Source organism: Eleginops maclovinus, chromosome 15, assembly GCF_036324505.1.
Source record: "Eleginops maclovinus isolate JMC-PN-2008 ecotype Puerto Natales chromosome 15, JC_Emac_rtc_rv5, whole genome shotgun sequence".
NCBI classification, from domain to species: Eukaryota; Metazoa; Chordata; class Actinopteri; order Perciformes; family Eleginopidae; genus Eleginops; species Eleginops maclovinus.
In genome coordinates, this window is record NC_086363.1 from 18,430,046 (window position 1) to 18,501,432 (window position 71,387).

At 39.5% G+C, this 71,387-nt stretch overlaps 5 protein-coding genes across 5 annotated transcripts; 1 reads left to right on the forward strand and 4 right to left on the reverse strand.

Annotated features, from left to right (window-relative positions):
* Positions 1–6,426: 6,426 nt before the first annotated feature.
* stxbp6l (syntaxin binding protein 6 (amisyn), like) lies at positions 6,427–13,242 on the reverse strand. Its single transcript, XM_063901483.1, has 7 exons — positions 13,021–13,242; positions 11,709–11,876; positions 10,570–10,700; positions 10,169–10,472; positions 9,685–9,783; positions 7,705–7,862; positions 6,427–7,619 (listed from the first exon to the last, which is right to left on the reverse strand). Exons 2-7 carry the CDS (start codon positions 11,860–11,862, stop codon positions 7,596–7,598), a joined length of 870 nt encoding a protein of 289 aa, XP_063757553.1. The 5' UTR covers positions 11,863–11,876; positions 13,021–13,242; the 3' UTR covers positions 6,427–7,595.
* A 1,316-nt stretch (positions 13,243–14,558) lies between these two features.
* ddhd1b (DDHD domain containing 1b) lies at positions 14,559–34,589 on the reverse strand. The gene is made up of 13 exons (XM_063902667.1): positions 33,632–34,589; positions 32,167–32,343; positions 30,844–30,972; positions 30,134–30,281; positions 29,928–30,037; positions 28,614–28,720; positions 27,272–27,528; positions 25,662–25,734; positions 24,989–25,138; positions 24,719–24,783; positions 24,414–24,592; positions 20,784–21,041; positions 14,559–18,746 (listed from the first exon to the last, which is right to left on the reverse strand). Exons 1-13 carry the CDS (start codon positions 34,341–34,343, stop codon positions 18,562–18,564), a joined length of 2,550 nt encoding a protein of 849 aa, XP_063758737.1. The 5' UTR covers positions 34,344–34,589; the 3' UTR covers positions 14,559–18,561.
* Positions 34,590–36,336: 1,747 nt separating this feature from the next.
* On the forward strand, positions 36,337–41,497 carry cgrrf1 (cell growth regulator with ring finger domain 1). Its single transcript, XM_063901525.1, has 6 exons — positions 36,337–36,557; positions 37,582–37,718; positions 38,067–38,244; positions 39,003–39,150; positions 40,047–40,154; positions 40,657–41,497. The coding sequence occupies exons 1-6, from the start codon at positions 36,454–36,456 to the stop codon at positions 40,990–40,992; spliced, it is 1,011 nt and encodes a 336-aa protein (XP_063757595.1). The 5' UTR covers positions 36,337–36,453; the 3' UTR covers positions 40,993–41,497.
* Positions 41,498–42,497: 1,000 nt separating this feature from the next.
* On the reverse strand, positions 42,498–48,825 carry psmc6 (proteasome 26S subunit, ATPase 6). Its single transcript, XM_063902474.1, has 13 exons — positions 48,685–48,825; positions 48,090–48,169; positions 47,173–47,212; positions 46,836–46,888; positions 46,251–46,318; positions 45,540–45,654; positions 45,314–45,401; positions 45,013–45,198; positions 43,987–44,048; positions 43,761–43,881; positions 43,594–43,674; positions 43,089–43,160; positions 42,498–42,999 (listed from the first exon to the last, which is right to left on the reverse strand). The coding sequence occupies exons 1-13, from the start codon at positions 48,767–48,769 to the stop codon at positions 42,881–42,883; spliced, it is 1,170 nt and encodes a 389-aa protein (XP_063758544.1). The 5' UTR covers positions 48,770–48,825; the 3' UTR covers positions 42,498–42,880.
* Positions 48,826–58,762: 9,937 nt separating this feature from the next.
* On the reverse strand, positions 58,763–60,918 carry ptger2b (prostaglandin E receptor 2b (subtype EP2)). The gene is made up of 2 exons (XM_063902678.1): positions 60,029–60,918; positions 58,763–59,125 (listed from the first exon to the last, which is right to left on the reverse strand). The coding sequence occupies exons 1-2, from the start codon at positions 60,824–60,826 to the stop codon at positions 58,763–58,765; spliced, it is 1,161 nt and encodes a 386-aa protein (XP_063758748.1). The 5' UTR covers positions 60,827–60,918.
* Positions 60,919–71,387: the final 10,469 nt, after the last annotated feature.

The following is a 71,387-nucleotide window of genomic DNA, read 5'->3' on the forward strand; positions in this document are numbered from 1 at the left end:
GTGTGTGTGTGTGTGTGAGGGGGTTATTTGGTGGTCAGGACAGAGGGTGCAGAGGGTTTGGGTTATTTACCAGTGTAAAGGTTCAAATATAATAAAAATAATTTCATCTATGTCTCATTACTTCTGTACTTACTCAAGCTAAAGGCAGCTAATGTTCTGATTTGGATCTTAGCGACCACTGCTTCTATGACACAAATAAGCTTTGGACTTTCAGCAATGAGGTATTTACTGACGTATTTCAGGTTGTAGAGCAAAACATGAAAAGTCTCAAACCAAAACGAAAAAGTTGACTTTGAGACGATGGAACCAGAAGTGGTAAAGACTGGATAAGCGCTATATAACTGCAGTCAATTTACCACTTTAAGACATCGAAACTACCCATTTTAATCTTAATTAAGTTCCCTTGTCTCTGCTTTTCAAATTATTTAAAAGAGGATTTAAAGTTTGTCAGCAGCAAAACGATTGGCTATTGGAGATTGTGTCAATGTGTATTTGTTTAACTACTTAAACAACTACTTAAGAAGTGTGGACTCCCGTAATCAGCTGATAAGAGGTATCTGAGAAGCAAAAGATAATGCAGAATGAATAATCCAAAGGCTAGTCTTCCAGATTGAACGTTGAGTTTCACTACACCTGGATTCCTTCCTCCCAGTTGAGCAGATATGCAGTAAAGCTGATCCTGATGTTGTCTGACTACTGAGCGCAGCAGCAGGCTGGACCGTCAGAACCATTACCAGGCTGATGGATCAGTGAGCAGCTCAGGTCAAAGCTTGTATCTCTCTGTCCGGCTCTTTTTAATGATGTTTGTCTGCAGTCTGCTGTCCTCATCCAGGGCCGCCACAACAAGCAAGCAGGTACAGGGGTCATACTCCTCCAGCACCAATTGAGGACTATGCTTTAAGTATCGAGAGCTATTGCATTTTATTCTTCACTTAACACAGATTGTTTTAATGGAATCAAAGTGCAGACGCTCTTCTGTTGGGTTGCTCGGTAAAAATATTGTATTCAATTGTTTATCAAAATAGTGTTAAAACATATGGCTATTTCCTTTTCCTTGACGATAACTGAAAACTATTTGAAATGATCTTCCAGAAAGACAGCCTTTGAGAAGCTTCCATGAACTTACTGTACACGTAGATTTGACTTAACAGACACCCATTGAGATACATTGTGTTATACGTCACAGTCACTTCTAGCCCATGAGACAACACATTGTGTGGTGACTATTGCAACTCAATATCATCGAGGGATTGGCGAACTGGGCAACTAAGTGGATGTGTGTAATCTCCATGAACGGCAACGTTCTTGCTTTTTCATTACCATTTATTTCCAAAGAAAAACAGCATGTACAGCTACAGTCGAAAAACTGTTGCTCTTCCCAGTTCCAATCACCCGCACCTGAGCCTGTGAAGGTCACCTAAATACCCAGTGCCCCATTCCGCCATCTAGTGCTCACAAGCCGCAACACATTGTTTTGTCTGTTGTAAAAGTATTGTGATGGCAACTTCTGACGCAAATGGAGACGAAACTCAGAAAGACACAGGCAGAGCTCGAACTTGATGGCAAACACTGATGGTTTATTTGAAGTAACCAATTCTGAACATTTCTTCTGCAGTCCGAGGTTTTAACTAGTTCAGAGTTTATAATCAACATTCCTCATCAGCCAAATATGGACCCTGAATCTAACTAAAGCTGTCGTCCATGGAAAAGAATGTGCGCCAGGGAACCTACGTTCCATGTAAGAAGGGCTTCTAGACGTCTCTGAACAATAACTATCTCATGGCATAAACTGGCAAAATCAATGCTCCCAAGCTGCCCCTCCTTAGGGGAGATAAAAACACACCCCAAGGCCGAAGACCTGTGCCTTGGGAAAGGAGACAGAGGAAGGAGAAAATTATGAACTCTGTCAAAGGTTAACTAACTAGGCATAATATTCCCTAACAGCTATGGAAAAAATGTTTCATGACTGAAACGTTGACTTTAATTAAATGTATCATGTCAACAAGTTTCACATAACTGAATTAGGTTATTTGAAAGCAGTAATATTAAGTTGAACCTATGATTTGTTATCTAAACTTAATATTATTGCTTTCAACCAACCTAATGGAGTTATGTGAAATCTGTTGAGACAGTAAATTAAATTAAAAGTCAACGTTTCAGTTTTTTCAGTGTAAATCTCATCATAGACATGTTTTTCTTCTGAAGCTTCAGTAAATATTGTTTCCGTTCCTTTGGAACCTAACAGAAGTTTGTTTCAAGAACATATTTACTCTACATAAGCTTTGGTAAGTAGTCTGCACTGCAGTCATGTCAAGTTAGAAGTATGCATATCTAACAGTTAAGTTTCCAGCTGCAGTGCCAAGTGAGGATAAGAAGCAATCACCCAGTAAATGATGGAAACAGTTTTTATTTCTCCAACACACAAATGTGAAACCATTCAAAATGCTTCCCTGCACTTTTTCATTTACACACCTTACATAATAGTTTCAGACAGGACCACAGGCATTTGAATTGCATCCTCCTGGCATATGGGATATAGGGATATAAATCACACTGCCCTCTGATCAATTATTATGTATTGTTATATACAATACATTTGCACACTTGTTCCAGCTTTCTAAACTTCACATTCAACTCTGTAAAGATGATACATTGCTGTTGGTGCTTTAATGTATGCTGTGGATGATACTAAGATATGTAAGTAAGCCTGCCACACTACTTTGATTTTCTATTTTTCTATATTTCCTCTCAACTCTGTTTCACAATAGCAAGGCTTCTTTCATTTCATTAAAATAAATTCAAGCAACATATTGAATGGATTACACAAAGGTAATAAAGTTCGATCTACTTGTTCCTTAGATGGGGAAATTAAATTATAAACTGTTTTTTTCCAACTGTACCTGCATGGTACTTGCTTTAATAAAAGCAAACATTGGATTAACAAGAGTGTTGTGTGAAAATATTAGCACTGCTATTAAAAGTTAAGATAAAGTAAAGCTGCCATGTATGAATTGAAGAGCAATAAGACTTAAGAGACTCTTTCATTGTTTGTTTATAAAGGTCACATAAGGTTCTGTCCATCAAATAAGACCGGTGACACAAACACACATCCACACACACAGTGAACAAGGTCGGCCTGCTTACTCCTCTGCTACTCCTCACATCTCTGAAAACAGCAGGAGGTCCAGAGTGATGGCTGCTGGGTTATATAACAGCTATAAATAGATGAAGAGGAAGCTCAATACAGTAAGTGTGACATATGATGCCATGCAGAATAGAGGTATCCGTGCATGTGTGTGTGACCAATGCGAAGAAAGTGGAAGAAGGTAATTGTCATACAGTATCAGCCCCTCAGCTGCAGCTGTTTTCCAAGTCTCTGTTGTTCAGTTGATACCATAAAAGTGGTTTGTGTCCAAATTTCAAATAATTCCTGATATCAAAGACACAGGTATATGACAAAAAGGTCAAAGGCAATTGAAAAAGTGGTAATGTAACAAAAACGAAGATGCAGGTATACAACTTAAATGCATCTACAAGTGTGGCTACACCAGCTAGACCAGTATCTGAACCGAAGAGTAGCACAATATCTGCCAGTAATAATTCTCCCCAGAGTGTCCCTGTTTGGAGTCCCATGTATGTATTTATTCATTTCCTTAGTGGAGGCAATGAAAGAAGATAAAACCCTCCAATATTTCTGCACATCCGGTGCAATGTGGTCACTGTTAGAACTGTCTGCTCTTTCACAAAGGATTCTAACCCAAACAGCCATGCCCTAGTTCACTCAGCAGTATGTCTGCCAAATAGCTTGCAGGTAACATGCTGAGGAGCAGATGCATGGATTGCCAGGTAATGAAGCAGAGAGCCTGACCTCCAGCCCATATGGCCTTGACTGAACCGTTCATCTCTCAACAGCCGCTTCCTCTCTGCACCCGGTCCGGACCATGAAACTTCTAATAACCCTCATCAAGCACACACAAGCACACACACACACACACACACACACACACACACACACACACACACACACACACACACACACACACACACACACACACACACACACACACACACACACACACACACACACACACTCACCAGTTTCCTAAATCAGCTTCTGTTACACTAGGGATGTTCTCTCAAAAGCTGCTTAACACATCGTTTTTCACCTCATCCGTCCCGGTGCAAAACACCTGGACCTGAAACAGATTGACAATTGATTTCCGGGATGGTTGACATAAAATCATTTATTAAAGCAGTGTGACAGCAGCATCAAAACAGATGACTGTCAAAATGAAACTGTCCTTCTGAGCATCATCTTCCTCGGAGCTGTATAACAAGATCATTAATAATTTGATTGACATTTGTTGGGTGTTTACTGTTTGTGATAAGATGTATCTGTTGACCAACATTCATGAAAGAATGCAGTGTGTTTCCTTTATCAATGTTACATGTTAAGGCTGATTTTGCTGACAGTAAGCAGTAGGTAAGATAATATAAGAGTGTTCATTCCCTTGGATAGATGGTGTTTTACACTGAAAAAACGGAGACGTTGACTTTAGTTAAATGTATTATGTGAAGAAATTTCACATAGATATATTAGGTTGGATCAAAGCAAAAATATTATGTATAAATAGGTTCAGCTAACCTAATATTATTACTTTCAACTAACCTAATATAGCTATGTGAAATGTGTTGACATAATACATTTAATTAGTCAACATTTCAGTTTTTAGCGTATTCTGTCCAAATTGAAATGTTCCTTGCGGCAAACTTGTGATATTTGGCTTCAATGTGTATGTTAAAGGTGTTGTTGTTTCTAATTTTGGAACTTCATATTTTCTGTTACAGACACCTAAGCGTATCTCCTCCTGTTTTACTGCTTTAAAGAGCTATAAAAACAATTGTCTTAAACCTGCGCTGATCCCACCTGCTGATTCTATATTTCTGAACTCCCAGGTCACCAGGTTGCCCAACACTTGAGGTCAGTATTGAACCTGCCCCCCTGCTGGTTGAAAAGAAAATGATCATCTGAAGTTAGGGACCGTCCTAAAAGTGCAGGCAATGTGCCAAAGAAATCTTATTCATTTGTCAATTCCTTTTTTTCTCCAATAAACACATTCCGCAATTTGTTTTCCATTTTTATCTCCTCTTGTTAAATGCTTGATGTCCCTTGTTTCCTTTCTTTTATTTACTATTAACATAATTTACACTGAAAGTAAAATGAACATCACTTGTATTACTACTACAGTCTTCTAGGTGTCCTTTTCAACTCTTTAGGGAAAGGGAAATGACATTGGATTTGTCTTTTGCATTTTATCAACGCAACTTTCAAACTTGGAAACTCTCCCCGGCTTAATGTCAGCCACCAGCAGGTTCTTCAATCTATCCAATTGTTATGATGGGATGAGTATAGGTGTCCAGATCTGAGACTGTAGTGGAATTTCAAGAGGAACTAAGACGACAAAAATGACATTGTCAAAGTAGAACCGAGGAAAAAGATGCTGAGGAAGACAGCTGGAGTCTGAGGCAGAGCAGAGAAAAACCATGAACTTCATAAACAAAGAAAAAAGAGAAATTCCACTTACCTTTATTGTAATAAGTTTAGATTGATAGGGAAAATAAATATTATGGGTATGAAAAGCGGAAACAAAAGGGAGACAGGTATAAGTGACTGAAAGCAAGATTTAATAAAAGTAAAGCTGTTCAATGAATTGAGACGGAACTCAGTGAGCAGAAAAACAAACACAAAAAAAGTAGCAAAGTGTATTGTTAGGCTTGGTTCTTGCTAGTAAAACAGGCATCACAAAACAAACACCTCCATCCCACAGCCTTCATCAGAGACTGGGACTTCATGTGTCATCATGTGACAGATATATAGCATGATCTCACCAGATGTTTGCTGACAAATCTCTAGATATTGCTGGGTAACACACCTCACATTCTGACTTAACATAAGACATTTTTCATTAATTTTTTGAATATCATATTATCATCACAATTTGTTGTTGAACTACTTTTTCCTGCCTTTACTGGGGGTTATTATTTTGCCTCTGTAGATTCAATATTTAATAACTTATCTCATGTGTTTTGTTTGTAGAATTTCTTTGTATCTACAATAAGCATTTTGACTGGGACAGGTCAAAATATATTTGGGGGATTTTCCAGTGGTGATGTGTTCAACCATCTAAAAACCACCAAAGGTAGGCCTACATTGGGTTGTTCACGAATACAAAAATGTACCTCCTGTATTCATTACTACATTGAAAAGCTTAAAGATTATATATTTTTCCCACAGAAATATATATAATTGAAATCATTATTTTCATTTCAACTGGTGTGGCTCTAGAATAAGGTCTCCTTTGTTCTGTGAGCGCCATCTGGTGTTCACAGCTGATGTGATGTAAAAAATACACAGCACAGCTCAGCTTTCAGGTAAAGGCTTTAATGGTTCAGACAGGAGAGTGGATACATTGTCATTGAGTTAACACATCAAATACATTTACATCCAACACATTAAACTGTAGCCAAAAGTAATTAAGGAAACATAAAATAAAGGTAGTTAGAATTAATGAATCAAAAGTACTGCAAGTCCAGATTAATTTAGTTTGAAATAACAATGCTGCACACAGTTTTTGCATCGGCATTACACAGTACTGAAAGCAGAGATGTAAACATGAAGTCAACATTTTGCTTTACCTCAACCTTTTCTACTTTTTCAACACAGACTTCCTCCCAATGTTCCAGTCCAACAAAATCCCATCTCTAAACTAAGCCTTCATACTGGCCTCAGCTGCGATGTTTTATGATGCCAAATCAGGCCTGGTGCATATCTCACCCTTTTTTTTTGTCAAATACACACTTATAAATCACTCGCAATCGCAGTGAAAAAAATCATGGTTACAAATAGAGACGGACAGATGGACAACGGACAGATACACAGACAGAAATATAAACACCTGGCAGAGTACTTTTAGTTCTCGCCACAGTATGTGTCTGTTGGGGTTCAGTTTGCCCCTGTGACACACATAAAGACTCAGAAGATGAAAATAATACCAGCTTTGGTTAGTAAAAACAGGACACACACAGACGGAAGACACAGTACAGCAGACACAATATAGAGTAACAGTGTAATGAGTGTTCAGGACACATCAGTATGTCACTGCACTCACACACATGTTAGCGACAGATTGGTGGCAACAAGTGGTGACTTTAAATCAAACATTTAGTGCAATCAAATCCAAATAAGTCCAAAAAAATACATACAACCTTTTACCCTGTGACACAGATCTTAGGTTAGGCAGATCATTTTAATCAAAATGTGAATTAATTAAGATTAAGGTAAGACATATTAAATTAGAGTCAAGGAAGCTGTGCAGTGGCTTTTCAATAAAGGTCAAATAACTGTAAATTAAATACAAAAGTCCAGCTTTTTTTCTCTCGTGAAGAACAGAATATACATTTGAAAACAGGAAAATCATTTTAGACTGAACACAGTTAGGATAAAAAGCATAAGCACAAAGTATTTAGTTATTTAAGGTTAGTGTCCTTGTTCCTCTTTAACATCCTGGATAATTTCCTTCATCTTTCAGCAGACTTCACTTTGAATACTTGAGGGCCAGCTGCAGGGGAAAACAAAAAGAAACATTTGAAAATCTGAACTTTATCATTTGTGACAAAGCTGATGTTGTAGAAAGTGCGAGTCACCTTGTGAGCAGTGTCGGCAAACTGGTGGGTTTTGTGCATCAGCTCCACAGTCTTGTCCTCGGCATGACTCAGTTTGTCTCCACGCTCCCCCAGAGCCACATTCATCCTGTGGACTACATTACCCAGAGTGCTCCCTGTGACACGCTCCCCTTGCTGACCTGTTCATTTAAAAAATAATAAAAATTGAGCAATCTGGAAAAGCATGCCCATCAAGGTAGGCTACAGAGGTTTTAGGGGAAATCGTTCTTCGAAGACTTTGGTGCTCAGTGCTCAGAAAAGGAGAAGAGCCACTAAGAACATCACAGAGGTAGCAGAGAAAGCCTTGAGATGGCTCTGGATCAAGAGAGGAGGTCCATAGGAAAGAGTTAATGTCACCTGGAAACAGCAACCATGACTGGGTCAACTGAAAAATTCTGTCTGACGTTGAAAGACTCCAAACACCCAATGAGCCAATAAACAAACAAAAGCCATCTCCATTTAATAATTAAAAAACTAAAAATGGTCACTCAAGTCATGTCGCAACCCTACAAAATTAAGTTCCCAAATAACTAAACTTCATTCTCACATTTTGAGGGAAACTTATTCCATACCAGCTGTTGAAAACCATCCTTTCAACCAGTCCAAAAACCCTGACTCCAGAACTCTTAAGACTCAATAAAGCATCATACTGTCCCATCATTATCAACCGCAGCACCATGTCACAGGTCGACTGAGGTTAAGCATGCGGAGCTGTTGGGCTGTAACTTGGAGCCCTGCTTCAGCCTGGCACGTCTCCCACCCATTACACTGGCCCTGTCAGAGGGTTCAATGGTGCGCCTGCTCCCTGTCAGTCTCAGAGCTCCGGGCTCCCTAAAGAACAGCTATTGTATCGCCCTCTCCAAAATAAACAAAGTCTCCTCTCATCTGACCGCCACACCACAGAGAGATACAGAGGTGCAGCACAGTGAGGACAATGGACAAAAAGACAGAAGGGAAAATGATCCAATGAGACACAAGCTCAGCCAGCGGTATACAGTGAAGGTAGGCAGGGATCTGTGAGAGCAACCAGACAGGGTTTGGTGACAAAGCAGTTAATGTAAGTTTGACATTACAGCTAGAATATCTACGTTAGATTTACTTCTTCATTCATTGTTCAAGAGGTTTTTACTCGATCAGAATTTTCTGCAAAGGTTATCTCCTGTCCAAATCCAAAAGACTCTGAGTTAATTTTGTAAAAGCACTGTTAAAACTGGGACCGTGCTTGTATAGTTTCTTGTTACTGATTTTTGGAAGCAAAAACATTTAGCAAAAACGCTAAAATTCCATTTATGTTAGCAGATAGAAGCACAAAGCACTTTTTTTTTGTGCACAAGTGTAAACATGAAGAAGCAAAATGTGTTTTTTTCAGTAAGATGTAACTGTTTGACTATTCAGATTTTACTGAATTGTCTCAAAGGAAATTTCTCTTCCAGCCAGGAAACATAGAATCGCAAAGGACCACGTTACAGAAAACAGAATTTATTGCGTGAATACATCTAAATACAACAATAAGAAATCTATCAGCAAAAACCGAATTAATCAGCAGTTATATTAGCAGTTTGGTTCTTTGAGGGATAACAGTTATTACTCGCCCTTGGACACATTGTACCAAATTAAAGGGAATGTTTAGATTGTATTCAGTCTTTCTGTAACAATATTGACTTGCAAATATATACATTAGTTCAGGGTGAGTGAATAAAACTAAGGAAACACTTAATCTCTGTATGTCACATGAATAATAAAAGACTAATAAATACTGATAAAATCAGCGCGATCTGATTGGTTGCGTGCAACCACAAAGTCTGGCTGACCAGGGGATCATACCCCAGTTTACAATCTCCATCCCCCAGTTTATGACACAGGTTTTCCAATATATATAAATAACTTTAAGATCAACATTCAACATATGCTGTATAATCAGGTAATGCATGATTGTGAAGTGCCAATTTAATCCGTCCTTACCCCGAGCAGGTGATCGGCTTTTGCTTGCAACCATTCTGTTCTTCATGCGAATCATGAAGACTTTGCAGCGGAAGAGCACCAGATTCATGGTGCAAGCTTCTGCAAGATCAAGGACAACATATTACAAATGTGGTCACATATGAACTACATTGCATGTATCGCAAACCTCTACACTGAAAAACTTGTTGGCAATCTACTTTTTCCATTGATAAGTTGTGTAAATAACCAAAAGATAAATCAGACACAATTGTTAGCTTAGCACTTTGTCTGTTGCACGTTGACTTAACTAAATTAATTATGTCAAAAATAATCACACAACTGCATTTGGTTAGTTGGAAGCAATAATATTAAGTTGAACCTAATATTTGTGATTTAAACTTCATTTGATTGCTTTCAACTAACCTAATACAGTTATGTGACATTTGTTGACATAATACATTTAATTAAAGTCAAAGTTCCAGTTTTTTCAGTGCATATTCACTACCTGCTGTGAGTTTGGGTTGGCAGTTGATGAACTCTGTCTGTCTGGGAGGAACGTAGCTCTTCCTTCTGGACTGCAGTGTTCTGGATGCAGGGACCGGTGAGGGGACACTGGGACCGGCTCCGACCTCGAGGGGAGCACTCTGACTCCTCTGGCGTCCGACTTTACCCAAACTTCCTCCTTTTCCCTCCCAGTAAGTCTTGCAGGCATGGTACAGGATCTGGATGAAGAGACACTTCTCTGCTGAGGAGCTGGCCACCCACTGGTCCACAGCACCGTCAAACACCAAGTCGAACTCTGGGCAGTCCTAGGAGAGCAGGAGACAGGCAGGAGAATGAATTTAGGAAAATGTCATGGTATATATCCTACTCTTGTTAATAATAGAGTGTTGGATTAGTGCTGACCTTGTTCGGGTTGATGCCGTTGACCTGGCGGAGCTTCTCCACCGTCCACTGGGTCCGCTTTGTGAAGGACGAGGAGCCACCAAACTGCTTCACCTTTGTGATGAGGAGCTGATGAGGCCTTGTGTTGGTCACTAGGAAAACCGATCATATGCAAAATAGGCTTTAATGTTAATATTAAAAGGCTTCAATAATGGTTTTAAATAAACAACAGTACATTATAGCTGCACAGAAGACACTGAAAAATACATTCCTACATATCTCAGTTCTTCTTAACTTTACCTTGACTAATTCATCATTTAAGTTGTTGGGAATAAATGCTGAGTCCAAGCAGCAGAACATACATGGACATAAGAAATTCAGCAAGACTTACTATTCTAAAAGCTTCACATAGGCAGTATGTTGGATTGGAGAAAGCTGAAGAAATGCACTGAAAAAACTGAAACATTGACTTTAATTAAATACATTTCACATAACTGTATTAGGTTTGTTGAAAGCAACATATCAAGTTGAATCTAATAATTGTATTTAATACTTGATATTTGTGCTTTCAACTAACATAATAAAGATATGTGAAATCTGTTGACATAATATATTCAATTTAAGTCAACGTTTCAGTTTTTCAGTGTGCAGTAGGGAAAAAAAAAAAAAATTGGAATCTTTCAGGACATTCACCTCTCTAAGCGATCTTACCACTAATATAAAGTTCACTGTGTGGCATGTTACATGACTTCCTGTCCCCTGTCTGTAATCCAAAAGTAAAAAATGTCTTCCTATTGTTGCTCATTTTAAATACAAGATAACTGAATTAGTGTTTTGGAATCCCTTTGGGCAGCAATAGGACCTCCAAAACAACAACAGACTCCTTGCAGTATTAGGTTTTGCAAAAGAGTAGCAGGTAGTAATAGAAATATGAAATTGTAAAATAGTATATATTGCACATAGGAAATGAAATGTAGCCCCTTGGATAACTCTGGCACAGAAATGTCCAATAATGTCCCTGATAAACAAACACACACAAATAAATAAGAATTGTTATTGCATCTCAGTGTAACAATCTGTATTGGTGATCAATGATGTACAGACTTTGAATGTTAATATCATATTCATTAAATTAAGAATGTTTTGGTGTTAGACTGAACCTGAAACACAGATGAATGTGGCGTAGTCTCCTCCAGCTCCAGTGGGCAGGAAGGACATCCTCTTCCTCTTCCTCCTCGACACCTCCACCGCAACCAACATCCGCTCATCCCGAGGGGTGAAGAGCTCTTTGTTGATGGCAGACTGAATGCTCATTGTAGTCCTGAGACCTGCAAAGGGGAGGGATGGATGTGTGTGCTTAATACAGTACGGAGTGTGTGTACAGGCCAAACACTGAAGGCTCAGGCTCAAAAATCAGATCAGCTGTTTTCTTAAAAGAATTATCTGAGAAGAAAAGAAGCTGACCTCCTGATATTATACGATATAGGAAAAGTTAATTAATCATTTAAGGGCGGTACACATGTACATACATGAGTTAGCTTTGATTATAATACAACATCATGCAGCACAGCTTATGTTTATGTATTTTTTTACTTTGGTTTTCAGTTTGATTATTCAAAAAGTGTTTTTCTATAAGTATCTTTATGTGACCCAACACAACATGAAATAGAAAACAATAAGCTCTAATGAAGAGTGGGGGGTGTGAAATAATAAATATGTTATGGGTGTGTTTTTGGTTCTTTAATGTTTTGTCTTAAATGTTGAAGGGAAACGATTGACAGTATTTTTGTCTGTGTTTTGTTATGATTGTGGTTTTCGTATTTTCAGGTTTTTTGTAGATGAAACTGTCAACTTATTGAGATTGCTTTGCTCTTATGTGTGTTTCTTGCCTGTACTATATAAATATAAAAAATAAAAACAAAAATCCAACTAAGAGTTTCTTCATGTGTGTTTGATATCATGATACAATATCAATTGACAGAAAAATAATTCTGTAATTTGATTTGATCATTTGATTTACTTCTCACACAAAATGAACAATTTAACCGTTGTCTTTCCCTATTTCCATAACAGTGATTCCCTTTCAAATAAACGGGCATGTCACATCTTCAAACACATCTAGTTTAGTTAGAGGGAGCTCAATCCACTCCCTGAAAAACCTGTGTATTTACTGCTTAAAGCAAAAATATTAAGTTGAACCTACTATTTTTTATTTAAACTTAATATTATTGCCTTCGACTAACTAACACAGTTATGTGAAATCTGTTGACATAACACATTTAATTAAAGTCAACGTTTTTTCAGTGTGTACAGAGGAGACTTAAAAATCCAAATAGTGAGTTTTAGAGTTTATAATAAATTGAGTATTGATGTCATATTATTCCTGTTTGAGTAGCTTGCTGCATCAGTCCACACATGATGAATCCTCAGAGCCTGAGGAGATTCTACAAAGTGGAGAAAGGTTTGTCCTACCTGTTGCTGTCCGGCTCTTCTGACTCCTGTAGGGTCTCTAGTACAGACTGTGCTGTTAGTTTGGGTATAAGTTAGTAGCCTTTTAAATAGTTAAATATTTCCCAGGATTCTGTCATGAATGTATCCCCAGCACACCAAATGGCGTAGCCTTGCTATGAAGGCACAAATCATCCTCAGTCCATCCCATTTTAAGAGGTTGACGTGCACGTGGTTAAAGGCTGGGAGACAGAGAACAGTCAGCAGCTGTCTCTGAAACAGGGGGGGGGTGGAGTCCAAATCGTGATCCAAATTGTTCATTGTTTCAGACTTTATCTTTAAATGATCACATAAATAAATCACAGTTACACCTGCTGGAGATATGATCTGCAATAACCTCTTTCCTCTTACAAGAAACAGGAAGAAGAAACATTTTAGTAGCAAGCTCAGCTATTATGTTGAATTTGACAATGTATGATATGATTAGCTGAGTGGAATACTTAGAAAAACATTCTCGCTGCCAAAAAGAACAGGTCAGCGTGACATGAGAGTTAGGATGAACAAAGGTTGGATCCGATCTGTAGTTGGTGGATACACAGGCCCGAAAGCAAAGCAAGGAGAGTCATTTTCCTTTTTCCTAAAAATCTCAAAAGGTTAGCTGAATGCAATAATATTAAGTTGAACCTAATATTTGTATTTAAACGTAATAGCATTGCTTTCAACTAACCTCATATAACTATGTGGAATTTGTTCAACATTTCAATTTTCAGTGTAGATTGGCAAATTTGTTTGTGTTTTTGTGCAATTTGATAAATCAGAAATAGTTAAACCAAGGTAACACAATAACACAGTAGTTTATGAGGAGTGCATAGCCCTAACTGCTTGTCCAGCTGCCCCCTGATGCACATTGCTCAGATGAAAAGGGACGAGAGTACTGTTTTCATTGTATACTGTATAACAAATTGGTGAGTTAGAACTTGAGTTACACCCAGGTAACTACTCATACAATTATCCGCACGCATTCACTACTACATACACTAAATGATAGTGTATCTTGTTGTAAAATGTACATTGAATAATTCCATTGCATTGTAAAGTAGTTACACAACCTGCCCAACTTGTAATGTTCACAATAAGAGCAAGGCAAGTATAAGACATCAGGAAGATTGCTGAGTCAGGGGTGTTTCATAAACACGACTCACTGTGAAAAGCCTGTCTAACAGACTGAAGTACAATGAAAGTGTTTCATGATCTTGCACTGAAAAACTGAAACATTGACTTTAAATAAATGTTTTTTTGAAACAGAGTCCACGTTACAGTATAAGGTTAGTTGAAAGCAATAATATTTAGTTTAAATAAGAAATATTAGCTTCAACTTAATATTATTGCCTTTAAATAACCTAATACAGTGATGTGAAATTTGTCGACATAATACATTTAATTAAAGTCAACGTTTCAGTTTATTCAGTGTGGAGCTGATGAGATCATACTAAATGAATGAACCGAGAGCACGGGGGAGTGTAGTTCTCCTTTATTTAAAGAAAAATCAAAGATCTATCAAGGTAAAGCACCATATCATCTGAGAAGGAACAGTACAGCGAGCGAGACAGGGTGACCATGACAACAGAATGACAGTTACCCTATATGCAAAGTAGGACATTTCACTTTATTTCAGTCAATAAAGGAATTTGACCGTCCTGTGAAGATGTTCCAATATTGCACAGTTCATATGCTATGTAACAATTGGATAGTCCCACCTTAAAATGGCACTTAAAAAATAAATAACATGAAATGTAAACAGTCCCTTGTCCAATCACAGTCACTGAATGGGGAATAAACTTGGCCGCCAAAAACATTGTATATCTTCTACATCACTGAATGTGATTTGGAAACTTTTTCTGCTCAAACATTTATCTAGAGGAAGTTATTTTATTTTCAACTTAAAGAAGCGGAATGACCTCCAGCCACAGTACGCTTGAACGCATCACAACCCCACCTCTGTGCTCAGGAGGACACACCGCTGTCACTTCATAACAAGGAAGGTCTAGCATGTGTTTCGGTGCTAACATATGGCAAAGGTAATGGTGGATTGAGATGCTCCAAATGGATATCCACTAAATCCTATGAAATGTACAATAGACATTTAAACATGGACAAATAAAGGTAAGAGTCTTGTTGGTAAGCTGTTTGGCTTTAGAGTGACATTAGAGCAGATGGGAAAAACACCATCAGCCACCAACCAAACACCAGCAGAGACTCCAGACTGCAAGACATAATAACTCAAGCCATAATTCAACCAAGTCCCTATGATTGACAGTCATAAGCAACATTACGCATAATTCATTTGGATTTAGGGAGAGTCTTTATGCTTTTATTTGGTACATATGACACGTTTTAGTGCTAATGCTAAAAGTAATGCCATTATTTCTAAGCAGTTTTGACAAAAAATTGTTGAGGTTTACAACGTCTTACCTGATTTTCATATTGATGCACATACACAAGTTAAATCTGCGTTTTTTGGCAAAAGAGGCTAGGTGATTTTGATGTAAATGTAGTAAAGATTTTAAAGGGATAAATAGCCACTTACTCTGTAGTGGATTGGTTGAGATGCATTGGATGGAAATAACCTCCCGTGACGCCGTCATTTACGTTTAATAAACCTTTTTTCAAGTGTTGCCTGGGTCTTCAACTGCCCAGTTAGCAATACATTCCCCCAAGAACTGAAATGCTAATGCATAACCGTTGCATATGAACATAATTCAAAGGAATGACAGTTGGAGTTAAATGCCCAATTAAGCTTCTGAGATCCTTTTTGTTCGTATGGGTGACCATTAGAACAGACTTTGGACACGTTTACTTAACTGTAGGGGCAGTTGGAGGCCAGAGGGCATAGTTGGAAATGTAAACAATACACATACAAACATAAAATATGAGAAAATCCAAAAGAAAAACAGCACTGTAAACATGAAATTAAAACAAAGCAATACACAAAATGGTACACATATACAGTGGTAGGCTTCATATGAGTGTTTTCCATTTTTCTAATTTAAAAAATGAAATAAAACTTCTCTGTAGAATCAGCAGGATCTTAATGTTGGTTTGCATGCTGGTCATGACTTATGAAAGGAAGTTAAGCGAGAGAATCTATGTACATGGCACATATCCATAACATGCTTAGTTTGTAAGTGTGTATTAACTTCCTTAAAAAACATTCAAAAAGATAAAGATAAATACATGAAGGTGAAAAAATATTCTCAGATGTAACTTTTTCTTCATCGATATCCATCCTGGGTCACAGTAATCACATCTTATTATTAACAAGCAATATTCAACTACCTGTGTGACAAATGAGTGATCCTTTGGTACGATACCTCTAAATAAAATACAGCAAAAAGTCAAATCATGTGCAGTATTTCAGTCTCTTGGTATGTGTTAAACACTGGACTGAGATGACAGTTATGCCATAATCTGAGATTCTGTTGGCAACTCAAGAATATTTGGCCTTTTTATCCGCAAAATATCAGTGTGTGTCCTTAATTCCTGACAGAAACAACAGTTCTATGTAAACATGACGATACAAGAGTGGATTAAAGTTGACAAAGATAGGTTTAGATGTTTTCTCTGTAGTAGTTCCTCCTGTGCATACATGCCATGAAGCGATCCCTTCCTGAAGCGACTCTTCATGCAGCAACTCATTGCTACAATAACATAATGTCAATTTTCTTCCATGTAGTCTTCCTCTGCTCATAAAGCCACAACCTACAGTGCCGTTTAGTATGTTTACATGCACTCAAGAAACTTGGTTACAGAAAGGAACAATTTGGGTGTTCGGAAAACATTCTATCCAAACTGATACCCACAAATAATGTGAGGTGTGATAATATAATTGTTCTGATTGTACGGCATATCTTGGTATGCCAACACCGAAGAAACTGACTTTAATTGAATATATTAAGCCAACAGATTTCACATAACTGTATTGGGTTAGTTGAAACCTAATGAACATATTAGGTTCTGATTTATATTATTGCTTTCTACTAACCTTATACAGTTATTTGAAAGTTGTTGACATAAAAAATGTAATTAAAGACAACGTTTCAGCAAGTCACCAAGGGTGTTTGAAACTCAATAACAATAAATAAAACCCTTGGTTAATTTCCTTTACCATCGGACTTTAGATTGAATTTAAATACAAGGATGCATCTCAACTTATGATTTCTCCTTTCGTCCAGCTGCTCTGCTATCACATTGACACCTTCTTATCTGAACTCATGTGAACTGTATACGTAAAAAGCTGATTATATACCTAGTTTTGCCTTAGCATGGCAGAGAAATTGGCATTCTGCAGGAGAAATCTAGCATGTAATAAGTCTAAATTGTAACCTGGTTACAGAGTGCATGTAAATTGATACATACTGAAGGTAGCAACTTTTTAGCTTAGCATTGCATATTACAAAACAGAGCTTAAGTATTTTCTATTTGATGTATGTAGCTACAGTGATGGTGTGTTGAGCAGTGTCAAAAAAGCAGGGGAGCTACAATCAATGCTGTGCCTGAATGCATCCTGTTAGACACATCTGAAGCTACTGCTGCTACGCTAACATGCTGCTCATACTGGCTCTGCTGAGGAGTCTGTTTAGAAGTCTTTCTGCTCTCTAGTGGTCAAAAATCATTATATGCTGACCTTTTTTGATTGTCTGCAAAGTATTCAGGTTGTAGGAAGCCTTGTCCATGTAGTGCATTGTGTGTGTTTCTATTTTCTCATCTGAAGCATGAGATTATATAAAACACGTTTCACAGCAGCACAGGGTGAGACCTGGATCAAGCACTGGGGCTTTCTATGGCTACAGGTTCAGCATCACATTCACAGTGAAGGAGCGACAGAGCTTTGTGATTGGAAGAGTAATTACAATTGATCACTGCAGGGTGCTCTGCTCAGGAAACAGTTGTTGAGAGAAGAGCAGGAAACAGGAGAGTGTGCTCAGTCCGTAGCAAAGGTCACATTGAGGTTCAGTCATTTTAGATGGCATTGCTAGCTCTTATGGAAGTCAAGAAATGCTGCTTAAAAAAAAAAAAAAAGTAAACTGAAATGTGTTGGCATGATGTTGGCGAATAAAAAAATAAAACGATTTTGGAAAGTTTAAAACTTATTACAACCACCATTAAAATAAAACTAGAGCTGTAAAAAAAATGGCTAAACTGTAGTGTGGAATCGCTAGCAGGGCTTTAGATTTAATCTTGTTTTTCAAACCCCTTTCCAGTCAAATCAACTAATTGATAATTGATTATTGTTTGATGAAATTACATGTAAACATAATAACTCCTCGAGTATTTCACATTTCAAAATCATACAATATATTAAATAATGTGTTATTTATAAATTTGTACATTTCACAAAAATCAAGCTGAGAATTCTGATTTAGAATTTTGAAAAATGAAGATGTAGAGACCTCATTTTTTTTATTTTATGTTCAATAAACTGGGCTTTCAGTTTATATTCAAAAAGGGGGTGAATAGCAAGTGAAGTGACCCCACCCGTCATGGCTCCATGTGTCAGTTGGCATGCTACGAGGTCTCTGGGCTGTCCTCTGCAGGTTCCACAGGCTCCTGTGGTCTGTACATGAAGGTGAGGAGGAACAGCGCCACGTCATAAGAGCACCAATAGGCTGTGTGTGAAGTCACCGCCGACCAATAGCGGCTCTCCACCAAGCCCTCCCGCAGCTCGAAGTCGATGCGTCTCTCCAGTTCCACTGAAACAGAGGAGAAGACGGATTAGTGTCCAGCTACACAAGGAAATGTTCCTTGGGGATATCTTGAACCTGGTGGACATCAGTAGTATTGCCTGGAGTAATCATTGTAACCATAATAAGTCAGTATTTCTCTCCATTGTAATGTTGAAATGTACAGTGTAACTGATATGTTCACGGTCTAACGCTTGAACAAACAACGGAGGATATTCAGTAAAGTTGCCTCTACAAAAGCAGAAACTTTGATAATATTGAAGCATAATTTGAATATTGATGGTGTAGCTGTGAAGAGAGTCAGTCATATCAACTTCCTGGCAGTGCACCTTACTGAAAACTTGAACCCAAGCCCCCAGGAAGTGCTCCGGACTTTGAGGAAAATATTCGTAGTGGCCAAACTCCGGGTACTACATCTTCTGTATCAGTCCAGTCTGATGTCACCCGGCCCAGAAATACTTTTTCCCATTGACTTACAGTGGGAAAGAGACGTCTGTAAATTGTTAGGTTTTTTTAACTAAATAAATTACCCAGTATGAACACTGTTGTAGCCCTTATTGAAATCATTAGGTCCTTAAAGTTGTAAAATGTGCTAAAAGCTGAATCCAGATTTATTTTCTCTCTCCATTTCTGCTACTGAACCGAGAGCGGGAAATTGGGGGCAGGGCTTAAGGGGAAAATCACCAGCGCATGCTGTTTGCTCTCCGCAGCCAGGCATGATGGGTAATTTGTGACGTTTTGCTCTCGAGAATCTCAGGCCACTTTGTCTTCATGCACCAATGAGCAGCTCTCATAGGAATGAACGAGGTCCCGCCTCCAATGCTGTATCCAGTTCTTATTATACATCCATGCTTGAACCCCACCACCAACTGTTTGGCCAATGATAAAAAGGCACAACCACTCCTCTGGAGACTTTAAAGGGTAAGACTCCCCGCGCCAGTGCACACCAACTTCCGCCATTGAAGGATTTCTGACCTATAGCTCCCCTACATGGGTTGGTTCCTGAAAGGCACCAGATTACACAGGATGGTAAAGACACCGCACAAGACCGATGGTGCACCCCTTCCCTTCCTGCTGGAGATTCACCATCAACACTATATTCACAGAGCCTCAAATATCATCAAGGATCCCCACACTGTTCCCACAGTCTGTTCCCTCCTGCAGTCTGGGAAGCATACGTGGCAAACCCAGCAGAATGCTAATTAACTTTTAACCACAGGCAGCCAGGGTCATCAACACACTGTGCATCCCCACTGACATCCGACCCCCTACTGAACTGATCAGTGCTATTTTTCTCCGTTGAGATACACTTATTGTCAATATTTAACTGAAAGAAGCACTTGTGCTGTGCTGCTCACTGTGTTGCTTGTTGTTTGTAGCAATTTAAGGGAATTTTCAAACTAAGTTGTATCCTTTCTTTTTTTGTCAACAGCATTTTGTTTCTTATATGTGCAAATACCCAAAAAGAAATGGCAATGATCTCAATCATGAATCTTGAACAATGAATACAGGAAACATTCATTTTATGGGTTTTTGACTTTGACTCTGACATCCAGCTGCAGGCAAAAGGTGGAAGAAGTACTCAAATGATTCCCAAGTAACAGTTGCAATATGATAGTGGAGAAATACTCAGTAACAAGTTAACGTCCTGCATTCAACATTTTACTTCAGTAAAAGTACAAACGTATTAGCACTAAAATACTTTAAGTACCAAAAGTGAAAGTACTTGTTATGCAAAATGGCCCATTTGAGCACCATATAATTAAAATAATGCAGTATTAATATTGGTGATTTAAAGTGTTCATCACTGCAATGATGCACTTGGTAAACATGGGGCTTATTTGAATAACTTTATCTCCAACTATATAGCTAAGTATAATAACCTATAATAATGAATTGATTTAAATGGTATATCAAGTATCTAAACCTGAAAAGTAACTAGTATCAAAATATTTAAAATACTCAAGTAAAGTACAAGTACCTCAAAGTTTTACTTAGGTTTCGTTACATTACCCTCTGGTAGCAGGTGAGTTAGTAGCTACTTACACGAGGTGCTGTCCATGACCACTGAGATGGACTGGGACATGATGGGCTCCACTTCCGTCCTCTCCTCCTCTATGTCTTTGTCCTTCTCCTCGATTTCTGCGACTGTTACTCCTTCCTCTCCTGCTGCCACGGTTTCAACTTCAGAGGCTCCGCCCTCAGAATATAACGGCTCCTCCTCCACTCCGCCCACCTGGCCACTAGAACGGGAAAATCGGGAAAACAGGATTCCTCCGATTCCCTTTCCAATACTGGCAGCACCTGAGGGGCATAGAATTCACTATTAAGGTTATAAATAAAGTGGAGCAGTGATGACATTATGTAGTGTGTTGACCTGGAAGTTAGCATCACAAGGACTACCTTGACAAAAATACACTGGGATCTTTCCGTTTGACTTTTGAATATTAAATAAAAAAATGTGTGGCAAGGAAACTTTTTGGATACTTTGACATTCAGGATATTCTCCACATATTAACATCCAATGTTGTGACAAATACAATAGGGAAAGGTAACATACTAACGTAAGCCTATAAAGGAACTGCGCGAGGGTCATGTATGGCTTCGCTTGACCACTGCTAAGCTAAAGGTGGCTAAATGATGACATTTAGTAGTCTTGTTAAGTCACTTGTTAGTAAGGGTCGTTTTTTATGACACATAGAAGCTCTGGACATTTACAAGTGACATATTTTATGACAGAGAACAAAGCGTGAAAGACTCCTAAGTTTGTGTTATACCAAACATAAACACTTTTAAAAACGTTAACTTTGAGGCGAGGGAACTGGAAGTGGAAACTGCTGACTCATTTCCGAGGTTTTCAGCACCAAGATAGTAAAACTTGTTAAGAGTTAAATAAGCATGCCTACACGTATAGAAACATGTTTCTTTTTAGCGTCTATGTTTGGATGCTGAACTGCATTTTGTCATGTCAGTACCTGTACCCTCTTTGCATTGGTTTACTGTAAAAAAAGGACATTTACTCAAGTATTCTATTTAAGTACTATTTGAACATATATGCACTTTACTAATGAATTCCATTTTATGTATTTTTACTGGCATTTGTAGTTCTTTTATTTAAAGAACTCATACTTACTTGTTACGCAGTATTTACAGTGGGGCAAAAAAGTATTTAGTCAGCCACCAATTGTGCAAGTTCTCCCATTTAAAAAGATGAGAGAGGCCTGTAATTTTCATCATAGGTACACTTCAACTATGAGAGACAGAATGGGGGAAACAATCCAGGAAATCACATTGTCTGATTTTTAATGAATTAATTGGTAAATTCCTCGGTAAAATAAGTATTTGGTCACCTACAAACAAGCAAGATTTCTGGCTCTCACAGACCTGTAAATTCTTCTTTAAGAGGCTCCTCTGTCCTCCACTCGTTACCTGTATTAATGGCACCTTTTTGAACTCATTATCAGTATAAAAGACACCTGTCCACAACCTCAAACAGTCATACTCCAAACTCCACTATGGCCAAGACCAAAGAGCTGTCAAAGGAGACCAGAGACAAAATTGTAGACCTGCACCAGGCTGGGAAAACTGAATGTGCAATAGGTAAGCAGCTTGGTGTGAAGAAATCAACTGTGGGAGCAATTATTAGAAAATGGAAGACATACAAGACCACTGCTAATCTCCCTCGATCTGGGGCTCCACGCAAGACCTCACCCCGTGGGGTCAAAATGATCACAAGAACGGTGAGCAAAAATCCCAGAACCACACGGGGGACCTAGTGAATGACCTGCAGAGAGCTGGGACCAAAGTAACAGAGGCTACCATCAGTAACACACTACGCCGCCAGGGACTTCAATCCTGCAGTTCCAGACGTGTCCCCCTGCTTAAGCCAGTACATGTCCAGGCCCGTCTGAAGTTTGCTAGAGGGCATTTGGATGATCCAGAAGAGGATTGGGAGAATGTCATATGGTCAGATGGAACCAAAATAGAACTTTTTGGTAAAAACTCAACTCGTCGTGTTTGGAGGAGAAAGAATGCAGAGTTGCATCCAAAGAACACCATACCTACTGTGAAGCATGGGGGTGGAAACATCATGCTTTGGGGCTGTTTTTCTGCAAAGGGACCAGGACGACTGATCCGTGTAAAGGAAAGAATGAATGGGGCCATGTATCGTGAGATTTTGAGTGAAAACCTCCTTCCATCAGCAGGGGCACTGAAGATGAAGCGTGGCTGGGTCTTTCAGCATGACAATGATCCCAAACACACCGCCAGGGCAGCGAAGGAGTGGCTTCGTAAGAAGCATTTCAAGGTCCTGGAGTGGCCTAGCCAGTCTCCAGATCTCAACCCCATAGAAAATCTTTGGAGGGAGTTGAAAGTCTGTGTTGCCCAGCGACAGCCCCAAAACATCACTGCTTTAGAGGAGATCTGCATGGAGGAATGGGCCAAAATACCAGCAACAGTGTGTGAAAACCTTGTGAAGACTTACAGAAAACGTTTGACCTCTGTCATTGCCAACAAAGGGTATATAACAAAGTATTGAGATGAACTTTTGTTATTGACCAAATACTTATTTTCCACAATCATTTGAAAATAAATTCTTTAAAAATCCTACAATGTGATTTTCTGATTTTCTTCTCATTCTGTCTCTCATAGTTGAGGTATACCTATGATAAAAATTACAGGCCTCTCTCATCTTTTTAAATGGGAGAACTTGCACAATTGGTGGCTGACTAAATACTTTTTTGCCCCACTGTATATCTTTTTTTTATTGGCTCAAGTTTGACAAACTACAACATTCAAATGATATAACATTTTCGGTAAAAAAATAATGTTGTTCTATTAAATTAAAGGATATAAGGTTAGAAAATTGATGACACAGAATAGTTCTCGTGAATTAAGTGTTTTTTCTGACTTGTCCTTACATATGTGTCTGTTATGTGGAAAAGGAGCTCAATAAATTGGACATACCCACTGTTAATAAAAATAAATATATTTACTGAATGATTTAAAATGTCAGTCGTTTATGTGCTTTAAGTCTCCACTCCACCGTCTGAAGCATAAAGGAAAAGTGACCTCCCACTGTCAGTACAGGAGACCAGATTTAATTGCTTCTATTGATCGGTTTGGCCCCCGCTAACTGTCAACTGCTTGCCTTGCTACAATATTAGCAGTGCAAGCAGCTCCTGTTTCCCTCAACACAGATCCGGCAGACAGTGAGTTTCCACATGCATTCAGGGCTTTCCACAAGGGTATGAAACTGTCAAGGGAATAAGGAAAAAGCTTGAGAAAAAAAATGTCAGTAAAAGCTCAAAGTTGGTGGCCTTAGGCACATTGTAATATCGCTATTTCACCATCTACATTGATCTTAATAAGTGCTTATTTCAGATTATTTGTGGGGTAGTTTGCACCGTGGAAACTGGCAACATTGCCTCCACAATGTACGCTGCGACAAGCCTGTTTATCTCCGCTATGAGACTCTGACATTTTTTCGAGTGTAGCACATCGAAAAGGGACGTTTGATTTATTTTACTGTCCTCCTGTTACAAAGATAGTCTAAGACCTTAATGTATCATCATTTTGTGCTTAGTAACTGAAACGTAATTACTGCTGAACCAACCGTAAGGAGTTACATTACTGCATTACAGAAAAGTGTAATCTGATTACAGTACCGGTGCTTACCCATGATGCTGGCCTTGCCCAGGCTGGTGATGGACTCTCCGTAGTGCCGCCGGGCCTGTGGCGGCGAGGTGCAGGGGCTGGGGATGCTCTCTGAGTCCGACACTGATGTCGTCTCCTTAGGGGGGTTGAGCAGCGTGGGCCGGACCTGATCGTACCGGGTCGGGCTGGTGGTGTTGTACCTGAGTTGTGACCACATCACGAGAAGGAGACAAGCACAGAAGAAAATGGGCTGCATTTTAGAAGATCTTTTGTAACATTTACAGGAGGATTCATTAATAACCAGCATGTTATACCGGTTGTCTCACCAGTGGATTTGAACAGGTGCAATGTTACTGTAGTGCTTTAAGATGAGAGGCTCCAGTCTATACGCCTGAAACAAACACATACACATGTTAGAGCAGACAAGAGTTTCTGCATTTAATTGAATGTAACTGCCTTTTTTTTAATCTAGGTCACATTGATTTTTTTGTGTGTAGTCTAATAGCAACACCAGCAATAGTTAACCAGTTGTCATCAATAAACATCAGCTGATCATAAAAGACGGGACAGTGACACTCAGTTGTGGGTGTGCTCACCACAGGGTCTGTGGGATGGAATATGTTGAAGAGGCGTTTGCAGATGGATGAGGGGAGAATGTGGTCCTGCACACAGCTGTTTCCAGGCCGGATCCCCCGCAATGCCAAGAACACAGCCAGAGGAGAGCCCATGCAGAAGAAGTTTTCAACCTACGACACAGAGAACAGGCCAAATTCAATTAGAGATAAAGAGACACATTGACCAGTTCCAATGCACTGTGGCTGTAGAGTATTTTAATAACTAGTAGGTTTTTATTTGTTTGAATTTGAGGGGTTGAACACTTAAACACTGACTTTAATTAAATGTATTTCGTCAACAAATGTCATACTACTGTATTAGGTTAGTTGAAAGCAATAATATTAAGTTAAACCTGGTATTTTTTATTGAAACGTAATATCATTGCTTTCAACTAACCTAATACCATTATGTGAAGTCAACATTCAGTTTTTTCAGTGCAGTATGAATCAGAGGGTTGTATGGAGTCAGTAAAGTGTCAACAACGCACACAGAAGGACTAAAACATTTACGTATAGTAGCAGCAATTGTTTATAATGGAAATAAGAATTCACAACAAAATAGGTTACATGAATGTATTTCTGATGTATGCAGAAATATATACTTTACAAAAAAAAGGAACAGAAGTCCTCAAATATATGAACTTAAAGTATTTACCTTGAATTTCAAGGCTGGCACAGCACAAGACGAGGTCCGCAGACCCTGGAACTGATCCTCTAAGTCTCTCAACCTGGGATGATAGACGCAGAGATTAGTATACAGAGATTAATGATCGTATAGTAGGGTGTCTGAACTTTCCTTAATCCTTATTCTAGGGCATCTTTTCTGCAGTGTCTTTGTATTTGTATTGTTTCCACATAATGACTTAAAGCTAATGAACACACCAAAGTAGGAAACTCAACTTCCCAACACTAGAAATAGGATTATAAGAGGTATGATCCACATGTTTACAAATTATAGATTTGAAATAAACATGCTAAAGTTTCCTGTACCCCTCACTGAAGAAGAAATGTAGCATTCAGTGTCTTCCTCATTAGGGTGGTACAGTGATGATGTACTTTTGTTGGCTGACACAGAGCATTGCAAGGACACATTAAGATATTTGTTCAAAACACTTTTATTACACCCACACATTTTTTAAGCAGGATAATCTCCACATATTAACACAAATCTTATGATTTTTTAAGCGTAAATCCAACGGCAAGAGGTAAAAAACTAACCTTAGGCTATAAACCAACTACATGATTGTCACATCACCTATTGTCACCACTGCAATGTTTTTTGTTTTTTTCTTTAAGTTATTTTTTGGGGGCTTTGTTCCTTTATTCGTATAGGACAGTGGAGAGTGACAGGAAAGTGGGAGAGAGAGTCGGGGTGGGATCCGGAAAGGACCACGGGTCGGGAATCGAACCCGGGTCGCCGGTGTACGGTGCAGGTGCCCGAGCCAGTTCACAGCCGGGGCCACCACTGCTATGTTAAAGGCAGACTCGTGTTTGGTGGATGAGGATGAGAAGTCTCATTTGGCATTAAGCAACCACCATTTTGGAGACATGTAAAAAGCTTCTGCCTTACACAAGTAGGTGTTTACAAAAAAAAATCAAAAGCGTTGACTTGAAGTGCTAAAATACTAGCGAATTCCCGCAGCCCTCTACTGGCTCTACTCTCATAAAAGGAAGCTGTTTTGTATAATATCATAGAGAGGAGTGTTAGGGTAAATCTGTCATTGAAGTGAGACAGAATTCATAAATGTTTAATTCACCACAGGCTATAAATCATTCTTATTTTCTGCAACACAAAACAGTCCTCCATTGATAGTGTGACATGCAAAAGTTGAGTGGGAATATCGATTGAATTCTGAACTTCTGTGGGAAAAAGTGTGTATAATACATCTTGTAATTTAGGCTAGTATTATTTATTGTAAATATTTATGTTTTGCGAGACAGTTGCATTTTCTTTAAATTAAACTGAAACTAAATTGATAATCTTAGTTATAATTATATAATATAAAAATAAAACCCTTAAGACGTACCTGGGACAACGTGGTATTCTTATAAGGTATTTGTACGCTTTGAAACACGAATCGTAGCTCGAAAACTCTTTGTAGGCTCAGCTGCCTTGAAACCTAAATCGGCCACTACACCTCTTCATACAAAATACAAATATAGAAAAGAATTCACGAACAGTTTGCCAGTTTAAGGAACCTTTTATGCAGAAACAAATGTGGAATCAACTTCCTCGCTGTTCGAGATGAATGAGCCGTTCAGTACCTGAGGCGTGTGAGTCTCAGCTGCTCCTGAAGGTGGCGCTCCTCATCATTAGGCCAGCGGGCCTTCGCCTCTTCGGGGTCTGGCAGTTCTTGATGGTGGAAGCGCACGGGGTCCCAGCCTGTCATGATGTCAAAGGTGATTACGCAGCCCAGTGAGTGCGACACTATCGACACCTTCCCGTTTTTCTCAAAGTCCGGATTCCGCATGCAGAACAGCGAGTACAGACGATTCAGCTCCAGAGTCAAACCCCTGGTGATCTACACACACACAGACACACACACACACACTGGTAAGGCATTTGAAGATATAGAGTGGTACAGTGATGACGTATTTTGTAGGCCAACCCCAAAGTTAGGGCTCAAGGGATACCTGGACAAAAAGCAATGGTATTTTTCCATAGGATTTTTGAAAATTGCAGATCTGTAGCAAACACACATTTATGATACTTACACATTTTGTTCAGCAGGATAACCTCCACATATTAACACAACTTTTATGATTTTTTAAGGGAAAATGCAGTTGCCTGAAGGGAAAGCTAACGTAATGCATCACTACTGCTAAGCTTAAGGCAGCTTATGTTCGGCGTGATGACATTTATAAGTCTATTAGTCACTTGTTGGCAACCTCCATTTATAAGACGCATAAAAGCTTCAGACATTCATGAGTTGGGTATATACTGATGTATTTTATTTCGTAGAACAAAACATGAAAATCTTTTCAAGGGGCCCGGTTTTGGGGGTTTCCCTTTCCTATAGAGTGTAATATAGGTTTTTGTGCATATCAATGGTCTCTAAAGGCCCACTTTGAGCTGTTGCCCAATCACAACAGAGCAGCCAGCTAACCAATCAGAGCAGACTGGGCTCTGGTTTCAGACAGAGGGTGAAAAGAGGTGCTGCAGCACAGGCAGTATGAGAGAATAAAGAGCTTTTTGAACATTAAAGCATGGAGAGACTATATATGCAATATGAACCTGAAAATTAGCAGAATATCTCCCCTTTAAGCTTGTGTTCACAACAGACCTTATTTCAGGCGTCTAACCAAACATGTAAACAAATGCTGACTCATTTCCAGGTTGAAGACTCATTCCTGAAACATGTCTCAGTAAGATACGAATAGATTTGATTGATGCTTAAGGGTTTTGGTCATGTATTCTTTCACAGTCAGGAAGTAGACTATCATTTAGAGCTGGATTAAAACAGTTTAACCAGGATTTAGTTAATGCGGGCTCAGTGGATTTAGTTCAAAGTGCAGCACCACAGCTGTGAGGGGACGGAATGAGGCTCAACTTCAGACAGTGTTCACTATAGGGAACTGAGAAGCTGTAGGATGGTCTCGGTCTCACCTCGTCTCTGTACAGCGGGCTGGTGTAGTACATGATGTCCATGGCGCTGCTGTTCAGCATGTCTCTGAGGCCTCGCACCTTGTCTGGGGTGATGGAGTCCACCCTGTCTGCAGGGAGAACATACAAAGACAACTGTTATAATACTGGTTCATATTGTATTGAAAACAATGTTATGACTGTTTCAAAACATACATTTTAATGTTTGACCAAGTCAAAAGTACATCTGTCCAGCATATTGGTCAAAATATTGATAACTACTGACTATGAAATTTGAAATTGAGCTTTAATAGTCACAAATTTCAATCCGTATAACATCTGTTCAGTCAGAATGTCTGCTTCTTCAACATTTTTGTCCAAGAATTGAAATTGGATAATCATGATCCCCAGAGGATACATATGTGTATGTTTTTTGGTGATCTTCTGTCTCAGGGATATCCAAAGGCCACAAAAAAACCTAAATAGAAGATAGAAGATAGAATCGGAGGATGAAACCCTCTTTATTAGTCACATACATGCACACAGCAGAGCACACACAGTGAAATTAGTCCTCTGCATTTAACCCATCCTAGTACTAGGAGCAGTGGGCAGCTATCGTGCAGCGCCCGGGGAGCAATGGGGAGGGGGGGGATTGGAGGTGTCCGGTGCCTTGCTCAAGGGCACCACAGCAGGGCCTAGGAGGTGAACTGGGACCTCTCCAAGTAGCAGTCCACTTTCCATTTTTCAAGTCTGTTCGGGGACTTGAACCGGCGACCCTACGATTCCCAGTCCAAGCCCCTACTGACTGAGCCACTGCTGGATAAATATATAATAATCTAACTATACGTTTTGTTGCTCATGCCCCTAAGAGGATAAACCCCTTTTATATTTAATAATCCAAGTTAACTGTTTTGAGTTCCATTAAGGTCAATATGGCTTTTTATCCCCACTGTTGGTTGAATTCCTTGAGCCTTTCCTTCCACATTGCATATTTAAATATTTATAAATTCCCCTGTTTTCACTTTACTCAAATTGTTTCCTCTCAGCTCTCATGGCGTATCCCTGTTTATGCCCAGCGATCAGCAATAACCGTTCTTTGTATGTTTCCGACATCCAATAGCGTGTAACAAATATTGACATTTTTACTATGCCACATGGTCTATTCGCATTGGTTGTATTAACTGAATAGTGAATCAGTCCCAGTTCTGTATTCAATAATACAACTAAGCTTCCTGTCATTTTTACACATGTAAGACAGAACAACCATTAACCCACGCCACCTCAGAGTTCCTGTGTAAAGACAGCTTTTGTTTTGGATGGTTGTGAGTCGAGGTGTACCTCCATCTAGAGCCAGCTTTGACCTCCACTCCACAGGAAGGAACTCTACATGCTCTGTGGTGCGATCAGAGAAGTGCTTCTCCTCCATCTTCCTGGCAGCGTCTCTCATCCTGCACACCAGCCAAGACAAAACAATTACTTTAAGAATAATTCTGATTCCCTTTTCAATTCTCTGTGCTTCTAATGTGAATTTCTGGATCTCTCACATGCTGGTGTTTCTGATGATGCGGCCCTGGTCCATCTTTTGGCCGATGCCATGCACCACAAAGACGATGTGGGTGGTTTCAGGTGGGGTGTCCTCAGGCGCCGCCTCCTCCACATATCCGCGATGGAGACGAGTCCCGCTGCTGGAGGCTGAAGACATGAGAGGGAACATTAGTAACTGAAGTGATGTTTTTCCAAAGGTGTGCCTGTGTTTAATTTAGGTTAATGTCTGGCACCTGTTCAGTGACCCTAACACAGTGCACACTCCATAGTCGGTCCCTGCAGAGACTTGTACCAGAGCCAGGTCCCAAAACTGAGCCTATATCTGAGTCAGTTCTGTGACCTACAAATTGTAGTCACACTTTAATGAATTTGTTCATGGGTTTTTAGGGTTCAACCGTCTACTTATAATCTTACTGATGTTAATGCAGCATCTTTGCTAACTTCTTCAGAGTGCAATGAACTGCGTAAATCTAGGTATGCACTGCTCTGTGTAACCGAGAATATTATTTGAATAATCATTTTCTGTAGCCATGCAAACACAATAGGGATATTGTGTTTCAAAATAGGGCAAAAAACAGATATTTCAGCAAGTAATCCCTGTACAGTTGATCATGGGATCATAACATTACATTTGTGAATCCTTCTGTGTGTAATTATTTATTTTGACACTATCCTGACCCCATATGGGACACACCGCTGACACACACACCTTTAGAGAAGCCCAGTTTCTGTGTGACGGTGCGAGCGATCTTGGAAGTGGTGGCATCGCTGTACAGATACACCTCGTCCACGCTGTGCCAGTCCACGTGACTCCTGCTCAGCTTCCGGCTGTGGATGGCTGGGAGACAGTCGCACAGTAATTAACAGCCAGTGACACACTTTACCCAGCATTAATTTACCGTTCCTTATGAGAGTGTGTAGAATGTGTGTGTGTGTGTGTGTGTGTGTGTGTGTGTGTGTGTGTGTGTGTGTGTGTGTGTGTGTGTGTGTGTGTGTATGTGTGTGTGTGTGTGTGTGTGTGTGTGTGTGTGTGTGTGTGTGTGTGTGTGTGTGTGTGTGTGTGTGTGAAAAACTGTCACACATACCCACACACACACTCTACATTGTCATTGACAATCAGGCTTGGGGAGTAAGGGATTACTTACATTACATGTAACGAGATTATGTAATCAGGATACAACAATAAGTACTTGATTACAATTACATTAAATAAATAAGTAATGGGATTACTGTTAAATAAATAAAAATAGAAACTACTAGCAGGACTCATTGTTACAATACATTTTGAAAAAAGATTGATGTATAATCGGTAGACGTAATGAATTAATTTTCTTCATGGTTTATATTTAATATACTTTAATTTTTCTTTATTTTAAATTCTTTTTTTTTTCATTGCACAATGAAAAAATGGAAACGTTGACTTGAATTGAATATATCATTAGTTAAAAGCAATAATGTTAAGTTAAAATAAAAAATATTAGGTTCAACTTAACATTATTGATTTAAACTAATCTAATACAGTTATGTGAAATGTGTGGACATAATACATTTAATTAAAGTCAACATTTCAGTTTGTTCAGTGCATTAGGTACCTGATTTATTAGAGCATACACTCTATGCTTTTGATGAATGTCTTAAACAGCATTTGTAAACTATTACTGTTACTACATGTCTGATATGAAATATCATGGTTTGTTCTTCTCTTAGGTTACATTGTCACAAACATTTAAGTAAAAAAACATCTTATTGTTATTTACTTTCTCTTGTTTTTATTTGCATTTCATTTGATATTTAGGTCATCCAAAAGTAACAAAAAGTAATCAGGTTACATAATGTTTATATTTTTATACTCAGATTACATGACTGATTACATTTAATGACATTTAAATAGTTATTGTAACGAATTACATTTTTAAGTTACCCTCCCAACCAACTTTTCTCCCAGGTGAGCTTCCTATTGGTTGAGCTGGAATCAGCTAAAATAACATCACCTGACTTGTTACGTATCCATATCTTTCTACGTCTTCCTCACCATCCTTGATGTCCACTGTGGTGTCCACCACCTCCATCTCGTAGGTGTCCCTCATTTGTTGCCCTCGGAAACGGGCCAGGTGCTCGATCTCGATGAGGTCACTCTCGTCCTCCTCCAGCGGAAGCCACGTCCCGTCGATGAACCACTGCCCCCTCATCACAGGAATACGGTCTTGCTCTGAGGGACACCACATCATGTTTGCTTCACTATTTAACAGTTTTTTTAAGGCTTGCTTTATTTTCTCACTTACCTTTAAAAAAGTACAGAAGACACATACAGTGCTTTTTATGAAAGAGGGGGATTAAAGAGATGTTAAATGAACCAGAGAAAGATAGAAAGTTGTGTCCTACTGATATGATAATAATATACATTACATGTATTATGTCAACAGATTTCACATAATTGTATTAGGTGAGTTAAAAGCAATAATATCAGGTAGTTAATTATTAAATAATAAAAAAAGTTAAAGTTCAACATTATTGCTTTTAACTAACCTAATGCAGGTGTGTTACATTTGTTGACATAAAACATTTCATTAAAGTTAACATTTTCAGTGTATATTTTTACTCTGTTGAGACTGTTCCACTGCATGACCACTGTTATTATTAATGGTATCACTAGTTGTACTGTTTAAAAAGTGGCAGTAACAGTAGCAACAGAAATACAAATAATGATATTGAAACAATTTTGCAAGGCTGTTTGGCTGTGCTAAATAAAAAAGTGAACAATAGCAATCATATTTGTATGGTAGGTTTAGGACTGAAATTGAATTTAATTAACCTATCAGCTACAAAAACAATTGCAATACTTCATTGTATTGTTTAAGTCACTATGAAGCAGAAACATTAAAACATAAATGCTGCACATTGTCTAATGTAAGAATGTTCTGTGTTTTTTATCATTGTAAACTAAATTGACTATGACTGTTATACAAGTAGCCTAACTGATGAATTGACTCATTGTCTTATCTTAACAATTACAATTAGAGGTTGCAGTCATGGCAGAAATAGTAGATGAAACAGCTTTGTTTAGATTGTATTTAGCAGTTGTAGCAATTTCACATGCTATCCAGCAGCAAATAAAGTAATTAATAGTAGATCCACTTTCACTCCACCCAGCTTTACAAACACCTTAATGCATCAAATCAAAACATATGATATATGATTCTGAAATGGGCCAATCTGCATAATACCTACTTTAACTCTTTCTTCTTTAAAGTATATTTAGATAGCAATACCGTTGTACTTTTACTTGAATAACAATTTGAAACAGGATTTAACTAGTAACAGAGTATTCACAGTGCTACTTCTACTTTTAGGCTACTGAAGTAAAAGATATGAGTACCCTACTTCCCCCACCTCTGACAGCAGCCTACAGTCCAGTACAGACAGTACAGACAGTAGCCTAAAGACTGGTAGCAGTATCAGTACATATGAACAACTTCATAATTCATTGGCATGCTTACGGTTCCAGTAAACGGGGTAGCATTCCTTCTCCTTGATGTCCACTTCATAGAGCCCCCCTCTGACACACACTGCCTCCGCGCTGATGATGATGATGTCGTCCGGGTCCCTCATTTCGTCTGACCCGGAGAGCCGCTGCCCTCCGCCGCCCTGTGCCGCCGGCTCCGTCCGGACACCGTCCCCAGCCCCGCTCTCCGACTGGGCTGCCTCCTTCCCCTCGGCCTCGGGGGGTTCCACGGGGCGTTTGACCTTGTCTGGGTTCTGCTCACTATTCCGATGGACAACCTCAATTTTTAAAGAGTCGTGTCCGACGAATGGCTTCCACGTCCGCTTGTCCTCTTTGTAGAACCAGCGGACCTCCTCCGGTCCCAGCTCCGTCACCACCTCGCCGCGGTGCCTGGAGCTGTTGGACCGTATGCGCTTTTTGGTTGTCACATTCCCATCACTTTCCGTGTAGTTTGGGTCCAGATACGACGAGCCTGGGTACTGCTCCCCGGCCAGGCCCAGCATCAAGCCATCCGGGGACAGCAGCGGCAGGTGTCGGTCCAGACCGGGCTGCTCTGGATCCCTTTCCACAGCAACACCATCTCCCATCGGATTGTCGTCGTAGCCGGTCACGAACACATCATTTGCCATATCCCATTCACTACTGCTGACGGAGTTATTCTCCGAGCTCTGTTGACGGACGGTCGGTGTATCCTTCATATTGCTCATGTTTTGGCTAGCATACGTGGAAATAGCGTCATAAAAATATCCCTCCCGTCTGACTATTACACCAGATTAACGATTACCTTCTCCCCAGCTGGTAACATCTGTATGATGAACCGTTCTGATTCCGACATCATCTTTAACATTATCGCTACAGGTTTAAAAATGTTTACCCAGACGATTTAAACATGTATGTCCTTGTTTCCTGACTGTCAACACTGCTCGTTCACATTTGTGGTAAAACTGCTGGAATAATAACGGTACAAGCTAGGATGGAAATCTCAGTCGCTCCATGACGTCAAGTTAATGACGACACGCTAAGCTTCCGGTTCAAACTTTCAAAATAAATTCCAAGTTAATGACAACATACCAAGCGTCCTATTCAAACCTTCACAATAACCTATTTTTTACAGTTTTAATCAGAAAATGCAAAGCATACCCAAAGCTTTTCCACCAGTGGTGGAAGTTACGTTTTTTTAAAAAATTTTTTTAATTAAGGTAATTAAGTATGATCAGGAAACCATCCTTGAAGTATTCGAAGTAAAAGTACTAATTTCTTTAAAATAAATGTATATATATATATATATATATATATATACTATTTTCATTCTGTTTTCTGTATCAAATTAGTAACTTTAGTAACTACCACTGTCGAAATAAATCTTGTGAAGCAAAAGTACAACATTTCCATTTATATTGTAGTGGAGTAGAAGTATAACAATTCAGAGAAAGAAAATACTTAATGGAATTCCAAGTAGCTCAAATGTGTACTTTAGAACAGTACTTGAATAAATGTTCTTAGTTATTTCAACCACTGGCTTTTACTATTGTGTACTGTCTAAATTACAGGTGGATTCAACCTAAAAGTCGTGCATGAATCGGCAGAAAAAATTATATTTTTATTTCAAATTGATGTGATTACAAGCTCAACGTATGCATACAATAAACTTGTGTTTATAACGCAAATATCAACTTAAATAGTGGTTATGGTAAAAACGTAAAATATATCTCAAAATATACACAGATGGTTGTAAGAACAAACAGGAGTGTGTGGGAATTGGTGTGTATGTCCCTGAGTTCCAAATAGTTATTTCCAAACAAATTATCTGAACAGTTATCAGTGCATACAGCCAAAATAGTGGCAGTCATTATTGGCTTACAGTGGGTGGAAGAGGTCAGACCAGATAGGGTGGTGGTATGCACGGATTCAATGGCTGTGTTGGAAAGCATTCAGACAACAGCATCTGTCAGAGAAGATTTAATCATTGAACTGTACCATAGTTTGCTAAGGCTTCACAGAGGTGGCATGGACGTACAGTTCTGTTGGGTACCAGCGCATGAGGGGCTGAAAGGGAATGAGTGTGCTGATAAACTAGCAAAACGGGCACTACAAAAGGAAATAACAGTACCAGTTCCACTTGGAAAAGGAGAAGGAAAAGCAGTGATTAAGAAGAAAGGAATGGAGATATGACAGAAAAGGTGGGAGGAAGACCATAAAGGAAAGGGGTACCATAAAATACAAAATTCAGTGATAACAAAGAACTACAAAGAAAGGAACAGAAGGGAGGAAATCATCATAACAAGACTCAGATTGGATCACACAGGTTTAAATGGCACCATGTTTGTACTGGGGAAAAGGAATAGTGACAAATGTGGGAACTGTGGAGTGAAAGAAAACGTTGAACATTTCATATTTCACTGTGCCATGTATGCAGTAGAAAGAGAAAGGTTACATGATAAAGTCCAAGAGGCGGGGAGGGAGTGGGATTTATACTAGGAACAGATGGAGAGGGGGTAAGAGTCACCAGGAAGGCTCTCTTTACTTTTTTAAATAACACAAGGCTGGTGAGTAGAATTTAAGAAAGAGTAAATGACATAATGTTACACACTCTTGTACAGTAGGTGGCGGTATGCATCTTAAAGTTGGTTGCGATCTGCCATTAAACCCAAAGAAGAAGAAGAAAAACGTAAAATATCGGGCATTTGTCTGATACGCGTTGTTTACTTCATATACCTTCTAGGCCACCGTAGTTCTATCTGAGAGTTCCTGTCATGGCCGTCATGGAAACTGTTTACCAGAGGATCATTTGATAACTTGGTTTATAAATCATATGAAATGGCAGCGGTTTTCCTGGTCACCTTGTATGAATACTCCCCGTTGTTTTACATTAGTGTGGTGTCCTTGTGTTTCGTTGTCACCGCCGCCATGGTGCTAGGCTGGTAAGTGATATGTAGCTACTAGCTTAGCTAGCTTAGCCACTGCCCTGGCTACAGCTGTTTGATAGCATCACATAATGTTCTCGCGCTAACATGATACGTCTCCTTATGATTTGGGTGACCTTAACGACGTTTCTTAATTGTCTTAAACGACCTGGCAAGTTGTCTATATTATCGCCTAGCCTTATGAAAGATATTTTGGCCAATATGTGTATGTTTCAAACAGTTAAAAGGATCAATTCAGAAGTAAACAAATACAACGTTTACAGCAATAACTACATTTCTTCAAACGTCTTACTGTCAGATAGTGGTCACCTGAGTTTTGACTGAAAGGTGGTTTATGCATGTGCTTCAAAACATGGCAGTCTGCACATTCTACTTAAATATTCCTTGTGGTGGAGGAAGTACACAGATATTTTGCTCATGTAAAAGTACTAAAACCACTGTGCAGAAATACACTGTAACAAGTAAAACACCTGTATTTATTTTTTGTTAAGTGAAAGTATATATAAATAATATAAAGCAACATACCAAAACTAAAAGTGCTCATTATGCAGAATTCTCAGAATAATATTATGTCAATGGATTATAACTAGTGATGCATTTTATGTGTTTATCATATTATTTTCCAGCTGGTAAATATGTTGCTAGCTAGGTGGCGAGCTAAAAAATAATGTATACTGACAGGCATTTGAATCCTTAAATATTCATCATTATTAATTTATTGATTTTTATTTTGTATTAATAATATGAATCCGCAAAGTGACCAGTGACAAACGATCTCAGATAAATGGGAAGGAGGATTAAATGTACAACATTTAACTCTAAATTGTAATGGGGTAGAAGTATGAATTAGCATGAAATTGTACAGCACTTGAGCAAATTGAATAAGTAACTTTCCAACACTGGTGGTGTACGAGTCAAGGTAATAAGTGAGAGGTCAGACGGACAAGGAAATACGATCATACACATTAACTTCCACAATAACTTAACTTCTAACTTTCTTACTCTGTCTCTCCTCCTACAGGTTCGGCTTTGACGTCCCAGTGATCCTGCGCAGCTCTGATGAGACGGAGTCCGTCCTCCCCACCCCTGAGAAGCAAATGGTTCAGATGACCAATCCTTTTGCCCTGCAGATGTGCTCTGGGCCGGCATCCGTCACTGGTGAGAACATCACTCAATAACTCACAACACAGAAGCTGCGGAGGGTCCAGATAGCCCAACCTTGATTTAACGTGTCCTTCTCAACCCTAAGAAGCTTCCTTTATGATGATTATCCCATTATTATTGTTATTACCATTGTTATTATCCTTTCTCAGTTTGTTTTCTTTTTTTCAATTAGATAAGCAATGTGTCAAATCCAAATGAGTCCCCAAAAACTTAAAATCATCCCAAAATTCATCAAGATCTTTCCACTGAGCTATGAATATGCATGGTTTTGAATTGTTCTAACTCTGAGTGTTTTCCCTTTGTTTTGCTGGCCAGCCCATAATAACCGTTGCTCTCTTGCAGATGGGGTGTCGCTGAGGCCCGGCTGTCTTGAGCCCTGTGTCCTCAGCTGTTTCTGGGGCTGTGAAGTCAGAGCCTTGCAGGGGACGCTGCAGGCCCACCAGCACTGCCGCAGGCTCTGCACCCCCCAACACTTCCAGCAGGCCCTGCACCCCCACTACCACCACTGCCAGAGCTTCCAGTATCCTACACAGCGCTGAAACCCCCCCCAGCTAAATTGTTATTGTATTAATGTTCTACGTAAAATCAACAGTTCTGACTCACTTTTTCATTGTTAGTTATTATTACTAATAAAGCAGAGTGCTTGATAACTAATGCTTACATCACATGAGACATTTCTCATAGTAACTTCATTTAACTGACATGCATCCTTTTTTAATCAGAATCCAAATACTTTATTTATCACGCTTGGGAATGTATGGGGTCAGATTTGTGTCAAAATAAATAGTTAGACACAGAAGGATTCACAAATACTTATCGCTTTATATAAATTGAATACAAATTCAACATATATAAAAATAAGCTTCACAATTATGGTATATTTCGGATCGACACACACATTTTTCTTGTTTAACTTTTTAAAAACATATTTAAATGTTGTTACATTTATGTAATCAAAAATATTTTAGACATAAATTTATAAATGTAACAACATTTAAATATGTTTTTGATGACAAAATTAAACACTTTAAATACATATATTTGTGTATTTATATTACATTCAGTTAAAACAACAAATGTTTGGGTTTGGATCAGAAATCTATTTGTGAAATGTATTTATATATATATATATATATATTTATTATATATAATAATCCAGAAGTACATTTGTGAATCCTTCTGTGTGCAAGTTTTTATTTTGACACTTATCTGACCCCATATTCCCCTGCGTGATTGGCTCGTACACCTGATGTTAGCCTCTTTGACCCCGCCCTCCAGTATCGGCAGTGGTGACGAAGCAGAACACCACACACACATTCCTACTGACCACAGGATCACAGATTTCGGGCCGTTGCCGAGGGAACGCTACCCTCTGGTGGCTGTGCTGACGCTGGCAGAGTCTGAAGCCAGAGACACGTACAACATCGTGAGTACGCACTATCAGACATTTCCATCAGCATTCATTTGCTGTCGGTGTTTCAGTCAGACGACCTGACTCTGTTTGATGTACCGTATGTACTTATATTTCGACTCACACATATACGATATATATATTTATCATATTGAATATTATTTACATCTGTATATATCTTAACAGTTTTAGCTAGGGATGCACCGATTGCAAAAATGTCGGCCGATGTTAAGAATAGCAATTTTTTGCCGATGGCCAATGTTTTACTATTTAAACTGTAATAGTAGCATAAGGCAGCCTGTCCCTTTAAGAGAGAGAGTGGGGGATACCTGTGTGCATGTGTAAGAGCGAGAGAGAGGTTGAGCGAGCCATAGTACGTTTGTGGAAGTTAACGGGGGTAGCAGCAAGTATAACAAAGTCACAAATATAAACGACGGCCTCCCAAGAACACTGAATGATGGATTTAATTTACCGATCCTCCAGACACCCGCTACACGGGGCGGAAGTCCTGCAGCATGCAGCAGCAGCTCCTCACAGAGGAGAGGAGAGAGAGGAGAGGAGTGGAGAGGAGAGGAGAGGAGAGGAGAGGAGAGGAGAGGAGAGGAGAGACGAGACGAGACGAGACCCCCCCCCTCTGAATGACTTTAAAGTTACGGCAGACCCACAGTCACTGATCTAATCCTTCAAAATGATGCCCTGATTTAAGATTTGGTCCGTCAGATTTAAAAAATAACGACGCTAATGCGACTTCTCCCGGTCACGTAGCAAAACATAAACATCTCACCGATGTATCGGTGCATCCCTAGCCCATTCTTTTGTTTATATTTCAACTCTTCCTTACTTGTACAAAGAGGGCTACTTCCTGGTTAAACTGCTGTTGTTGATTCATGATTCTGTCCTTGTTCTCCCAGGTGGCCTCTGTGACGGTTCTTCATGTTCCTGATGGCAGATACAGCCTCTCTGCTCGGGTTCTATTCCAGTACCTGCTCACCACACAGGGCAACATGTACGAGTTAAAGGTACGTCACATCCTATGGGGTCAGATTAGTGTCAAAATAAATAATTGCACCCCGAGAAATTCCCAAATATAATTCAGGATTGATATATAAATGTCTCCATCCCATGTAGCAACATTTAAATGTGTTTTTGATGAAAACATGAAACACTCTTAAATACGCATATTTGTGGATTCATATCACATTTATTCAAAACGAGATATTTGTGTTGATCCCCTTGGATCTTAGATTAGCAAACTCCCTTGGACTCTTTAGTAAATTAAAGCCCTATGTTTTTTATTTTTGGGTTATTTTATTAATATCACTGTTAATGTTTTATTGTTTGAAGGTTTTGTGATCTAACACTTTCTGCTTTGTTTGTCTAACTTGTTTTTAATGATGTTTCTCAATCCTTACTTGTGATCGGTTACTTTTAAAGTATCTATGTAAAGCACTTTGGGCTGCATCCGGCATGAAAGGTGCTATATAAATAAAGTCAATTATTATCTATTATTGTCTCCTGCAGCCTCTTTTCATGTCAGCTGACAGCGGGGGGGCGTCTGAGCCACCTGAGTCGGAGCACAGCACCCAACCCAGAGAAGCCAACGACGGGGCCATCAGTGGGGAGCCGAGTCCAGAGGAGGAGGAGGAGGAAGTGGAGGAGGAGGAGGACTGGTCTGGGGCAGGGGGCAGAGGGTGTGTGGTGTGTCAGAACGCGGCAGTGAACAAGGTGCTGCTGCCCTGCAGACACGCCTGTGTGTGTGACAGCTGTGTGTCGCGCTTCCAGCACTGCCCCATCTGCAGGGCTTTCGTCCTGGAGGCCTTCACCCTGACGAAGGAGGGGGGGGCCACGGGACGCTGACTCACACTGGACACGTGTATATGAGCGCTAAATTCCACTTCTCACCATGTACAATTTTTAAATGTAGATACAGCTTTATTCAGACCACAGGATGGATCGACCAATCAGAAGTGTAAAGGTCAACTGCAGAGATGTCCTGCAAACATGCATTAGAGACCCCCCCCCCCCCATATCTGTGTCCCTGTTTCTTTCAGTGTAACCACACACACAGACGCCTCCGTCTTAATTCTCAGAAATGATTATTTGTTGTATCCTGTTAATATCTTTACCTCTACTTATTTAAATCTCCGCAGATCCCTTTAAGATTGTCGAGCCAGAAAAGGATGTATATAACAGAGTGATATTTTCCTGTACAAATGATTATTTATGTTTACTCCACATTGTTTGTTTTAGAATAAGATGGTTTGACCTCTTTTACAGGACCAGTGCAGTATTTATTGGCCACAGTTTATTACTTCCTAAGCTTTAATCTGACTATGTAAATAAATGTCAGGAATAATTCAAATGACTGATGATTTATTGGACGTGCTTGTGTTACTGCTTTTATGAAAAGTTCCATTGAAAATGTGATGCTGGAAAGCCGACTGATTGGAATATTGCATCAAACTCTTGGCCAGATGACTTCATGACCTTTACTGGACTATGTGTAAGCCTGGTTGATGTAACAGCAGGTGGAGATACCACATGCAGACACTCAATAAAATATAATTGTGACAAAGTATCTTAAAGGTCCTGAAGACATATTCCCCCATTCTGCTTCGTTTGACTGCTGCCATCACAAGATGTCTATGTTTTTCCTCTCTGAATCACATCTGTATGGGGTCTGATTAGTGTCGGGGACTCAAAACGTTAATTTTTTTATCAAGAAAAAAATTGTGATAAATGGTTCCAACATCCTCAATAACCATGACAGAATTGTCTAAATCGGTCAAGCCATTTGTTAATTAATGCAACTTATGCTAATTGTGCAAATTGCCCATCATATGCAAGTAATCATCCAGTAGTTTCTATGTGCTGGGGACCCGTACTATTCATTGTTATCATAAAACTACTCACATTTCCGGGTTCATACTGCTGGCAAGTGGAGGGGGGTTGCGATCGTGTCTGTTTCAGAGCTTCCGTTGGGTCATATTTCTTTCTCTGCATTACGGTTGCATTCCCATTGACACATTAAAACGCACAGCTTTTTTTGGTCAATAGCTGTTATCAAACACAGCCAGTTCAGTGAAACACTGCAGACTACAGAATGGAGAGGATCTGACACACTGCTGCAGTACACACCGAGCACAGCTGTGTGAAAAGAAAGCATTGTTTAGCTTAATAGAATTCAAACCAAAAACGTTTGGACGACAAAATATAAATGATCAATAGCACCATAACACCCCATCAAATTAGCTTGATGACTATATTCAGTTCCTGTGTGCAGTTACCAAAGGATGTACACTCAAATATTCCTGGATATTTTTGATACTGGAAACTCCTATAAAAAAGGTAAGACTCAGGAATAAACTTTGACACGTGTTTAATCAGTTTTGGATTCCATTACGTTCACTTGAAGGTAATAAGAGAACAGAAAAGTCATAAATTGAAGAACACAGGATTTTCAATATAATTGTATATTTTCAGAACATAAAGGTATTTATTTGCAAGTTTAAGAGTTTTGTGGGATGCCAGAATGATCGGCCTTTTGTATCCAGAGATTAAACAAACGGCGGGTCAGACTAATAACTGGATACAGGGCTGTCACTGTTGGTGAGGACCGTGTACTTTTTCTAAACTTTGTGCATCCCACAAACATTTACAAACATTTTCTCCAGGCTTTAAAGCATGGAACACCGCAAATTCATGAAAATGCAATGAAAAATACGAGAGGACTATGACACAAAGTTTATACAGGCTTGTAGTCCAGCTTGGACTCCAGCTTCTTCGAATCGGCCACCTTCCGCACGGCTTTCATGAAGTCTTCCTGCGTGACGTACTCTCGGTCAGCGCGGATGGCAAACAGACCTGCAGACAAACAACAAAGGGAATTCTGTAAACAAAATGGAGTGAGGAGAAAAAAACAAAATGAAGACACGGAATAGATAATGTCTGACCTGCTTCTGTGCACACGTTCCTCAGATCGGCCCCGTTGAAACCGTCTGACAGCTTTACGATGGCTTCATAATCTGAAAACAAGCGGAGGCATTCCCAGTGAGAACGCTGCTTACTTCCCTCTCCCTCTGTCCGTGTGAAGGAATATGTTCTACCCATCATCCTTCTCGCTGTTGGTTGTTAGTATTGTCCATTATCTAGAGACCAAAGCTCATTTGACTGGTGCACTGTAGGAGCCTCATTTTCCGACGTTACCAGTGGTGGAATGCAACAAAGTACATTTACGCAACATTTTTGCTGAGGTACTATTTTGCAGTACTTGTATTTCCAGTTTATGTTACATATACTTTTACTCCACAACATTTCAGAGGAAGTTATTGTACTTAAACACTTTATTCAATAGATATTGTAACTATTTATTTACATATAAAAACACATGATTTATAAAAGGTAAATACCCAGTATTTTATTATATGACACAGAATCCGTGTGCGGTGCGTCACTGACCTATTTCTCCGTGCTTGGTGATGGGGCTGGAGTGGATCTTGAGGATGTCCAGGCGAGCCTGCTCATTGGGCAGCTCGATGTCTGAGGAGCGGAGGAGGACGTTAGTGTTGCTGCGTGTTCACAGAGAGCCGACACACAGAGGAGGAGTGGGGGGGAGGAGGACTTACGGATTTTACGGTCCAGTCTGCCGGGCCGCAGCAGGGCGGGGTCCAGAGTGTCCGGTCTGTTGGTGGCCATGATCATCTTCACTCTGTGCAGCGTGTCGAAGCCGTCCATCTGGTTCAGCAGCTGACAGGACACACACACATTTAGTCTCTCACTGATTTTAATTATATATCCACTGCTATGACTTTTATTTTATATAATTCTAATTAAAACACAAGTGAGTTTTACCTCCATAAGTGTCCTCTGGATCTCTCTGTCAGCAGAAGTTCCCTCAGAGAAACGACGGCCGCCTACAGGAAACACACACATGACAACACACATGGGGGGGTGCTGTGTGAGAATGTTAACGTGTATCTTTATAAAGCTCCATTACCCTATGAAGTGTTAGAAGAAGCTTAAAAAACAATGCGCTTCAGCTGCTTCGCAAAAGTGTCCCAATTGGGATTTAAAATGCTTTGATTGAAGCTTCAAATCAGGGTACATGAGAATAAACAAAGCCTTAAAAATAATAATAAACACAACTCAAATACTTTAACCCCATGGATGCTTTACCTCACAGTTAGCAGACACTTCGATCCAAATTGACTTACATACCCTTCAAAACTGTAGACATGCCTACAGGAGCAATTTCGAGGTTTAGTATCTTGTTCGGGACACTTTTAAGGGGGTGGCTGTGGCAAATCAGAAGGCTGGTGGTTCGACATGTCAACAGGTCATGTCCTTGGGCAAGATACCTGACCTCAAATTGCTCCTGATGGACAACAGTGTGTGAGTGTGTGTGTCAGTCTGGCACCTTGTATATCAGCCTCTGCCCCTGTATGAATATGGCTGAAAGGGTGAATATACTCATCTGTATACATATTATTTTACTCTCTAATGCTGGTTTATTCCTATTTTGAGACGTTAGATATATTTTTTTAATAGTTTATTTCTACATTTTAATCTCTAATGATGCGCAATGCCTTGTTTTGTTTTATGCTGCTACAACGATTAATAAAGTACCTCTTATCTTATCTGGATAATAATAACTTAGATTTATATAGTGCCTTTCATGAAAACCGAAAGGATGACTTGTATATGTAAACGCACTATATTAATGCAGTCTATTTATCCTTCAATATGACGAGTGCCGGGGATCAAACCCTCTGATAGATAGACAGATAGATAGGTAGGTAGGTAGGTAGGGTAGGGGTAGGTTTAACCCCCTGAACATCAGCCCTACAAGAACAAAGTCAGATCCTGAGTGTCACTCACCGATGGCATCGATCTCGTCCATGAAGATGATGCAGGGCTGGTGGTCCCGGGCGTAGTTGAACATCTCTCGGATCAGCCTGGCACTCTCACCAATGTACTTGTCCACGATGGAGCTGGAAACCACCTTGAGGAAGTTACAGTCCAGCTGACTGGCCACTGCTCGGGCCAGAAGAGTCTTCCCAGTGCCTGTGACAGAATATTGTTTTGAGTGATACATTTTGTTCTAGGATGGGCAGTGTTTGCATGGAAGATATTGACTGGCAGCCTAATAAAGAAGAGTTTATTTTACTGAGTTACTGACCTGGAGGCCCGTAGAGCAGGCAGCCTTTCGGGGGGATGATGCCCACTCTCTGGAAGAGCTCAGGGTTGGTCAGGGGAAGCTCAATCACCTGCCACCAAAAAACAGCAGCATTGTTTTGGATGCTAATTTGTTCTGAATTCTTTACCCATTTAACACTAATTCCTCTAATAAGGAACAGGTTGTGTTGTAGGATTTATTTCTGATCAGCTGTTTGGGATTGGTGTACCTCTCTCAGCTCTCGGATCTGTTCGGAAAGACCTCCGATCTCAGAGTAGGACACGCTGCCGGGGTCCTCGTGTGACATGTTGTACACCAGAGGGTCCACCTCTCTGGGTAGGTACCTTCGAAAGAACCGGAAACACTCGTGAGTACACACCCAGAGCCAGCAGTGCATTTCATCTTCAACAAACCACTGTGCAACCTGATATTTTAGGGCACTTTTATTAAAGAAATGCATGGTTTAGTACATACTGCTTTCTTCTTTATACGTCTTTGGTGTGGCAAAGATAAGTTGGAAATGTTATCACTAGAAAGTAGTTCATAGGCTGCATTTTTTCTGAATAGCACACAAATATTTGCGATTACACAATAGCTCAGTTTCACAAAGTCAGGACCAAATTACTTTTATATTAGTGTTTTTGGTGGACCACCTCTCTCAAACACTCTTTGTCCTTTGATGTGACCCATCAAGGAAAAGAGATATGGCAGTAATAAACACAGAATAGTCTTATGATTAAATTAATATTTTAGGGTATTTATTCAAATTGAAATGATAAGTTTGCACCACTAATCTGCTGTTATAAACAACTATTTGGTGTGAATAATTTATCTGTCCTATGTTTGAATGCCACATGAAGAAGAACACATCCTTTTATGTCAGAGTTCCTCATAAACACAGTTAAAGTTAGATCCTTGGGATTCTGTGCCTCGAGCTTACCTCATTATAGTGAGTGTGGTCATGTCCAGAGCCACTCTGGTGCCTGGTTTCAGCTGTGACTTGTCCAACTGGGAAGAAATATTTCAAGATTAGTGTTTTCTGTACCTAAAAAATTGGTTTTAAAAAATGAACGAGACTGCAGTGTGCTTTGTTTTCTTATCCAAAAAATAAAAAACATAAATTGAGCTGCAAATACAAACAACTAGAATAAAAATGTAGTAAAAACATTATGTATGTAAATATATGAACTGATGCGTCAAATATTTGAATTGTTGGATTGGCCAATAACATATATAATATTTATAGGTTCTTTGAATCCAAAAATGCCAAATTAATTTAAAAAATCCAATATTTCAAATACCATCATATCCATCTACATACGACTTTAAAACAGGTCAGATTAATTACTTTCACCTTATCTGGCTAGTTCAGGTTAATTTTATGTTCTGCATAGCTCACTACAGTTTCTAAATCCTTGAGTCTGGACAGGTAGGTTTGCAATATATTACTTTTTTGTCAGTCTCCTGAAAACACGAGTAAAATAATACAAGATGCTTTACATATCCAAATCTGTTCAGCACCTACCTGTCTGCGACATCCAACCACATATCTGGGGCCATTGGTGGCCTTGACAATGACTGGAAATAAACAAAAACAACAAATGAGCGTCACATACTCGAGCTGATCACAATTTGATACGTTTCAGTCACAGACTGTCAATAGAAAGCGTTACTGTCTTAAGCCTGAAATAGACCAGTTTCAAGAGACACCAATGACTGCGCAGGGCATCATTAACTGCGAATGATGGACAAAGACTGATTTGTTAAACTAAAATGAACCCTCTAAATCCCCCCTAAATCCTCTAGACATGAAATTATTTTGCCGCCACTTGTAAATGTGATATTTCATCCAATTAACTTACATTTCTCCTCTGTCAGCTGTTTGAGAACTTCTCCAACAATCTGCGAAGAAAAAAAGGGAAAGATGGGGTTAGCAGAGATCCGCTCTCTTCTGCGAGTCCCTTCCACTGACTTCACCAACAAAACCCTATTTCTCTTCAGCAACAGACACAAACGGTTGCACAAAAATGTTATAGAACTCATGGACCCCAGGTTGGATGAAATGAAAACATGTTAGAAAATAAGGTACCAAAATCAGCACTTTTTTTCTCCTCTAACTGAGTCTTAAACAACACGGTACAGCATGGTTATTTTTGGTGAACCAGACTAAATTTGAAAACCCTTTACCAATTTATTTGTTTAAATAGTTCAGGGTCTTTTTAGTAGCAGAACTGATATTCCTTTTCAATATCAGTAAAAACACCTGTATTGTGTGATGCACTTTACATCAGCACAAATGACTATTTCACTGTGTTGCATATTGTTTAGTGAGTGATGACACACATCATAGTCCCATTGATTTTTTTCTTAAGGGAACCAGTGTGTTGCTAACTTCAGATGTTGGCCCGCAAAAACGCAGTGTCACTCTACTGTGATATTCTGTTATATGTTGTTAGGAGTCCAGAAATTAAATAAATGAAGACAAAACCTTCCAGTTTTATCTATACCTGCTAAAAGAAATCTAAAGTATGTTTCCTCGCTGGTGAAAATATATTTCCTCAGTCTCAAATTCCCATCGATGTATTTAATGATATTGCAGTCCTTTGTAAAATATAACTCATAGAAAGCCACTCATTTTAGGGAAATACAAAATATGCGACTGTCTGGGATTGTGTTGATTTACACAGTTATACTTCAACATACTATTGCAGCCCCCTTGCATTAATCCGGTGGGAACCAACAACGCTGAAGTGTAAGTAAGTACACAACATATTCTTACCTGACCAACACTTTGCAGAGCCTTTAGGTCATTTTCTGATTTCTCATACTGTTTAGTTTGTTCTCTCAGCTGTTCTCTCACTGGAAAACAAACAAGAGGAATAAACCACCAAAGTTATTGTTTGTAGTTTTCGTTATCAAGCAACACAAACCCGATGATGACATTGTTTGTTACAGCTAAGGATGGCAGCTCACTGTCAAACAAACATGCTAATGTTAGCTAGTCAAAGTTAGCTTAACGTAAAACTTTTGATAAAGTCAACAGACACAACACGAATTAAATGTATATAACGGTAACAGATACACGGACTGACGTTAACTGTATTTGATCAGTTATTAGGTTATGTAATGTTCGGCAGAGCGCTAATGTTACAGTTGTTTGTCCAATGCCCATAAGCTAAGGTAGCACTGCTAACGTTAACCGGTTTAGCGTCCCTTCCATTCATTTCTATGAGAGATGCTAACTGCATGACAAAGCACTAGCTAGCTAAGCAGCTAGCTGACGCTAGCCAGTATCAACCTATAATAAGGATCTAATCAAAATAAACACGATGTTTCTGCCACACTAGTATCAACAACATTAAACAGTCTCTTACATTCTTTTAACCGTCCGTCAATTTCTTTGTGTTCCAGTAATTTTTTTCTGTAGTCTTGCAGCCCTTTCTCCCTGGTGTCCGCCATGATGCCCCACTGAATGCTGGGAAACACAGCGTCCCCACAGTGTTTTGCTCTCAGCGGCCGCCCCCACTTTGCTATATGCACTGTTTTCTAACAGTACACATTTATTTTTCAACTATTCCTGCTGATGTTATATTATATTGCACTCAAAAATGTTTTCTAAAACCATTTTCCTGCCAATTAAAGGGCTTTTATCTACATACAATAACAGTAATGTCCAGTGCATTAACTCAAGTACTTTACTTAAGTAAAAATGTAGGTACGTTTAACTTTGTTGAGTATTTCCACATTATATAGGGTGACCAGACGTCCTCTTTTGCCCGGACATGTCCTCTTTTTATGTCCTGTCCGGAGCGTCCGGGGGGGTTTTATAAATTCATGAAAACGTCTGGTTTTCACAGTTTTTCATGGGACCATTAAGCGTAGCCTACTTAAATTGAATGGCGCTTTGCACAGAAGTCTACTGTACTTAGACTTCCCCCCCAACAATCGCAAGTGTCCTCTTTTTCGCCACCTCAAATCTGGTCACCCTACATTATACTGGTTTTACTCCAATACATTTATTTGACAGATTTAGTTACCAGCTACTTTGCAGATTTAGAAGTTTAATACCAAATATAAATCTACAAATGCTGTGTTGTCCTCACTGCAGTGTAGCAACTGTATCTATACAACCAGCTAACTCTGATGCAATAAGACGCCGAGTCGTAGTGAGCATTTTTCTTGCTGTTTACTGTGGCTTCCAACATCATCTTACATGACAGAGTGAAAACTGTAACAAAAGAACAAAGTTCAAAGACTGTTTTAGCATAAATCTTGTAATGAAATATACCTGTAAATATATGTAAGTAAAACGTTGTAACTAAGGGAAGTCTTCCTTTATAAACAGTATTTTAACATTAACTTATTAACCTAACAATGAATTTGTACTAAACTTCTACACATCACTCTTTACGCAGAAGCTAAACAAGTTCTGTCACTGGTCTAAGGTAATTTTTTGAATGTCCTTGATCTGTGGTCTTCAATACCACCTTACAGACTTTCCCATCTTCTCCAGGAATAGCTTTTGTGATTACAGCCAAAGGCCAGTTGTTGCGGACAGCTTGGTTGTCTTTGAGAAGGAGGACATCTCCTTCTTGCAGATTTCGGTGGGACTTAGTCCATTTCTTCCGGCTGTGCAAAGTTGACAAGTACACTTGTCTCCAACGGCTCCAGAACATGTTGGACAAGGCTTGTACTTGTCTCCACTGCTTGGTGAGGAGGTCTCTGTCCGTAAAGTCTCCTGGAGGAGGTGGGACACCGGCTTTCTGAGTTAAAAGCATGGATGCTGTGAGAATGAATGGATCCTCTGGATCATTTGAAACTGGAACTAATGGCCTCGCATTCATAATTGCTGCCACCTCTGCCATTAGTGCACAAGACATCATGGGTCAGGTGAGTGCTTTGAATCCAGGATCCTGCGGGCTATTCCAATGAGGAGTGCGTTCCCATGAACCACCCATATACGTAGCATGTGGCGGGTTAAACACCCAGGAACATCCTGGTTGGTGTAAGTACCTCTGCACAGTGGTGTCTGGTTGGTCTGCGCTCATCCTGAGTTCTCTGCAGGCCCCAATGAAATGTGTACCACAATCTGACCTTAGTTGTTTGGCTGGTCCTCTTATGGCAAAGAAGCACCTTAAGGCATTGATACAGCTTGAAGCATCCATTGAGGCAATCACCTCGATGTGAACTGCTCTGGAGCTCATACAACAGAACAATATGGCCCACCGCTTGCTCTCAGACTGCGCCCCTCTCGTATGTCTGGTAGTGATGTGCCATGGTCCGAAGACATCCAGCCCCACATACGTGAAGGGAGGGCAGGCTTTGAGGTGATGGCAGATCTGCCATTTGTTGCTCCTGGCTCCGTCCTCTGAGTCTGCGACAAGTCACGCATTTGTGAAGAGTTGAGTCAAATGAGCCCTTTACCTCCCAGGATCCAGAGTCGTGCAGCTCTCACGGCACCTTCTGTTAGATGGCGGCTCTGATGTTTTACTTGGGCATGATGATGTCTGATGAGCAGCAAGGACACATGGTTTCCTTTTGGGAGAATAACAGGGTTCTTTTGCTCAATCTCCATGTCTGTGTTTTCAGGCGGCCTCCGAGGCGGATGAGGTCATTCCGCAAGATAGGGTTGAGGCAACGTAGACAGCTGTTTAGAGGAACTGGCTTGTCTCTTTCTATAGCTTCAAACTCTTTCTCAAATGCTTTCCTGTGTCTTTCCTCTATGAGGAAGCAGTAAAACATCTGCTGTATATCTGCCATGACAGCAACCTTTTCCTTTCGGAACTGCATGAGTACTCCCAGAAAGGAGTTGTTAAGATCAGGGCCAGTCAAGAGCACATTAGTTAAGGAGATTCCGGAGTGTTGGGCACTCGAATCAAACACCACCCTGATTTGACCAGGTTTTTGTGGGTGAAATACTGCAAAGTACCAGCACTCTTCGTCTTCCCTTAGTCCTGGCGCCACTTCAGCATGGTCATTTTCCAGCAGTTTACCCATGAATGCCATATTGATGTTCCATCTCAGGCCTTTTCCTCAGGTTGTGTTGAGGTGATTCAAACCATGTAAGTGCTTGATCACGGTTGTTAGGTAACCGTTGTCTGGGCTGCCTGAACGGTAACGGAGTGACCCAACTGTGTGAATCATTTACTGTAGACTTCTTTGTCCATCATTCTCAATAAGATCTCATCTTCAACTGAAGGTGCCAGCTTGTTGTCTTGTTTGGTGCGGTCAAATGCATTTTGACGCAGCCGGTCTTCTTTAGCCCCGCTGGGCTTTAAGACACTGTTCCTAGGCTCGTTGCTATGATGCTCTTCTCTGACATGCAAAAAGCTTGTGCACGGTTGAAGGAGCGAAGGCCGACGACAACCAAACACTGTTGTCTTGTAAGTGCTGACATTTGGTTTGTGTGCATTCCCCAGGAGGACCTCTCCAACCAACACCCTACCCTAGGTCAAGGCGTTGAGCAAAGGGGGCATTGAGTGGGCCGTTTATTTGCTCTCTTACCTGGCACTCTAATTATGTCTCTACCAGGCAGGAGGAGGATCTCAGCAGTGGGGTCCAACTCCGGGATGTGTTCTGCTACTTTGACGAGGTGAGGTTGATGAAGAGTGGCGATCCGTGTGGGGATTTCAGCCCGGTTGTCAGGTAAGTGGTTACATTCCATACGCGGGGGGAGAGGGATTGTGACCTTCCCATTAAGTGCCTCCACCATAAAATCTTCAGCCCTTCTGCCAAATGTTTCTACGGTGCCGGAACATGTCCTCAGTAGGTAAGGATATGACTCACACTGATTGTCGAACAGGTCAAAGAAGCTGGACCTTGCCAGTGACCGGTTGCTTTGGTCATCTAAAACGATGTATGCATTAATGGCTTTATCCTTACAGCTCTTGTGATACACCTTTCCTAGGCATATCTTGGAACATGACCGCCCAACTTGTCCTGCGCCACATACTTCAGTGCAATTTGAGCTGACGACTTCCGTGCTGTCATCATCCTCTTCTCCCTCCCCGCCATTCTGTGACGAGGGTACAGGAGCCGTGTTTTGTGTTGCAGGGCCCGGATGCATAGCTGAGACATGTTTTGTGCTGTCACGCTCAGAACATTTCACTGATGCAGTGCAGTCCCTTGCCACATGACTATTTGAGCCACAGCACTTAAAGCAGAATCCTCTCTCTTTCAGAAAGTCTTTTCTGTCTTGAAGGTCTTTGGCTTTAAAGGCTTTGCATTTGTTCAGTGGATGTGGCTTTGTGTGTATTGGGCAGCTCTTATTTGGATCACTGGAAGTGCTTGACTCTGCTGGGGAGACATTGGTCTTATGAACTGCAATGGGGTTCTTGGTGCTTTTAAAGTGGGAACTTTTAGCCTTCAAAGAAGTGCTGCTAGCATTTAAAAAGGCAAAGCTGGGGTCATTCCTTTCTGTGCCTCATAGCTCATGAACCTAGTGAAGAATTCAAATAGTAGAAACTGTCCTCCATTTCCTTCTTTATACCCTGAACCCACGGAGATCCATTTTTCAGAGTCCAGATGGCAGCTTGACTACTTTAGGTTCAATGCTGCATGCAGTATCCATATAGGACAAACCTGGAAGATAACCATCTTCCTTAGCACACTGCACTTCCATTAACAGATCTGCTAGCTCTCTTAGCTTCAGATTTTCCTTTGCTGAAACCCTTGGGAATTTGTCGAGTCGAGTGAAGAGGGCCTTTTCAACTATCTCAGGCTCTGCGTAGCATTCCTGAAGACATTCCCAGGCTTTCCTGAGTGCTAGGTCTGGACTTGCTATGTGCACTGAACGTAAGCGTTTCATTTGGTTGCTGGATTCTTTGCAAAGTCATCGAGTCATTAAGTCCAGCTCCTCAGTAGCAGTGAGACCCAGCCCTTGGGTAGCGTTTTCATATGAAGACTACCAAGCACAATAATTTTCAGGTTGATCATCAAACTCATACAAGCTTGCACTCACCAGGTCACGCCGAGCTAAATATCGCGCGAGATGTTCAGTTGTGCGCACACTTTGGTCAGTTTCCAGCTGAGGGAAAAAGTGCAGCGCGGAAACATTCAAGTCAGTGTGAAATGTCTTTGAATTTAACTGAGCATCCTCTCTGTCATATATGTCTGACAGTTTGACTGCTGATGAAACATAAGCGTAGTCTGGGCCATCCTTTACTAAGTCCACATTGCCAGTGTTATTAGCCTGTGGTGGCTCATGTGAAGAAACAGGGACCTGCTGGTATGAAGAAAATGGGTTGTTTGGACTGAAACAAAGAGTGGCAGCTGTAGCATGCTGAAATGTCTGAGGGTTAGCCTTCGTAGCTGCTCGCTCTGGGGACCTAGTTGAAGAGAAATAAGCCTGGACGTATTCGCTTGTCTGCTCTATTTTATCTTCTTCTGATCGGGCCGTTTCATCCAACAGAATACACCTCTCCATTGTGTGAGCTATTTCCCTAACAGCTACTTCGCAAGCTCAGTCTCTCTTCTTACTCTTTCCAACTGTGATTCAGCTTCTTTAGTTGCTATGTCCATTTTAGCTTTAGCTCCTTGTTCTGCATACAGTGCGTACATTGGCAGCTGCTGCTTTTGCACGTGCGTGGAGTAGTGCACTGTTTGATGATGCAGATGAACGCAAACTTCTTCCACTCGCTGCAGAAGCCTTAGCACTTTTTGGTTCCATCCTGGAACTGATCTACAGCTTGTCAAATTAAAAGTCCCTTAAAAATGTTGCCTTAATGGCAACACAAATGCATTATTATATATTTGTATAGGTTAAGCAACCGATAAGTATATTAAGTAGTCCAATTAAATCCCACTTTTACCAAGTGTGATGAAGACATTATTGCATCAATAATTATGATAACATTATTTTGAATATGGTGCTTAAATGGGCCATTCTGCATAACAACTAATTGTACTTTTGATACTTTAAAGCTAATACTATCGTACTGAGTATTTTTACACTGTAGTATTGCTTCTTTTACTTAAGTAAAAGTGAGTACTTCTCCCACCTCTTGCATTATCTTCCCCTTGAAAATAATCCATTGGTGTGTTTCCTTTAATACCTTTTTTGTTAATACTGAAATTACAAACCTGTAAATTGCATAGAGATTCCCATTTAGTCTTCAACTTTGTGTGTCAGGTAAAGATGCTCAAGTTACTTGATCACCCCCTACTTTTTTTTTTATTTTTTTACTTCCCCCCCAATTTAAGGCACCCCCCATGGATGGATTCGGCCCTTGACCGCCTATGCCCAGGGCCGGCCCTGGCTGCTACAGCAGGCAAATGTTGAATCTATAGTGAGAAGTGTTGGAGAGTATCCAAGAAGTCAACATTTACTAAACCTGCTGTTGGAATCCCGGTAGGAGGTTTAAAAAGCGTCAGATCTTGGTCTGTTCGTAGACAGATAGTTCCCCACTATAATCGCTGGTACTGAAGGTTTATATCTTTCTCTTCTTTGTCTTCCGCTTGCTAACTACTACAAACTTGCTTTTTGCTTTTAACCAAATATCACTTTCTTATGGAACAAACAATGAGTGGTTTATTGCCTTGTCCATGTGGTATATTCATATACCTGAAAATGTGTTCAGCATCTGTACAGGTTCTATGAATAAAAGTGAATTGAAAGTCAGCTCATGCCCTTAAATAAACTCAGTGTATTTGTATTTCAACCCACAATGCCTACACTCAAATTGCATGATGATGACCTGTAGCCTACACAACTGTCACAACCGCTTGGATGACTGCCTATGATCTTTTTGCTTTAAGAAGTGTGTAGCCGGCCTTCAGCTCTGAGTCAAAGTTACGTGTAAACACTGGTCTGGGATCTGGGATCAGACCTAGTTCTCATCAACTGTTTGTGAGCCGGAGAAAATGGACAAGACACAATAATCAGATAAAACATCCCTTTTTCAACAATAGCCACGTCCCTCTTATCCCCACACAATAATGCACGCAAAGGGATCCGATTTGTGCATTCGTGATTTTGGGCTCGTGAGTAAAAACCTTTTGTCATACCACAGAGGGATTAATAAAGTATGCCTTCTTCCTTTTCCATGACGTCACAGACGCATGGCTTGAGTTAATGGAGCATGAGTGACAAAAATGTAAATAACAACTCCTATTTCAAGCCCAAACCAGTATTGTCATTTACATTCAGGAGTAGTATATCTGGGAGCGGCTCCAACCCAATTGCAAAACCTCTTGCCACCTAGATTACAATATTCTGCCATTGCAGTTGCTGCACATTGAATAATGAATGACTTCAGGAAGTCCATTCCTCTGACAGCTTCTCTTATTTTTGCACCATTGTTGACATTAATGGGCTAAAAGGTTGTCTGACAAGCTGAGAGTTTTCCCTTTACTGCTAGAAGCTCATATCTTATAACATGAAAACCCCATTCAATATACAATGAGAAAGGAAGAGAGTCACATGATAAACCAAGCGTATGAGCTTATTAATATATCATGTGGTTAACTCTCTATAACCTGAAGATAACGTTGCAGAAAAGGGTCAATAAACAACCCAAGTAGCCTACAACAGATACAGTAGGTGCATTGTTTTGACTGATGATGTAGGCTTCAACACAGGATTGGGGTTATCACAAGAACTGCAAAGATATAAATATGTCACCATATATCTGTTCTAATCAGGTAGGTACCGTACCTATGCATACAAAGAGACTCTACAAATATTAAGACAGAGCTCAAGATGGAGTAAAGTATCAGGAATGAGGCTGAAGACAGTGGATTGTTGTGGTGGAGCTACACAGGATGTTCCCTGTATTACTATGAAAAGCAGCATTGTGTATTTCTGTCAGTGAGAACAAGGGTGACATAGTTGGGAGACAAATATATCTTAAGATTACAACTAAAGGTCACTTCATTATTAAGGATGTGTTCACACTCTGTATTCTTAACTTTTACTTATCTGTTGGTGGACAGCGCAGTTTTTGAAAGTGTATATACTTTCTTCTTTTGATCAACTTCTGTTTAAACATTGATTTACTGTGAAATATCTCCTTGTGATTCACATACTTTTCGATTACTAAAATTTGATATTTTACAATATCAGTAATTCACCACCATAAAAAGTATAAAAAGTGTTTTAGTTTATGCTCACAAGCTGGTTTTAATGGATTAAGAGCAAACAAAATCAGCTTCAAGTAACCCAGTGAACCCTTACCATTAAGAAATCATGACACAGCATGTAGCAATGGTTTATCAGACAATTCAGAAATATATACACTACATGTAAATACAAATACTGTATATAAATACAAATTGTTGAATCGGTATAAAAAGAAAGATTGTTTGTTTCCTTGACTATCAATCAGTTCATACAATCATTTGTTTTTAACTTAACTTAATATATTTTTCTTGCAGAGGTTCATTGTTTTACCTCTTTTATTTGTTTTTCATGCAGATACAGTATACTTTTTAGCTAAGGAGATCTGCTTGTTCATATGTCTGAAATAAAAAAACAACGCAGTAGTTATTAACTCTCTTTGCTTTTCTCCACTTCATTAAAACACAGTTAGACAGTCACTTTTTTGTCACGTATCTTGAAACGTGGTCACCCCTTGTTATGTCTCTTTGTAGTTTCGGTCTGTGTTTTCCACCTGTTTGATAATCAGAACCTTTACACTGCTTTCTGTTTTTCCTACCCTCCCCAGCTGTGTCTTGTGTTGTGATTAGTTCTTCTTTTTTTGTGACCAACTTTGTATTGTTTTCTTATTGTCCTCAAAGAGGGACTTATAAACACGGCTACAAAGAGAAAGATACAAAAAGATAAAGAAAAAATAGAAACAAAAAAGATAGGGAGTCACTTTCCCACGTTATCTTTTACATAACATTTCATTTGAATTAACATTGACCCCTAATCATGTACAAATGCACTAAGCAGCTCTTTTAACAGCCTCTAATGTCTCCCCCTTAGCCCTAATAGCAGAAGTGATTGACAGCTCTGAGATTAGTAGGTCATGGAAGGATGATATCCATTGCTTAATAAATACAGTACGTGGGGGTTTTCATTGTGTTACAATTCATTTTTTGGCTGGTTAGACCAGCGAAGAGCACCCTTCTCTGATGGTTTAGTAGGTCAAGAGAAGAATCATCATTCAGCAATACAATATTTGGGAGACAGGGTATGTGAACTCCAATAATCTCAGCTACAATAACTGGTTTCCAGAACTTTCTAACTGCAGTGCTCCTTGAGATTAGACCTGCATGTATTTTTTATTGTAGTTGTGGTTTTCTGTCACTGTCTGTTCTGCCCTGCTGTGCCTGGATCATCTGCTAATAAAAGTATTTTCTGCTAAACAATTCTCTGTCCGGCATTTAGGTCCACCTTGCTCTGGGGCGTCATGTGAAAGGAAATAAAACAGGTAATCATGGCAACTGCACATGCTCCTGTTCCGTTCCACAGTTAAGATCAGTCGGTAGCATACACACCGCTAGCTTGTTTGCAGAGAAGAGGAAAACGATAACATACTAGATGATTGTTTGCAAAGAGTTTGTGTGTGCATGTGGGGGAGTCACCGTTACAGCTGCTACCCACAGCGTGAGCATAGTGTGTATTTAAAGGAATATAAAGAGAAGAATAATTTACAGGCTTTACAACCACCTCAGCCCCTGGTAGACCCCCACCTTCCACCTTCAATGCTTTCACTTGGCTGCTAAACCGTTACTGGTACTGGATGTGTATTTTGTTAATTGTGTAGTTTGTAGTTTTATTTTAATATTTTGGTGCATGCTTCTTGATTGAGACTAAGCTATCTTTGCTTCTTTAGTTACTGTAACAATTTAGATTTCCGAATAAAGGTATTCTGATTCTGAGTCTGAATAAAGATGTTTAACTCCTGGCAAACAATGTAACATAGAGTGTGGAAACCTAATGTGCATGCTTGAAATGGCAGACCCATGGGTACATTTACGTAAAAAGGTACATGATTTGTTGTATAAATGGAACTGCACTAAATCCACATGACTGCAGCAGTCCCCAGTAGCACTACACAGAAATGACATACAAGCCTTTAAAGTATACAGGTCAATATGACTTAAACAATATCATTCAATATATTAGATACATGCATATCTCAAGGTGCATAATTTCTCTACAGGCACACTAAGGTGACTTAAATAGAAACACAAAGGCATAGACAGTGCAGAAGTGTTTTATCATGTGAAGGCATTTCAAAGCAACACTTCATCACTGTGTGAAAACCTACCCTTATAGTCTTGGCACTTGCTCTATCTTGCTCTAATGTTGGTCAACCTTCTGACATCATCTAAATTAATTTCCTGGCTCTTTACTGTATCTTTTGCATGTTCATTTCCTGAAGCTGATGTATTTATTGTAAGACAAACATGATAAATGCATATCGGCACTTCTGGATAATTATTGACAGCACACTCTGGAAAGCGGTTGGCCTTATCACAAAAACTCTTTAATTGTACATCCTGTCAATTAATCTGCACTGTGACAAAATCTGCTCTGTACCGTTGGTTGCCTTCAGAAACAGACAGAAATAAACCACAGGCCTCAGAAGCATCGTGTATCTTTTTCACATCCATGTCCACTGTCCTCCTCATTTTGGTGCTTCTGTGACTGCACAGCAAGGCCCCCCCCCCCCCCTTCAGTGTCGTCTGGTTCTCCCCCCAGGACTTTTGCGGCTTGTGCGTCTTCCTCCAGATGATCCTCACAATGGAGGGGATGATGAAGACCCAGGGGTTGATGATGGAGTGGAAGGACAGCAGACGGAGAGCACGGAGGTCATCTTCATGGCGCTCTTTTTTGCTGCCTGTGAAGTTTATGTACACTCTAAGCTGGAAAAAAAAGAAACAAAAGGAATATATGTTATCATGAAAACTGAAAATAATTAGCTCAGATGAAACATGTAGCGATTAACAGTTTCCCATGACCAAGTATTTATGGTTTATTTATGGATTATAACACCTTCATCACATGAGCCTATAAGGAAATACTCTTAAATAATGTTGATTTTGTATATTTAAAGGGGCTCTCCCAGTTATTAACTAGTTATTAACATACCATTAAAGGGAAGGGAGGGAGGGAAGTTTCTCCTACCACTAAAGGAGAAAACTAGAGAAATGGTGGTTCGGGTTAAGTCTTGTTATAAAGTTTATCTAGCGGATAAAATTTAGACTTTTTTTTTTAATTTGAGGAGGAAATGTTACGTTAATATTTTTATTTTAACATTATTTTCCTCTGATGTTGATGGTTAAAAAATACCTAGTAATGTTAGAAGAGAAAATCAATTTAATGTTTTGTTGGATTTGTTGTTTAAAAGACAATTAGGGGTTGCAAATGTTGTATTGGCATTTTTACTCAAAGAAATCTTATGTGACTCCCTCTTACCGCCTGAAAAACCTCCATTAAATGAATTTGTTTATTTCTGTGACGTAGTGACATCACTATGTAAAACTCATGCTTCTATTGGCTAGCATTCCAACACATTGTGCCTAAAGGGTGGGACATCTCTAAGCGGTTGACCAATCACAACAGAGCAAGCCAGGTAACCAATCAGAGCAGACTGGGCTCTGGTTTCAGACAGAGGGTGAAAAGAGGTGCTGCAGCACAGGCAGAATGAGACAAAGAAACAGCTTTGTGAACATTAAAGCATAGAGACATGTCCCAGTAGAGACACTACATACTGATATGAACCTGAACATTTGCAGAATAGGGCCCCTTTAACTGTTTAGTCTTACCACCAAAGGGAAGGTGCAGCAGATGAAGACTACCGTGATGATAGCCAGCGGCAGCAGATGCTCCACCTCCTCCGACATGGAGAGAGAACTGCGGTACCGAAAGCGTACGGATTTCCCGCTCCGTCGCGCTTTGCCCCTCCTGTGCATAAGCACCAAGTGGTATATGACCGATATATTGCACACCACCGTGCTGGTGATCACGATGAGGATGAAAGATGCGTAAAACCCGATGTAAACTTTATCTTTTCCCTCCGTGTGGCTCATCTCCAGGAAGCACCATGTCCCCGGGCAGTACTGCACGTAATCTCCAAAACCCAGAAAAGGAGCAACGCAGAACAGGATGCTGCCCAGGTAGATGAGAGCAACAGTGATGTAACCGCGGAGTTTGCTCAGGTGCCTGTCGTAAAAATAAGGGTGGCCAATGGAGAGGTAGCGCTCCAGTGCAATTACGCTCACGATAGAGAGAGTGGAGAGGCTCAGGAAAGTCATGCTGAAGCCAAAGTAGTAGCACAGCTGTTTGCCTTTATTCATCCCCACCAGAGTCTTTCTCCGAGCGTAGGCTGCCAGAACAACAGGACTGACAGAGATGGAGCCAAGCATGTCTGTCATGAGGAGCGCGGTCACCAGGATTTGGAACAAGGACGGGCTGGTCCTCCTGCGACGGACCTCCAGCAGCACCAGCGCCACGATGTCACTCACGACACCGGCAGGGAACATCACCGCAGAAGTGAATGGCTGCCCGGATTCCACGTTCACCATGTCTCGGCATACGTAAGGATCTAAAGAAGAATTTGCCATAGATTTTCAAAGAACAACACCTCAGTGTCAGCGAACTGAACAGCTCACAGCCAAAGTTGCGCACCGCTCTCATCTGATCTGCGCTGCTTCTATAGAAATACACACAGTGTCACACACACTTCCTTATCGTAAGAGCTCATGATTCACCCAGTCCGACCCCTCTTCATACTCTCTTTTAGAGCCATGGCCCTAAAGGGGAAACTCATTTAATTGTGTGCGTCTGTTTGGATTCATCTTTTAAAATTATGTTCACAATATCAATTGGATTCTCTATGTTTTAGTTTACACACATGTCATCTACACGTCTGTCCGTCCTGGGAGAGGGATGCCTCCTTTTGACCTTTTTTTGTAGGGTTTTTAGGGCGTTTTTCCTTGTTTACTGCAAGGGTGGCTGACAGGTGCAAACGCACTACAACGTATTTGCATTATATATATTTTTTGCAGTTATTTTATTTGAAGTGTTTTTGTTGCAGCATTTTGTACATACATCATCCAACTGTTATGATCATTGGAAGATAAAGTACAACCCACTTTATGTCGTCATATTTTTATCATTTTCATATTGTATATGATACTATTTACAAAAAGTTACATAAACAAACAACTTACACACAACCCCCTAAATTAAATGAAAAGATAACATCCACAAAAGTGCCGGACTAGACAGGAATACAATGAGTGTTTGAGCCTGTAAATAAAGAGCACAAGGCTAAGAATGGAAATCTTTATCACACAGCAGGGACCTAAACTAACCAATCAGAGAGCTAACTGTCTAGTAAATGCCCCCTGGGTAATACAAAAACAAAAAACTGTTTTGTTTAAAGCATCTCAATCTGTATCCCTGGGGCAAGTTCCCAAAACCATCTGGAGAAACCAGTGCTGGTAGTCTTCCAGTCCATGAGAATGTTTTTCTTTGTTACTAACAAACCAACCATAAAATATGTTGCAGTGTAAGAGAAGCTTTGGAACAACCAAACAAGGCACCATGTTTAATCTGTAAATAATACATTTATCAATACAAAGTAGCCAATTTGAGCCAAAAATCAGATAGATTAGGACACATTTTCTTCATGTTTCTTTCGTTGCTCCTTTTATGGGTTTTAGTAGAAACGTGCAGTGAGGATCTGTGATCTTAGAATGGACATTTTTAGAGTGAACTGAGTGAGTTTGATGCCCCTATGATAAAAATAAATCTATGTATGTCAGTCTACAAGGAGCAATTTATAAATCTCCATCTTCCCTGTGTGTCTGCAACCACAATTTCACCAAATAAAGAGGCTCCTTATGTTGAAGGAGTTCTTTTCCCACAACATTATTATTTAAATATGAATTACTCGCCCTGTGTATCATTGAATTCATGTAAAGCTGTGAACAGGGAACAAAAGAAAAGTCTGAATTAATTGAAATAATTTCTATAACAACAGCAAAACTATATCAAAACAACTGACACGTGCTGTCTCCATCCAAATTTGTTCTATCCAATTTTACTATTTGATCAAATATGCCTGTGTAAGCTCTGAACTGTGGAAGTGTTTTTAAATAAGACACCGGGGGGGGGGGGGGGGGGGGGACACACAGGTCATGTTTCCCTGTCCCACTGCTCGTGTGTGCCCTGAGGAGAATGACTTAATGCTGTGTGTCATGGGACGTAACTCAGCAAAAGCAGAAGAACATTCCAAATTAGCTTAATGAAAGAGCTGAGCATGTTTACTATTTTATTTAGGATCATTTCACTGACAGGAAGTATAAGCTTCGACTCAGAGCGTGTATTTCTATCAGAGCCTCATCATGCATCAGCCAAAATCACACAAAACTTGGATCTTTTTGTATATTTTTTCCTCAGGTCAGACTAATATCAGTAGTTTGAAAGCCATATGATGAACTTAAAAATGTTAGCTACTGTTGAGATGAAATGAAAGTTTGGATGTCTCATTTAAAGTGCTTTATGGAAGGATGTAGGAAGACAAATTAAACTGAGCTGCTCTGAATGTTGCTGGTGTAATATATAACTTAAATAAATGAAGAGTAACATTGAAAAACTGTCAGGCCTCCCATTGGAGAAGATATCCTACATATTAAGAGCTAGACTGCAAGTATTTGAGATTGTATGGAGGCCCTTCATTGGTCATGTAAAGGATCTGAATTAATAATAATAATAATAATAATAATAATAATAATAATAATAATAATAATAATAATAATAATAATAATAATAATATATTGTGTTTGTATAGCACACTTTAAAACAACGTTTTCTCAAGGTGCTTCACAATGCTATGGAGAGAAAGAAAAAAGAAACAAACTAAAATGAAATAAAAGCTAAGGATCATATTTGATAAAATACATATTTTATTTTAAATCAACTAGTGAGCTGAGTGTCAGAAAGATGAAAGGAAAAGGTTAAGAGCATAACAGGTTTAAATATAAAATGAAGCACCTTCAGGGAAATGCGATTAGGAACAGGTGGGTCTTCAGGCTTTTGTTGAAGACCGAGAGGGATGCAGAGGTCCTTAAATCTTCTGGTAGCTGATTCCAAAGACGAGGGCCGAGGAAGGAGAAAGAATGTATCTAATGTAAAGAGGATGAACAGATGAAGTGCTAGTGCAGTTCCCGAGACGGTGTAATTGTGTGTCTTTTTTTCTATTAATCATTTTTGGGAATAATTACCTTGTATTATACAGATGAAGCATGTTTTTTTTTTAAATGTTGAATTAAAAATAATCCCAATAAAAACATTGTGGGAATTATTTTTTTATTTTTATAAATGCAAATATTTCCATGAAATGAATAACAAGAAAAAACTGCTAAAAAAAACAAGTTTCTTTCAGTTAAAATACTTTGAATTTGGCATATTAATGTGAATGGACATGCCATTCCTCTTGGGAATAATGTAAATGAAACTTAGCATGGTTGAACATTTCTAAAACAATGCATAATTTGAAGAAAACATTCAAAGTAAAAGTATTATTAGAGTAAACCAATATCATTTATAAGACTTGTATTTGTAGTGTTTGTTTTGTGTACATTGTCCTGCAGATGGCATCATGGACCAATATTTAGTATGAAGCCCCACAGTAGTAAAAGTTCTTTGGGATGTTAGCTTTACACTGAACTAGGCCAGGTATCATACATAAATAAGAAATGTGTGAATCACAGTGATTCCAAATTATTTCAATTTATGTGTTTTTGTTTCAAAGGCTGAGGTCACTCATTGGATTTCTCAGATGCTGAAGAATTGAAAATTGTTATTTTTTCCTATTTATTATATTATTTGTTCTTTTGTCTTCTGTTGTCTTGCATGTGTAACCACTGTAGTTTATTCAAACTACTGTAATTATGGTTGTGTCATGTTGTACGCACTGGTTCAGGGTCTGTTTTCATTCCCCTTGATCTAAAAATGTATCTTTACAAATGACACAAGAGATTGTTTTCACATATGAAAGTTGTCTGCAGAATTGTCTGTGTCTCGATTACACCGTGGACCTTTGGAAGTTTGTTGTCTTCCAGTTTCATGTCAGCTGTGATATGATTGCATCTATTTAAACATGTGCTCATCACAGGCACAGGGCTGGTGGGGCAAAGTATGTTTGGTGTCCTGTCTGAAAGATTTGGATATTTGCTTTGTCACATACAGCGCCTCAGGGTGGTGTTAAGACAAATTCAGGGGGGTGTGAAAGGGGTTACATAGCTAGTTGAGTTTATTGTAACAGGGAGCAAACTGTGCACCAGAGTTGATTATTTTAAGTTTTTTTGAGAATGATTCAAGATCTATACTTTCACTCCAGTTGAGGGAATCATGTGAAATGCTTTAAATAGGAGGCACAGGGCTAACGTGCTTTTGTTAGCCGACCCGAAAGTTAGCATTGTAAAGGCTCCCTTGATAAAATGCAATGGGATTTTTATATTGCTTTTTAGTTTACTAAAGAAAATAAACTAAGTGGCAAACACAGTTTTATGATACTTATACATTTTTAAGGTCTCAATCCTGCACCACTCTGTAAAGATAAACAATAAAAAGTTAATATAAAAAGACAAGTAGAATATAGTAATAAGGAAATAAGGAGCAGTTGAAATACATACATGCATAAAGAAAAGTTTGCATTGAAGACAATGCACACGTTGCACAGGGTTTAGATTTCATGTTTGTGCAGAGGGGGTAATGTCCGTATGTGCGTGTCTGTTATTAATTTAGTCTAATGCCTGGAGGACAGAAACTGCCCCGCCCATGTTAGTGCTGAGGGCTTCTGTCCTCCCTAGCTGTGACCTCTTTCAGCCTTCTCTCTGTGTGTAGAACCTGCACGAGAGACATGTCTTCCTCACTGTTACTTCACGACCACAGATCTGTTACTGCTAAAGCCACAAATCTGGAAACCTTGCTATGGAAATTCCAACATGACAGCGCCAAGCACGTACACCATTCTGTTCGCTTGGATTTTTTTTTAGAACACAGAAGCATTAAAAGAAGAGGTTAGGTTAGGGGGAAAGGAGCGTTGTTTCTGAAAGCTCTGTTATAAATAAAACTCAATTAAAAAAGGCAAGCGCGGACCGGACCACAGAAGAGGTGGAGCAGCGGGACCTATAGCCCTACTAGCCTCCAGGGGACCTTTAAGGAGGACCCGTCCTAAGGGAATCAATGAAAAGGCAATTTTGTATAATCATTCATAAAATATATTTTAAAGCATGCAGGTATACAATGAAGGTGTTAGAAAAATAATAAAAAAGTGCTTAGGATTAACATTGTTTCATAAAGAAATCACACCCTACATGAAGTGCAAAATGAATAAATAAACACACAATATTAAAAAACAAATTTTCATTAAGTGAAGTGTACTTAAGACCAGCAGGACTGAGGTTCATGGATTAAAAGGATTCCACATAGGACAGGTCGCAAGTATTTAAAATCACTTTTTTCTGCAAGTGGTTTTGAGGAATTCAGTTGAAAAAGGAAAAGTAAGGCAGTAAGGAAAAAAATGTAGTTATTAAAATACAATATATTAAGGATGTATATTGATAAAAAATATAATTAAAAGAAGCAGGAAGAGGAAGGGATGGCGTTGGCATGACAGCGACAAGCACGTACACCCTTCTGTTCGCTTGGACTTATTTTAGAACACAGAAGCCTTGTGGTTCAAAGGAGGGGTTAGGGTTAGGGTTTGGTATCTCGAGTGCCTTCCAGGCCATTCAGATATTGCTGACTTTCTTATGTCACATACAGGCTAGAATATACCACCTTCTTATGAGAATCTTCCTCAATGGTTTGAGGACTACCTTTGCAAAGGTTGGCCATATTTTCCTCACTAGCCAATCTTACCAAGTCTTTTTTGAGAGCGGGACATAAAGAGACAGGCACTAAATTGGAATTTTCTAGAAGAAGAGGGAATACAGGTGTAATGAGACACACAGATTATAGCCTGTAAACATATTGCATTAGAAGGCTGACAAATGATCCTGAAAATGAGCCGAATATGTCTCCAAAACATATCGAGCAAAGAAAATACCAACAATCTTTGGCACTTTATATTTATCCTGCTCATTGATTTGCAACCTTTTTTGAAATGATCCAAGACAACCAAGCCAAAGATATGATATTGATACATACAGCGCTATTGTGAGTGGCACAATTCTCCAACAAAAGGATGCTGTTTACATAACTTTCTAAATAAGCCTGTAGCTATCATTGTGCCTGAATGTATTTATGTGACAGCACTAGATGTGTGACCCTGCAAGTTTGGCCCCTTATGACAATGGCGAATTTTTAGCAGATAGAACAGATGAAGCTCAGTTTACTACTCCTCGTTGGTATTACTCAACAAGGTGAAAACAGTTGAATACAGTCTTCTGTGGCTCTGTGGAAGCTTTGTTAATTCATTAAATAATAACTAATGTCAGATTAATGTGTCATTTGATCTCTCTGGCTTTATGACCACACGTTTATATGAGAAAGCCGGCCTTACAAACTGATGGTGTGGATTTTGAAGAACTTTTCCCAGAAACGACGAGTCTAAAGAAATAGTAAATGCAATGGAGTTGCATTCTGGGAAGAGTTTTTCTTCGCAGTTTAGGAATATTAGAGAGTAAACACTTATGATCCCCTTATTTGCTGACCCTGTATTCAAGGTTTATAGAGAGAGCTGACTAGCATACATAACATTTGGAAATGCAACAGAATCTGAGCCCAAAACCAGGGCTTCCTCTTTCAAACTTTCGGATGCATTCTGAAATGAGCGTCAACAAAACTGACATTTGAGCTCAAAAAGGAGCGGGAGTAAAAATATTGTTTCGCAGTATCTTGAATTATTGATGCTTTGTCTCTTTTCATTTGTCATTCATTCATCAATTATCAAATTAAATGTTCTGAGAATAGTTTGGATTTATTGTGATCAAACATCTGTTATATAAGGAAGGGGTGGGACAGAGCCTCGGGGGAAATTGTCTTCAGCACGGAACGGGGACTCGGTACAGTCTTTGACCTCACGTTACACTGATACTTGTTGTTTATTTGTTTGTTTAATTTTATGCAAGAAGTAAATAAATCAGCCAAAGGAAGGCAACGACATCAGGGCCTGCAGAGTTTTATTTGGACGGTTTTAACGTGTGAGCCAAGAAGCGGAGCCCTGTTAATGTGGCCCAGTTTAAAGATCCTACAAGAGTGTGCCACGAAATTCATGTTCACACCCATTGGGCAATTCAATTATCCTTTATTATTTACTGTGGTGAAAGATTTGTATAGATATTACATCATGCTCACATTTTTAAAAATGTCCTTAAACATTCAGGGGTCCATATGACCATTGAAACAGGTTTTGCTTGCTATGGTTCCCCATGTTATAACTGGCCTATAAGAGATCCCTTCATGAAGCACTTCGAAAGCCAAATATCCACAGATCTTGGTATTTAATTATATACCTAAGATTACATGAAACTTAATTTAGAAGTCTGAGTTCATAAAATCAGTTATTTACGTTTCGAAGTCAGTCTTTTTGGCATAAATTCCATTTTCCATCTCTACCCCTAACAAATGGATGGTAACGGTTATGAAATGATGAACATTAGCTTTGACTTGTTAAAACTAGAGATGAATCAGATGTTGCTAATTTTGTTTGGTTTAGTTTGTCCAGCTACACAGAAACATGCATGCGGGCACGCTAATGTTGTCCTGCGACCTCAGAATATTTTGCCACAGCGGTTTTGTATACTCCAGAAAACATTTCTGAAGGAACATCAGCTCGAGGCTGGACATGCAACAGACCAGATGGCCACATCCTTGTGAATGAGTGGGTTGATATCCTTAAACAAACAATTTGTACTTTTCTCAAGATGCGTTGGCTGCCAAGACACGAAGAGGTCCAGCCGCCTGCTACAAGAACCAGACCTCCCAGCTTCTGTGTCCCAAAACCCATCCTTCTGTCACTCAGGGATAGGTCTGCTCTCTGGTGGAGGTGTGACCATGGATGTATAAGGAGAAACATGGAAACAGGGTTTGTTCTATCCTGAAAGTTGCCCAGTGGCGCATGAAGCCAAAATGGGCTGTCTCTACTGTATGAAAATCACCTGTATATTCCGAATATCTCACGATCTATTTCGCCAACAGAGCATCCACGCTTGAGTTTTCCTTAAGGCCTATATCCTCCAATCTGCTGAGTCATGGCAGCGTTTTGTCTGGAAAAGAACTGGGTACAGCTCATTTTTGTTTATTCAATAGGGGGGCTATTCAAGTTCTTAGACTGAAGTAAGTTTACCTTAAAAAAGTTGGTCAATGATAATTGATTAAATGTTAGCTTCAAAGTTAACTCTTCAGGCAGAGCCTGTGATCTCAATGTGCTTTTTACTACAGGTTCCAATTATGAGGTTTAATTCTGAATATGCTATTATCCCAAGTACATTTTTCTTACAGAAACTGGACTGCGTACATTGAGATTGCAATCTTATAAACAGAAATCTTGCAGCCCTAGTACAGTTGAGTTCTGTGTAATGGATAGAGTAGTATCTTTTAGAGAACTATGCCCTCCCTACACAATCCTGCTCTAACACAGAGAAGAGCAAATCAAAGTCTGGACCCAAACGTTGTCTCCTGGCGGTCCTCGCCAATTTGATGGATTGTTCAACATGCGCTTGTATAATTCACATCGGTGCATAGGAAGACTTTTTTTTAAATGATAAACTTTTTTTTTTCGGTCAACTTGAATCTTTTCAATGTTTCCCTGCCAAGTGAATGAACTTTTAGTGTTGGCTGCTCTTCGTGGTTGACCTCCAGTTCACCCGGGACATCCAAGGAAAGTTTTCTAATGAGAGAAAACACATAAAAGCCCTACAATCGGTTTATTGTAACGGTTCAGTCTCATGGTCCAACATCACCCAACAAGTGGAACTAAACAAATTATTGTTGTAGTTAGGTGGTGAGTGCTATAATGACTTAAAGAAAATTTACAAAGCAGAAATGTTTATCTCTTGAATAATAAATAGAAAGATTGTGTTTGAGTCATGAGTGTGCGCCTTTCCTCTCCTTTCTTTGGTGACCGAAACTGTTATTACAAGTCCTTCCAGTGGAGATTACATCACCTGATCTGATCAGACCCCTTTGTTTACATTACCCAGGTTCCTGTAATCCAGTGTTGTGCCATTGTTCTGGGCCAAAATGAGCTAAATAAGCATTGTATAACAGTGTTAAAAGTTTGCTTTTAAAGTGCTGGAAAATGTCTGGAACTATAAGCCATTGTGCAATATTTTCTTCACTTCCTGTCAACAAATTATTGGAATTCATTAAACACCAACCATTTGGAACCTGATTGAGAGAACGCCACACATGCGTTTAAAAGCTTTGAATGGTTGTACCTCCTTACCTGAGTAAGGACTTTGCTCTCTGCAGAACACCACTCGTGCTCCAGTTCCCCGTTCATTATTCTGACAGAGATTTTCCAGACTGTGCTAATCTAACCTCCAGGATCCTTGGCCTAGTAGAAACACTCGAGGATCGGTTGGCACGTTGATGATTCTATTGAACTTTTTCTTTTAATCAAACAAAGTAAAATCACTAAAGGTTGACGGTTCAAAATGTAACAATGATCTGCAAATAGCATTTTTAAATACAAGATAATTTATACTCAAATATAAATGTTGGTTTTATTTTGGTCCTATAAACAATTAGTCATTTTATTATGGTTAAATCTAGAAATACAATTAAATATGACATTAGTTACGTGGCCGTGTCTGCAGAAGCTTGCCACAAGGGGGCATTAGTCGCCCCAGGAAAGACCATCACATATTCATTAAAATAACGTTGCATAATATCGATGAGACCATTTGTGTTGGAAATATAATTAAGAATAAAGTGCATATGCACTAAGTATGGGAATGATTCAGTGTTTCTCCCCTAGGAAAAAATGTTCTGGAATATATAATCGAATGTTTATCATTTGGACTGCCCAAATGACTAATGTTATCTTTGGGGTGAAAATGTCAGTGTCACAGTTTATTAATTGTTTTCTTTAAAACCTGTGTCCTGTTGAGACGTTGAAAAGAACCTCAAACTCTTACAGTGTATTTTTATTTTTTTACATATTCATCACTTTTGTTTTTGTCTTCAGATATTCTAAAATCTAAATAAACTTTAAAATATAGTTGAAAAATAATAATAAATTGATTGTATCCTACTCTTAAACTATGTTACTTAAGGACACAGTTCTGTTTATTTGAGTGGCCAAACTAGCGGCTAAAGATTTGACGCTACGGTTCTGTAAAGGCTCCCTCAAAATGAATCTGAAAGTGATATTGTGCGAGAAGCTTAGACACACTGCAAACCATTCCATTTTCTGTGACAGATACCACTGACATGGCTTCAGGAGCATTTGGGGATTATGTGACCTGCACAAGGACCCTTCAACATGTTGACTGCCGGGGCTGAGGATCATACCACTGACCCTCTGACTGGTCGATGCTCATTCACCCTATTAGCATAGATTCTCTCATTGAGATGGAACGGTTCTCTGTTCCCTTAAAGGTTAGCATTGTCTGGAAAGCTTTGATCAATTGTTCGAGTTCATGTGTAACATTGCATCAAAGATCAACTTAACGCGATATTGTGGAAATACTTAAACCATGCAAAGGAATCCACCGTCATTGTGATTCCATTAAAGGTCATTGATTTAGCTTAGCTGTATTAGAAGCTAGGCCTGTTAAATAAGTGTGCTACAGATTGGATATTTAATATATCCCACTTTCAGATGGTAGTTTACCTTAAAAAAGGTTAACCTGGGTTAAAGGGCAATCCTGAAAGTACAATCTCAGTCGAAATAAAGAGGAATGAACCGTGATACAGCAGTCTTATTGACGAGGACAGCATATTAAAGAGAGGAAGTGAAATGTACAGTGTGAGAGTGAAACAGTAAGCATGAGACAGGAAATTAAAGCAGGAGGGAAGGAGTGGCTGAGAAAGAGAGGAAGAAATAGAGTCCAGAGACAGCAGTGTGTTAATTCTGGAGGAGAATAAATTAAAAGTTGCTCTAATCACTCAGCAGGAATGCAGTCAGTGTACACTGCTGAACACTCCCTAAGCCCTGGCTCT

Bases quoted from the DNA above. Each gene is read 5' to 3' on its own strand.
- cgrrf1 (XM_063901525.1), top strand. From the start codon at position 36,454: ATGGCAGCGGTTTTCCTGGTCACCTTGTATGAATACTCCCCGTTGTTT. The intron at 36,558-37,581 runs GTAAGTGATATG...CTCCTCCTACAG, and splicing joins GCCGCCATGGTGCTAGGCTG to GTTCGGCTTTGACGTCCCAG. The intron at 38,245-39,002 runs GTATCCTACACA...CCCGCCCTCCAG, and splicing joins CACCACTGCCAGAGCTTCCA to TATCGGCAGTGGTGACGAAG.
- psmc6 (XM_063902474.1), bottom strand. From the start codon at position 48,769: ATGGCGGACACCAGGGAGAAAGGGCTGCAAGACTACAGAAAAAAATTA. The intron at 45,655-46,250 runs GTAAGCTCGAGG...GTTCTTTCGAAG, and splicing joins ACCACACTCACTATAATGAG to GTACCTACCCAGAGAGGTGG. The intron at 44,049-45,012 runs GTGAGTGACACT...TGTTTCCTGTAG, and splicing joins GGACGAGATCGATGCCATCG to GCGGCCGTCGTTTCTCTGAG.
- ddhd1b (XM_063902667.1), bottom strand. From the start codon at position 34,343: ATGAGCAATATGAAGGATACACCGACCGTCCGTCAACAGAGCTCGGAG. The intron at 32,344-33,631 runs GTAAGCATGCCA...GGTGTCCCTCAG, and splicing joins CTACCCCGTTTACTGGAACC to AGCAAGACCGTATTCCTGTG. The intron at 28,721-29,927 runs GTACACCTCGAC...TTCTCCCTGCAG, and splicing joins AAAGCTGGCTCTAGATGGAG to ACAGGGTGGACTCCATCACC.
- stxbp6l (XM_063901483.1), bottom strand. From the start codon at position 11,862: ATGAGCATTCAGTCTGCCATCAACAAAGAGCTCTTCACCCCTCGGGAT. The intron at 10,473-10,569 runs GTCAGCACTAAT...CTGCTCTCCTAG, and splicing joins ACGGCATCAACCCGAACAAG to GACTGCCCAGAGTTCGACTT. The intron at 9,784-10,168 runs GTAGTGAATATG...TTGATCTTGCAG, and splicing joins CCAACCCAAACTCACAGCAG to AAGCTTGCACCATGAATCTG.
- ptger2b (XM_063902678.1), bottom strand. From the start codon at position 60,826: ATGGCAAATTCTTCTTTAGATCCTTACGTATGCCGAGACATGGTGAAC. The intron at 59,126-60,028 runs GTAAGACTAAAC...TTTTTTTTCCAG, and splicing joins GCTGCACCTTCCCTTTGGTG to CTTAGAGTGTACATAAACTT.